Here is a 55,948-nt window from a genome sequence, read left to right as displayed (position 1 = left end):
CAGGGCCGTTTCCTCCCCATTAATCTGCCCCGCTGGGTCCATTCCTGGCAGGAAGTGGAGGCAGCGCGGCCATTTATGGTAACAAAACTAGGGACTGCTCGGGAGTGAGAGCAGGATGGAAGGAGCCCGGCAGCAGGGCGGCCAGGCCCCCGGGGAGATGTGTGTGCACACTCACACGTGTGCACACGCACTCACACACACAGACACAGGCATGCACTCACACACACGTGCACACACACACACGCACATATGCACACGCAGAACATGGCTCTGTCCTCCTGGCCTGGGGTTCACCGTCCGCCTCTGCCCAGGGCTGGGAGCTCCCTTCAGAGACCGGACTTGGGTCCAGAAGCAGGCGCTGGGGGTGGTCAGAGCCCTGAGCAGAGCCCAGCTCTCCCGGCAGCCCCACTGCCCAGCGTTTCCTGGTCGCTCCTGGCCCCTTGGCGACCCCAGCCGGAGCCTCGTGCCGCTCCGCAGAACTGGAGCAGGGCCTGATCCCCCGTGGCCAGTGCTGCATGTTCCCAGGCAGGGCAGGGAGCTGCTGGTGGGATGGGGGGGGGCGCGGGGAGGGAGCTTTGTGTGTGTATGCACGTGGCTGTCGCGTATGTGTGGTGTACCTGTCTGGGTGCAGACCCGTGGTGGTTAGGCCTGGGTGTGCATATGCATGTGGTGGTTGTGTGTGCACTTGTGTGTGTGTGCACATGTACACATGCGTGGTTGTGTACACGTCACTGTCGTGTGTGTGCATGCGTACACGTGGGTGTTGTGTGTACATCATTGCGGTGTGTGTGGGTGTTTGCACACGCGAAGCTGCTGCTAACCCCTCCCACCGAGGGCACAGGAAGTTCTCGTTGGGGCTGGGGCTGCGCCGTAGTCCTGTCCCTGAGACCCCCACAACGCCATGTCTCGGCTCTGCAAGTCCCAGCCCCTCCTCCTGCCTTTGCCCGTCCCTGGGGGAATCCAGCCTCAGCCCCCGCCCTGCAATCCCTGCCGTGCGGTTCGCAAACACCCACCCCCAGGCTGGGTGCCCCAGACCCCAGGGGGCATGTGGATAGCGTAGGGTGACCAGACAGCAACTGAAAAAATGGGATGGGGGTGGGGGGTAATAGGCACCTATATAAGAAAAAGTCCCAAAAAATGGGACTGTCCCTTTCAAAACAGGACATCTCGTCACCCTAGGACTGTGCTGTGGCCCCCCCCGGTGACGATCCCTGCTCTGGCTGTTACAGGTGGAGATGCTGCCCCCCTCGGACGGCTGAGGGGGCGGAGAGCGCGGCCGGTCGCCCCGACACCGGGATTCTGAGTTGCCGTGCTGACCGGGGGTGCCTGCGCACGGCTGCAGGGAGGCAGTGGCTGTTTGCTAAACCCCAGAGGAAGGGGACGTCCCGGGCCGGCCCTGCGGGCGACTTAGCTCCCAGCTGGGCACCAGGGAGCACCCGCCGGGCCGGGGGGACTAGTCCCCGGGGGCGCCTGCCAGGCCTCAGAGCCCCTAAGGGAGCAGGGGCCCCACCATGCCAGCCAAGACCCCCATCTACCTGAAGACCTCGACGCCGAAGCGGGGCCGGAAGCTGCGGCTGCGGGACGTGCTGTCGAGCGACATGATCAGCCCGCCGCTGGGGGACTTCCGGCACAGTGCCCACATCGGGCCGGAGGGCGAGGGCGACATGTTCGGGGAACTCTCCTTCCTGCAGGGCAAGTACGACCTGCTGCCCAGCCTGGGCCGGCGCCTGGCCTCGCAGAGCGCCCAGGCCGTGGGCCACGAGCCGGCCCGGGGCCCCACCGCCAGCGGCTACCGCAGCCTACTCAAGAGCGCCGTCTCCCTGCCCGTCTTCAGCGGGGAGCCCAGCCCGGAGCAGGCACCCCCCAAGCCGCCCCGGCTGCACCTGGAGGAGCTGCCCAGCAGCCAGCGCTCCATGTCCGTGAGCTGCGGCGAAGGCTGTTTCCACAGCGGCCAGGGCCTGGCCTTCTCCTCCATCTCCCACTACGACCAGCTGCCCTCCTCCGTCTCCTTCTCCGCTGCCTCCTCTGAGGGCTCCTTCCCGGGCCCCTGGGGGCTGAGCTACGGCGCCCGGGCCGGCACGGACACCCAGGAGCCCCCGTACTCCCCCGGGGCCTCTGTCCCGCGCTCCGAGTCCCTGCTGGGGCTGGACCTGGACCTGGGCCCCTCCATCCTGGACGACGTGTTGCGGATCATGGAGGAGTACAAGCTGCCCGGCGCCAAGGCCCTGTAGAGCCGTCCCGGCAGCCCCTCCATGCGCGGGCGTGCTGCCCACTCAGAGAACGCCCTGACCTCTGTGCCACCCACCGCCCCACACTCCCGCGCTGGGCCCACAAGGGGCACCGCGGCTCTGGCCACCTGGGCTCTGTGGGGGGCCTGCTGGGCCTGGCCCCCGGAGGGGACTGGGGCACGGCTTAGCCCCTGACCCAGCGCGGCTCAGGAACTGGCCTTGGGCATCACCTGGCGGAGGAGAACACGGCGCATGGACGTTCTCTCCAGCTCTGCCTGTCCAGCAACAGCAGCTCGACTTCAGGAAGTTTCAGGCCTTCAGCGCTCCCTGCCCGGCTCTGCCCCCGGGCGGGCTGGGCTCGGGGCCGGCGAGGATATGGGCTGAGCTGTGCGCCATGCGCCGAGCTCCTCGTTCTGCGGCAGCCAGAGACTCGCAGGCCCCGTGGAATGTGCTGCACCAGCGGGGACGCTCCTGGCGCTTTGCTGCTGCGCCGGCCCGGATCCAGCCCTGGCCTGGGACCCAGCTCGGGGCTGCGGGATCCTGCCCCACTGGGCACAGAGCCCATATTTAAACACTAACCCCCCACCCCCCAGTGTAACCGCAGACCCCTCCCCCCCCATGTCCCTGCCTCCTGCCATGGGCCTTGGCTGGCCGCTGACCCTGGTGGGGGGGCTCCTGTACGCTCCAGGGCCAGGGAGACCCCGTGGGATTCTCCACAGGGGGAAGATCTGGGTATGTTCCCCCCCCCCCCCAGTCACTGCGGCAGCATCCTTACATCTGACCCCGCTCCCGCAGGGAGGGGCTGCCCCTGTCCAGCGCCCTCCCCCACGCCCCTGCGCACGAGGACTGGGGACTGCCAGGGGGTGAGGTGGGAAAGGACGGGGAGGTTTGGTGGCTGGGAAGGGGACTGGGGAGAACACACACCCATGCACACACATTCACACTCATACACTCCCTGCCCCCCCCACACACCCATACTCTCACACACCCCTACACACAAACCCACACCCCCCTACACAGGGCTGCCGAGAGCGGGTTCGGGCCCCGGTGAAAAAAATTTTTCGGGCCCCCCAGCAAGGGCAGACCGGCTAAACAGGGCCGCCAAGGGGGGGAAGCCGGGCCCCAGTAAGGCAACGAGAGGGGTGGGAAGCCGGGCCCCCTTCCAGCCCGCCAGGCCCCGGTAATTTGTACCGGCTTCCTCCCCTCTCGTCGGCCCTGCCCCTACACACACTCACTCTTACCGTTCTTGGGTTTGTTTGCTGCCGGCACCCAGCCGCTCCCGCATCTCCGCCAGCAGAGACTGCGGCCCCTCCGGCGTGGCCAGGCTGAAGGACGGAGCGGTCCGGGGTAGCACACCTGGGGATCTGGCACCAAACCTTCCTGCCCCCTTGGGAGGGGGCCGCCCCACAGCCACAGCCGGGCCCCCCAGGTTCTGCCCTGGGCCCCTGCACCATCCTTGGCAAATCCCAGCTGGTGACGCCCGCCCCTCTCACCACAGACCTGGTGCTCCCTGCTGGCACGTGGCTTCACGGGGGATCGTCTGGCTTGCGTCTAGTTCTGGCCCTTCAGCAGCTCCTGCCCCTTGGAGAACAGCTCCCGTCCTCCCCTCGTGAGCCCCCTGCAGCGCATCCCCCTGCGCCCATCACCGTGGCCTCTGAACCCCTCGCTCTCCTACCACCTGGAGTCGTGTGTCAGCAATGAAAGTGTTTCATCCCCGGGGCCTGCGTCCTGTGATGGAGCCCAGCCCCCATGGGCGCCGCACGGCCAGCGAGTGACCCGGGCTCCCGACCGGCTGCGCCCGAACGGGTGGGACGCAGGGCAACCGCCGGCATGGGCTCTGCCCCGGGTGTGCCCCAGCCCCATGGCTCTGCCTCCTCAGGTGCGAAACAGGCCAGAGCCCCCCGCAGAGGTGCCTGGGAAGGGGAGAGTCCCTCAGCCTGAGCGGAGCTCGAAACAGCCCCCGCCTTGCCAGGAGGGTTGGTTTCCCGGGGCTCTGTCCTGCTCTCCGGTTCGTCTCTGGGCCCCCATCGCTTTGCCCTCACAGCGCCGTGTGAGGCAGGGCCACGCAGCTCCACGGAACCAGGACTTGGCCCAGGTCTCCAGAGTCCCGGGGCAGAACCCTAACCGCTGGGCCACCCTGCCTGTCCGCTCCGCGGAGCGCGCCCAACCTGGTCTGCGGAGGGTTGAGTCTCAGGACCAGGCCTGGGTCCCCATCACAGCTCTGGGCGGTCACTCGGTTTAATGACACCGCTGAGCCCGAGAGGCAGGGCTTGGCGCCCGGGGAGATGCCAGCGTGGGGGCCTGGGGACAAGGAATCAGGCCCCACGAGCCACATTTGGCACCAAACTCCCAGGCCTGAGCTAGCCTCAAAGACACACCAGAGTTACGGACACTGATTCTTCTACAGCGGAGAACAGAACCCAGGAGTCCTGGCTCCCAGCCCCCCCTGCTCTAACCACCAGCCCCCACTCCCCTCCCAGAGCTGGGGAGAGAACACAGGAGTCCTGGCCCCACCCCTGGGAATTTGACCCACTCCTTTCCAGAGAGGGCGGTGAGTGTCACTGTGGGTGGCTGTTTGCCCTGGATGACTGGGGCCCTGGCATGCAGCGGGTGTGACAGGGCGCCCGGCCTGGCATTCCTCGCTGCCCAGTGCACAATCCAGCCCTTTCTGTGAGCTGCATTCGCTGGGGGGGGGGGGCACCTCCTTGGGACCATGTGAATGAGTCTGGCCGCTCCAGCGTCCCAGACTCTGACGCACTCAGACGTGCCCTCGTGCACGGTGATGGCATGAGAGCCGTGCACAGCTCACCACAGCCACAGGCCATGCACTGCAGGGCTGACACCCCCCAAAGAGCCTGGGCTGTTATTGTAGGGTCTCCCATGCCCCCCGGGCTGCGCACACGGGGCTGTTGTCGTCGGGTCTCCCGTGCCCCCCGGGCTGCGCACACGGGGCTGTTGTCGTCGGGTCTCCCGTGCCCCCCGGGCTGCGCACACGGGGCTGTTGTTGTGGGGCCTGTTCTGGGCTGCTGACCCTTTCCGGAGAATGGGGCTCAGCCTGGCCTGTGAGGGGGCAGCTGACCCCCAGCTGATCCCACACTAAGCAGTAATGAGCAGTAACGAGCCCAGCTGCGGCAGGGGCGAAGGAAGGGCCTGGGGAAGGAGCCACAGGCCGTGTGACGAAGTGGGACTGTTCTTAATGTTTTCCTCAGTTTCCCCTATGCAGCTCTTCAGTCTCTAGGGGGTGGGATAAGGGTGTATGGTGGCTGCAGAGCAAAGGGCCAGGGTACATAAATGCCCGACACTCTGTCTCCTAGCAACTGATGGCCTGGGCCCCTCCTCTGCAAAGGTGCCAACTGAAGGTGTTGGAGACAAAGGGATCAGGTGACCTCCCGGCCCGGGAAAGAGACAAAGCCCAGAGAAGGAGGGACTGGATGGGGGTGGAAGTTTGGAGCTAGCTGGGGACTGGAAGTGAGGGCAGACGGGGGTCTGCCTCACTGGGCCCCGGAATGGACCCGGCCGAGGGGTCCCGTTCGCCGCTGTACCTACAAGCTCTGTTTTAGACCGTGTTCCTGTCATCGAATAAACCTCTGTGTTACTGGCTGGCCGAGAGTCACGTCTGACTGCGAAGTGGGGGTGCAGGACCCTCTGGCTTCCCCAGGACCCCGCCTGGGCGGACTCGCTGTGGGAAGCGCACAGAGGGGCATATGCTGAGTGCTCCCAGGAGAGACCCAGGAAGGTGAAGCCGTGTGAGCTTCTTGCCCTGAAGACGGTCTGCTCCGAGGAAGAGGAGGCTCCCCAAAGTCCTGACTGGCTTTGTGGGGAGCAGTCCCAGAGCATCGCCCGGGGACTCCGGGACAGGCCCTAGGCCAGGCAGCCGGGGAGGCTCTGACGCAGCCTGTGAGCAGCAGGGAGGCTGTGGGGCAGCCGGCAGGCAGGCAGGGCCCTGGGGAGCTGTACCCCACCGGGGAGCAAAGCAGGAGCCCTGCAGCCCCCAGGGGTGGTGTGACGAGCAGGGACCGGCAGCGTTGGCTGGGGGGGCCTTGCTGGATCCGTCAGTTGGACGTTTGTTCTCCTAGGGCTGCCCCTGACATGGCTGGGCCGCAGGACGTGTGAACAGAGACCGGCTGGCGGGGGGGTGCTGGAGGTGAGGACTCTGCGGTGCCAAGGGGGGCTCTGGGGGTGAGTGGAACAATATATGGGCTCCCATTTGTCTGGGCTGCAGGCACGGGGCTGTATTTGTAGGGTCTCCCCCGTTTGCTGCAGGCACGGGGCTGTATTTGTAGGGTCTCCCCCGTTTGCTGCAGGCCCAGGGCTGCATTTGTAGGGTCTCCCCCGTTTGCTGCAGGCCCGGGGCTGTTATTCTGAGCAGAGCAGCATGGGGCTGGGGTTCTTGGCCCCCCCCCCGTGCTTTGACGCTGGCCGAGGAAGCTGCTGTCTGCTTCCCAGCGACTGTGTGGGGAGGGGGCTCCCCAGGAGGTACACAAACAGCGCCAGACTTGCCTTCTTGCCCCTTACAGAGAGTAACAGCAGCCCTGGCCCTGCCACTACCTGCCCCCCGGTCCAACCCACTAGGCTCCACTCCCCGCGCAGAGCTGGGAGAGAACCCAAGAGTCCTGGCTCCCAGCCCCCCTGCTCTAACCACTAGACCCCACTCCCCTCCCAGAGCCGGGGAGAGAACCCAGGAGTCCTGGCTCCCAGACCCCCTGCTCTAACCCACCAGCCCCCACTCCCCTCCCAGAGCCGGGGAGAGAACCCAGGAGTCCTGGCTCCCAACCCCCTGCTCTAACCCGTGCATGCTTTGGGCTGAAGTGGGACTTTCTGCTCGTGTTGGCCCTGTGGCCGAGGGGGCGAGGGTCACCCAGGCCGCTGTTTAACATTGGGACGATTTAACGAACCTCCTGGGACCCAAAGCTCCAGAATGGCCCATTCCTGCCTGCTCCATCCGCACCCATAGACCTGTCCCCCCACCCCCCCGTACAAACTCCTGGGGCTTGGCAGAGACCCGGCCTGGCCGCCAGGGGGCAGGTGCCCCCTCGACTGGCTGCCGGGCTCCCGGACAGCGGCTTGCCCAGTGCTGCCTGGGGACGCCGGGCGTGGGAACCGCCTTGGGGGCGTGGGAACCGCCTTGGGGACGAGACCCGGCAGCCCTCGCCCCACAGCACAGTGGGGACGCTGGGACTCGCCAGGGTCATGCCGGGCGGCTGGGGCAGACCCCAGCACATAACAATGAGGGAGGGCTGAGACCCAGGAGAACAAGGCCCCCACTGTCCCCCCTTCACTGGGCCTTGGGGTTAGAGCAGGGGGGGCTGGGAGCCAGGACTCCTGGGTTCTCTCCCTGGCTTGGGGAGGGGAGTGGGGGCTGGTGGTTAGAGCGGGGGGGGGGGCTGGGAGCCAGGACTCCTGGGTTCTCTCCCTGGCTTGGGGAGGGGAGTGGGGGCTGGTGGTTAGAGCGGGGGGGGGGGGAGGCTGGGAGCCAGGACTCCTGGGTTCTCTCCCTGGCTCTGGGTAGGGAGTGGGGGCTGGTGGTTAGAGCAGGGGGGGCTGGGAGCCAGGACTCCTGGGTTCTTTCCTGGCTTGGGGAGGGGAGTGGGGTCTAGTGGTTCCCCTGCCCATACCAGACTCTATTTCCCAGTGACACTATTATTGTAAAAAAACAACAAGGAGTCTGGTGGCACCTTAAAGACTAACAGATTTATTTGGGCATAAGCTTTCGTGAGTAAAAACCTGACTTCTTTGGATGCCACAACAATTACTATTGTCATTATTAATAATGACTTATTATTGTAAGTCGTTTCTTTCAGCCCCCTTCCTCTATTAGCAGTTTCCAGGGGGTGAAGGGGAAGCAATACCCCAGTTCTGATCTACAGCCCCCCTCCCCACTCCCTCACAGCAGACATGACAGATGGGTGCCTCCCCTGGCCCTGTGCGGACCCCAGACCTGGCTGCAGGCTGGTGCCCTGGGGCTTACAGACATGGGTTTAGATGCTCTGGGGATTTGGGATTCCTGCTGTCTCCAGCCTGCAGCTAGACAGGATCGCTTGGCAGAAGAGGGCTCCTTCCCCCGCAGGACGGGGGGTTCTCAACCCAACTGCTGCCGGGACACAGACCGAGCCCCCTTCTATCCACACAGACCCTAGCGCTCAGCACGGGCGGGGGTCAGACTACACCAGGGAGCTTATTATCCTGTGTGGGACAGTAGCACCTACCGGTCACGGCCGAGATCAGGGCCCCATCATGCCAGCCCCTGCCCAGACCCCGGCCGAGATCAGGGCCCCGTCACGCCAGAACCCCCTCACACACATTCCCCAGCCCCGCTCCCAGCTGTAAGGACCCCGGGCACCAGGACTTTGTCTCCCTGTAGACAGCCCCCACAGCTGCCTCTACCAAGGCGGCGAGAGCAGGGGAAGGACAAGTCCTGCCCAGAAGCTCCCAACACCGGGAGTCCCTGTAAATGGCTGATTTGTGCCAGCTGAGGGCCTGGGCCCATGGGGCTAACGCCCCCCCACCCCCAAAGACAAGCCCCCAGGTGGGTTTCTGGCACTAGGTGACCCTGCTCGAGCATGGGGCTCCCCCCACCCAGCTGCCTGATAGGACCCCAGAGAGCAGGACTGTGACGAACTGGGCCTGTTCTCACTGTGGTCTGTGAATGCTGACAGGGGAGTGTGACTAGGATGGTCTGCATTGCAGGATGGGATCTGCCCGAGGGCGCATACCTGAGTGTGTAACATGAGAACCCAGGAAGGGGTTGAAGGCGAGGCGACTCCTTAGCCCGGGAAACTGAACAAAGGCTGTGGGAGGGGTGGCTGAAGGCAGAGTGCTGGAAGCAGGCAGGGAGAGAGGGCTGGGGGGCAGAGATGGCTCTGACCTCCCAAGGGGGGCTGGGCTGGGATGCCCGGGGACCCCAAGATGGACCTAACTGAGGGGGGGCCCTGTTGTCTGTGCCTGCAAGACCTGTCTTGGACTGTATTCCTGTCATCCAAATAAACCTTCTGCTTTACTGGCTGGCTGAGAGTCATGGTGAATCGCAGGAAGCCGGGGGTGCAGGGCCCTGAGTCCCCCAATACTCCGTGACAAGGACATGCCCCATAAGGCGAAGTCTGACACCCCCCACCCCATGACTGCACCCAGGAGGTCCTGGCTCATGGCACCCGGGGATCCAGCAAGGGCCTGGCTCACGCTCGGCTGCCAGGAAAGTGCCGAGACGGGTCGGAGAGTCCAGAGCCAGCGGCCCCACACGAGCTATTTGCTGCCAGTGTTTACAGGGAGGTATAAACACCGGATGGAGGACGACTGCCTGATCCCCAGCCCCGCACGCCCCCAGCCACAGCTGCTCAGGACGACGCAGGGACCCCGAGCAGCGCACAGCAGGACCTGCTCCCCCGGCTGCTTTCACCCCCAGGGCAGGGGGCGCATCAGAGCAACGACAGCGTCCGTTCCACTCAGGCACCCCCCAGCTGCGCCCCAGGATTCGCCTTCACGGCCGGCCCTGCTTCGTCGCCGTGCAGCCGCTCGACCAGCTGCCACGGTACGGCCCAGAGGCGGCACCCTCTCAGGGACAGAGCCAGGCTCCCCCTGGCAGAGAGGGGCCCAGCTGGGACCTTCGGGCTGGAGTCCTACCTTAGCCAGTGGCGCTGGGGGCCAGGCCCACCCGCCAGAGTGAATTGCACCCGGGGGGCTCCCAGGGGACGGCCCAACTTTCCCAGCTGGGCCTGGGCTCCAGGCAGGGCCACGTTCCAAGTCCTGCCCGGGAGGCCGAAGCGGGAGCATCCAGTTGCGCCAAGCGCCCAGCAGCCACGCCAGGGCCCAGGGCGGCTGCACGAAGCCGAGAGGGAGGCACACGGCTCAGAGATGCCCCTGCCTCTGTCAGGGGACCCTGCACTGGCCCTCTCCTACGAACTCTCCCTGTAGGAGCTTGGCTCCGGCCCCGCCCAGGCAGGGCTGGCACGAGCCCAGCGCTCTCCCGCAGCAAGCCGTGCGCAGGATGGATAGGACCACAGGGAATGCCCAGCACATGGCCAAATATGGAGCCGAGCGGGGCTGGCCTGACCCGACCCAGCGCTCACTGGCACAGATGAACCCTGGAGGGCACCGGGGCCGCTGCGCCGCAGCCCAGGCTGGGTGTGAAGCGAAGAGGAGGACGCAGCTTGGCTGGGCGAGGCACAGAAACAGATTCCTGCAGTGACCCCGGGACCGGCGCATGACCCAGCCGCCTCCACGCCGGGGCACGAGCCTGAGGCCCAGGCCAGAGAGCCGCTCTGCCCACCACCGGGGGGTGCTGCCCCGTCCCCTGCCAAGGGGATTTCCCTCTGCCCCAGTGCCATGGGCACAGCCCTGTGGGGAGCAGCCCACCAGGGCAGGGTGAGGAGAACAGGGCCAGCGTCCCGCCCTGGGATGCGGAGACAAGGTGCCATCTTGCAGCAAGAGGGGTTCCCCACCCTGCCCCTGAGAGGGGTGGGGCTCTGCCCCCCAAACTGCCCCCCCGCAGCCCAGGCCTGCCGGCTTGGGGATCCCGCCTGCAGCCAGAGAGAGGAACAGCAGGTGCCTGAGCGTGCCCCAGGCCCGGGGCCGAGTCCCGGCCAGGTCAGCCCAGTCCGGGGCCTGGCTGTGTGTCTAGCCAGGGCCAGCAGAGCCCGGCGCCCACAGCAGGGACCAGACCGAGGCCAGCGCTTCACAGCAAGGCTTTATTACAATCCGAAAGGCACGCGCTGAGCCCCAACCCCTCGGCTGGCCAGAGACTCACACAGGGCAGTCACAGGCTGGGGCAGGGGATAACGTCCAGGGGGCTGCTGGGGGGCGGGGGGCCAGGCCTGTGCCATCCCCAGGTGCAGGGGAACAAGCTGTCGCGTCAGGAGGCTCCGCCGAGCAACCCCCGGCCCCAGGCTGGATTTGCAGGGCCTCGCTGGTCCCACTCGTCCGGAGGAAGCTGCCACCGCCAAGGGCCGCAGGGGCCCCTCCCTGGGCAGGGGTCACGCTCGCTCCTGGAGCTCCGGGCTGGGCCGCCGCTGCAGGACTTGCTGCTTCTGGAGCCCCCGCAGCTTGAGGAGTAGCTCCTGCACGAAGGCCTGCAGGAGACAGAGGCTGGAAGCTGCCGAGCGAGCACCACGCATCCTTCCCCGTTAGCCCCCGGGGGGAAGGGCAGGTGCCCACCAGAGCAGAGACGCTCGCTCCAGCTGTTCCCACATCATCGCTCCTGCCTGAGGCTTCCCAGCTGTGTCCAACAGCTGGAGGAGCTGACACAGCCCTGCTCCGAGCCAGCAGCTCTCACGCCACCCAGCCCCTCGCTGCCTGGGAAACCCTGGGATGCCAGCTCCCGGGAGCCCCAGCGTGCCCATCACCGGGGCGTCTGGGTACCAGGCGTGGAGGTCAGTGCCGGAGGGCACTGGGGCTCAGCTGCTGTGGGGGAGGGATTCCCTAAGAGAGCTGCAGCCTCACAGGGGGAGGGGCCTGGTCACGGCAGACACAGCACCGACCCCCCCGGTGCTGCAGAGCCCGGAATATAGGGTTACCATTCGTCCGGATTTACCCGGACATGTCCTCCTTTTAGTGCTAAAAATAGCGTCCGGGGGGAATTTGTAAAGCACTCACAATGTCCGGGATTTCCCCCCCGGCAGAGCAGAGCGAGCGGCTGGGAGGGCTGCAGGGAAGTCCCGGGCTGGACTCAGGAGCAGCTGTAGAGGAGCCGGATCCGCCCTGCATTCTGAGCCGGCAGCTCTCCCCTGCAGCCCGGTCCGGCAGCACTGTGCAGGGCCAGACCGGGTTTTGTTGTGCTGGGGAGCGCAGCCATGTGTCCGGCTCGCACAGAGCCCAACACCCTGTTCTGAGCAGCAGGGTAAGGGGGGCAGGAGAAGGGGCAGGGAGGTTCTGGAGGGGGCAGTCAAGAAACGGGGGGGGCTTTTGGGGGGGGTGGAGAAAGTTTTGGGCAGTCAGGGTACAGGTAGGGGGTAGGGTCCTGGGGGGCAGTTGGGGGGGGTCTTAGGAGGGGGCAGTTAGGGTACAAGGAACAGGGAGGCTTAGGTAGGGGGTGGGGTTCTGGAGGGCAGTTAGGAGCAGGGGTCCCAGGAGGGGGCAGTCAGGGGACAAGGAGCAGGGGGGGGTGTTTGGGAGTTCTGGGGGGGGCTGTCAGGGGGCAGGGGTGGGGAGAGGGATCGGAGCAGTCAGGGGACAGGGAGCAGAGGGGTTTAGATGGGTTGGGAGTTCTGGGGGGGGCTGTCAGGGGGCAGGAGTGCGGAGAGGGATCGGAGCAGTCAGGGGACAGGGAGCAGAGGGGTTTAGATGGGTTGGGAGTTCTGGGGGGGGGGCTGTCAGGGGGTGGGGAGTGGTTGGATGGGGCGTGGGAGTCCCAGGGGTCTGTCTGGGGGTGGGGGTGTGGATAAGGGTTGGGGCAGTCAGGGGACAAGAGGCAGGGAGGCTTAGATAGGGAGTGGAGTCCTGGGGGGCAGTTAGGGGCAGGGGTCCCAGGAGGGGGCAGTCAGGGGACAAGGAACGGGGGGAGGGTTGGGGGTTCTGGGGGGGGGCTCCTCCCGTCCTCTTTTTTTCTTGCTGAAATATGGTAACCCTACGGAATACGGCCCAGCTCCCCCAAGCTCTTAGCCACAAGGCCAGATGGCCCAGATGTGCAGCAAGGGGCCACTGCTGGGTCTGAATGGGGAGCCCTGAACAGGGTTTGGTGCAGGGACGGTTGGGGGCAGGGCAGGATACCAGCCCTGGGCCTTGCACCCCCTGGTCCCTGGAGCTGCCTGCCCCACACCCAAGGCGCTAGAGGGGCCAGAGCTGCCTCGTGCGAGTGGCTTGCCCCCAGCCTGGGGGATGGGGCAGCTGGCCGAGCCGGAGATAAGTGGGGATGGGGGAGGAAGCAGAGGGACGAATGTTTTTCCCTTTTAAAGCTCGGATCGGCGGCTGCGGCGGGGCCGTGATGCTCGTGGGAATCGCTGCCCGGGGTCAGGGCTTGGAACGCTGCGGCTGGAGCTGGCACTGGGCAGGGGGCTCCAGCCTGCTCCCTTTGGCTGGCTGGCGACCAAGTCCTGGGCTGGAGCTGAGTGGGGAGTAGATGAAGGGTCAGCCCAGCGCCAGCAGTAGCCCTGGGGCGGGACTGGGAGCTGTGGGCTCTCCCCGAGGCAGAGGGAGCCGGTGGCTGCAGGGCTCCCATGGGCTGTGAATGAAGATACAGGCCCTGGGGTACCGCCAGGACCGGAGCAGTGACGCGGTTGGGGTCTCGGCAACCGCCACTCACCTGCGTGTTGTTGTGACATGACTTCAGGATGCCCTGGAAACAGAGACAGACAGACCTGAGCGCAGTGCGCGGGGTCTCTGGCGCAGATCCACGCCCCGGCCCACATGGGACAATGGGACCTGCCAGCTCCAGGCCCCCCAGCCTGGTCCCCCGGCCCCAGGGGCCCGGCAGCCACGGGACAGCCCGCCCCAGGACCTGGCCCCCCAGCTGGTAGGTGCCCTACAGCCGGGGGCTCGATCCTCCCCTGGACTCCGGCGGGAGCCCGGCACACCCAGCCGGCCTCCCGGGGCAGAGCCCTCCTCTCACTTGAGTGGAGCAGCTTCCCCCGTCCCTGTGATCTGGAGCGAATCCGGGGTAGGGGGTCTGACCCACAGCAGGTGCCGCAGGAGGCCAGGCTGCCTAGCTGCGCTCGGGGCCCAGTGGCGGAAGCACGGCCCATCGGCCCCCTGGAGAAAGTCTCTCCCTGACCCCGCCGGCTGATTCTCTGTCTGAATCATGCAGCCCCGGGGGGCCCCGCCGGTCAAAGTCCCACACAGCTTGGAAGAGAAGCCACGGAACAAGCCTCTGACAGCAGCCGTTCCCCATGGCCAGCGCCGCCTGCGCACCGCCTCCGTGGCAGGACAGAGCCCGGGCCATGCCCCACAGTTCTGCGGGCAGAGCACAGGGCCAGCGCCCCCTGGACAGACAGGCCCCAGGCCAGGGCCCCGAGCTGCTGAGAGGGGATGGGGCTGGCCGGACCCCGGCACATACCTGCAGCTGTGCAGCCCGCGCCTCGTCTGTGTCCAGCTCCAGGAGTTCATCAATGTTCACTTCATCCGGCATCTCTGCCTCCTGCAATGAGACGGGGCTCAGGAGCGGGGTGGGGGGGATGCAGCCTTGGGGGGTGGCCTGGGGTCTGGACAGGCCCCCCCACTTCCCTGGAGCTGCCAGGCCTCTGCCGTAATCCCCTCCCAGCTGCTCTGTGCTGGGGAGTGGATCCCATGCCAGCCCTGCCTAGTCCCCACAGGAGAGCCATGTGCAAGGGGCCCCAGCCTCACCCTGGGGCTCCCCCCGCCGCAGGGTCTCCCAGCGACAAAGCCGCCCTTGCCAGCTCAGGGAAGCTCAGGCCAGAGGGTTCCTAGCTCCCGAGGCCGGAAGGGACCTTGTGCTCATCTCGGCCGACCCCCTGCACGGCCCAGCCCAGAGCCCAGCCCCCCCAGTAACTCCTAGGGCAGATCTGCTGCAAGCCAGCCCCTCTCGCTCTGAACTGGGGAGCAATGGAGATTCCCCCCCACCCATCCATCCCAGGTGAATTGTTCCGGGTGGGGGGTGGATTTCACTCATCGGAAATAAGGTGCAAATGTTTAAGAGTCGAACTCTGTCTCGCTTCATGTGGCTCGTCAGATCTTCAAGTATTTGTGCCCCGGGGCCCATAGCTGCTGATCGCCTGGGCTCCAGTCACCCCCAACCTTCTCTGTGTGACGCTACGCGGAGCTCGTTCAAACCCTTTGCTGGTTCTCGCCTCTCTTCTCGGACCCCCTCCAATTGACCCACCTCCTCCGTGAGTTGTGGGCTCCCGAGCGGGATGCAGGACCCCAGCAGCGGTCATGGGTTGGAGCAGGTGGCAGGAATTTGGGCTCTAGACCCAGATCTGCAGAAGCGCTGGACATCCCCAGAGCCAGTTAAAGCCAGCACCACCCAGCCCCGGAGTGCCAGGTTCTAGCCCCTCTGGCAGGCGAAGCCATGCCCTACACACATTCACGGGGGGCTTTGCCTCTCATGCCACACGGTGCCCTGCATGTGTGTGAGGGAGCAGGGAGCGAGGCGGATTGACCTGGGAATGTTGTGCGGGAGTTTTATTGAGACTGTCGGCATTGGTGATGGGATACCAGGGCGAGGATACCTGAGCATGTAACCTGAGCCCAGGAGGGGGGTAGGGCCAGGTGACACCTTTTCCCCAGGAAACTGGACAAAGGCTGGAGGAGGAGCCGGGGGCGGTGGCTGGAGGGGTTTTGGTTTAGAGCTGGCTGGGGAAGCGGAGGGATAAGCTCCCTACCCCCCTGGGGACCTGATTGAGGGGTCCTGGTTGTACCTACGAGTGCCGTTTGGATGGTGTTCCTGTCCAATTAACCTTCCGTTTCACTGGCTGGCTGAGAGTCCCGGTGAATGGCAGGAATTGGGGATGCAGGGCCCTGACTCCCGCACACTCCGTGACAATGTGACCCCAGGCTGGGCCCTGTTGTCACATGGGATCGCCTCCCTCCTGGCCCATCTGCTCATTCAGCACCAGGAAATGCCAGCAATCAGCCTGGGGCATGCAGGCTGCTTCCTGCCAGAGCCCGATACAGGAGCTGGCCCCGGTCTGGCAAAGGGAGCCGGGCCAGGCCCCAGGGCCCACGTCAGCAGGTCCGTCCTCATGCCCAGTGCCACAGGACAGGGCCTGACCCAACAGCGCCCGCAGGTGCCGAGCCCAGCCCAGTGGGTGAGGGCAGAGGGCTCGGCCCCATGGTGGGGGGGTTTTAATCCCCCTTTGTTCCCCCAGCTCTGGCAGAGCCCCCCCCTCCCCCCAGCCTGGCTGAGGCAGAGCCCCCCCACCCCCGTGCTCTCCTGGCCTGGGGTCCCTGCAGACCTGCCGGAGCCACGCACCCCAGGTGAACTCGGGGCCTGCGAGAGCCTGCTCCTCCGCCCCCCCCCCCGCCACTCCCATCCCAGCTGGCAGCTTCCCCCTCCCTCAGGTCCAGGGCCAGGCCGCTCCGGATACGCCTGGTACAGAGCCCCATTGTCCTGCTGGCGCCCAGCGCTGCCAGGCTGTAAACCCTGTGCCCAGCACCCCCTGGCCCTACCAGTCACCAGATGGGGCTGCAGGCCCCTCCCCCACTCCGCTCCTTCTGGGCCATACGCAGCTTGGACTGACCAGCCCGTGGCTTGGGGACTGCTCTGCAGTGACCTGCTGCTCCCCCCTCGCCAGAGCCAGTGTCCAGGTCCTGTGTTTCTGGAGGAGGGAAGGAAAGAGGCTCCCATCCCCCACTAGCAATCAGCCCCCAGGGGGAGGGGAACAATTCCTGACAATGGAACAGCTGTTCCCAGTCCCACCCCATCTGGCCTGTAGAAAGAGAGGCTGGCGGGGGATGGCCCTGAGCCGGGAATGCGAAGGGTTAAACCAGGATTTCCCCCCCCACACTTACAGCCAATGGGATCAAGGCACAACGACCCCCTCCACCCCCCAATGCAGCCCCCTCCCTGCTGGCCAAGCTGGGTGCAGGCCTACGCAGAGGCCGTGGGCAGTCAGAGAAAACTGGGCCGTGGCTCTAGGGAAGGGACTGGGTGTTGCACCTGGGTTTACAGGGGGATCCGTGGGGCCGGCTCCAGCCCTGGGTTTTATGGCATCTGCCTGAGAGCTGGGCCAGGCGTTGGGCCATGGGCTCGTTGGACCCCCGCGGTACCAGCTCCCAGCCAGGGCAGGGCTAGCGGGAGAGCAAAGCGCCCAACTCCCAGAGGAGACCCTGGACGTGAGCCGATTGCAGCAGGAGGCCAGGGCCCCGGGAGCAGAGAGGGCTGGGCATGGGTACGGCTGGAACATGTCAAGCCCCCGCAGAGCAGGGGACTGTCCCCAAACTCCACAGGGCACCGGGGGGCACATCCCCAGTGGGCAGAGCGTGTTGCCTCTCCCACTTTGGGGGCCAGCCCCCCTTCCCCCTCCTGAGCAGAGGATGTGAACGTGGAGGAGGCTGGGGAAGTCTGAGCCATGCCACAGGCTACCCACGGTTCCGCTTCCTGACGCGGCGAGCCCAGCCTGGCATCCGTGGGGGAGCCAGCTGCCGGGTCGCCTCTGCCTGCCAGCCCCGCAGGTTCCTGCCCCACGCGCCAGCTTGAGAGCGGGACGGGCTCCCCTGACCTGACGGGGGTCTCCATGGAGTCCCCACGGCTTTCCCCTGCTGCAGGTTTGTGGCCATTTCCCCCCCAAGCCGGCACCCAGCCTGAGCGCCAGGGGCCAGCCCCTCGCAGGCTGGGCAGCACCAGGCCCCATGTGCATCTGCAGGGCGCCCGGCCAGGGCAAGCCAGGAGGGGCCCCGCTGTCACAGCTCACATCCGGAGCTGAGCCCCGCTCGACTCCCTTCCAAACAGCTCCGAGGGCCGGTTCCCCCAGGGCCATGGAGCTGCCTTAGGGATCCCATGCTGGGGGCTGGTTTCCTCAGAGCCCTGGCACGAAGCAGGGGCGAGTTATAGGGAATGGCCTGGTCTCGCCTGGTGGCCCCCTCACACCCCAGGCAGCCGTGTTAACAGCCACCTTCTCCAAGGCCTGTTCGACGCTGCAGTGGGGCAGACGCTTCTCTGGCGCAACGTGACAACGCCGTGCCAGTGCACAGCTCATCGGAACCAGGTACGTGCACCTCCCTCCATGCGAGAAGAGCCCCGGGCGAGAGCGGTGATCTCCCTTCGCCTGGGAGGGAAACGCAGATGGAGCTCTCCAGGCCGCCCGTGCCAGCCGCTCTCTCCTTTCATGGAAGAGTTGAAGCAAAGGAGAAAGTCTCCTATTTTTATAGCTGGAGATTCCTGACTCGCAGCACTTCCTGCTGCGGGTTCCCCAGGCCGGCCAGCCGGGTGGGGGCGAAAGTGCTTTAGCGTTTGGCCATGGAAGGCGACATTAAAGAGGAGCATCAAGGTGAATTTCAGGGCTTGGGGGGGGGGGGGGGGGGGGCTTGGCCCCGATTCTGCACTTCCTTGGGCAGCCACGTCCGCCCGCACAGAGCCGAGCGGGAGCATTTGGCCCGGGTTCTGGTGTCTGCGTTGGGTGCAGGACAGCAGAGAATCAGGCCCAATATTCTGAAGCGCGAGACGCGGCTGCTCTTCCCCAGAGATCTGCTTAGCTTGGCAGAAGCCCCGGCGCACGCAGCCCGACACGCTGAACGACCCCAGCAGAGACAGAGCCAACGTCGGCCTCTCTCCACGAGGGCCCGACCGGAGCTCGGCAGAAACCGGCGAATTCTAGCCCCAGAGGAAGGCAGAGGTGGGAGCCCAGCTCAGCTGGGACGGGGAGGCACATGCGGACTGCAAACCAGCCCCCCCAGATAACGCCATTGCAGTGTCGGGGCAGCCCAGAGCGGGCAGCCCGGGCCAGGCGTTCTGCACAAGCACTGGTGCCCAGTGTGCTGCCACACTAGGAATTCAGTCAGTCACGGGGGAAACAGGCCAGAGAGACTCGCGTTTCACACAGCCACACGCCGGCACCTGGCCCGACTGGGCGGCACTTGGGTCTTGCCCGGAGTCACTTAGGGGAATCAAACTGCCGATCTCAGGGGGAGAGCAGGAAGAAGTGGAGAGCCCAGTGCAGGGGCCCGACCCTCAGGCCCTAGACTGGAGATGGCTCCAGGAGCTGGCAGAACCCCAATCTGAGACCCCTTGCAGGGCCCTGACGACTTTCCGGACAGCACTGAGGCTGGGGCAGGCCTGTTTAAGGGCCCCCCACGCTCCCTGGTTGCTTTTGAAAGTCGCCCCCAGCCCTCCCCAAGTTCTGCAGCCAGGGCAGCAAAAGGACCCACGGGGCAGCCGGGGACGCCAGCCGCTCTGCAGAGCCCCAAGAGAGGGAGGGAGTCCAGAGTCCCAGGTCTCCTCTGTTCCTTGTTCTCCCCCCGCACGCCCCAGACCCAGGGCAGCTGGGGAGTCCTGGCTAATCACGGCACTGGCCCAGCCCAAGGCAAAGGGTCTTGTCCAGCCTGTGGCCCCAGCAGCCAGCCATGCAAGGTTGTGCCCCGTCATGGCCCCCGACAGCAAAGGGCGTAGCCCAGGTGCGGGGCAACCATTAGCCGCTAGCTCGGACACAGCCCTTCAAACCTCACAGCCAGAGCCATCGAGTCAGCGCAGAGCTCCCCACCCACATCCCCGGGAGCAGCTGTGCCCCCCATGAGCCGCAGGCTGCTGTCTGCAGGGGGGGTCGCAGCAGAGACCCCTCCCCACATCGGTAACAGACCCCATGGCAGAGGGTGCCGCATACCCAGGGTCACCCCAGCCCCGAGCTTGGGGCTCAGGGAACGAGGGACCCCGGCAGCAGGGGGAGCTCCCCGATCGGCCCAGGGCTCTGGGAGGGGAGTGGGGGCTGGTGGGTTGAAGCAGGGGGGCTGGGAGCCAGGACTCCTGGGTTCTCTCCCGACTCTGGGAGCACAGTGGGGGATAGTGGTTACAGCGGGGGGGGAGGGGAGACTAGGAGCCCGGACTCCTGGGTTCTCTCCCAGCTCTGGGAGGGGACCAGGGACTACTGGTTACAGCAGGGGGGCTGGGCACCCGGACTCCTGGGTTCTCTCCCAGCTCTGGGAGCACAGTGTGGGCTAGTGGTTACAGTAGGGGGAGGGCTGGGAGCCCGGACTCCTGGGTTCTCTCCCAGCTCTGGGAGGGCAGTGGGGGCTAGTGGCTGTCCCATGGCCCTGCCCAGTGAGCTTCACCCAGCGCTAGGCAGGTGCCAAATTCTTCCCCGACCTCGGAGAGAAGAAATTCTGGGTGTCCCAGGACTGAGGATGGCGGAGCCGCGCCCCCATCTCAGCCCCGGCGCTCGCCCGTCCCGTGCGCCCCGGCGCAGCTCACCCGGCCCCGGTACAGCTCCTCCAGCCGCCCGTCGATCCATTTCTCGGTGTCCAGCCGCCGCTGCAGCTCCCGCCGGTCGTACTTCACCGTCACCCGGGCTTGGCGCTTCTGAATCCCGGGGCTGCGGGCCGGCTCCGCCCGGGGACTCCCCGGAGAGCGCGCCGGGGACCCCCGCCCCAGCCGCCTGCCCACCCGGTTCGCAGCCATCAATGCCCGGCACCGCCACGGGAGCCGCAACCCCGCTCAGCCCGCGGCTTATGGCGTGGGCAGGGCCCGTGGGCGGGGCTTCGGGCCGGGCTAGGCACTGCCCCTCGGGAAGCGCACGGCCGGGAGGCCCCCGGGGGGCTCGGTGCGTTGGGAGCGCGCGCGGCGCGATGGGGAAAGGTTAGCCGGGCCCCGCGCGTGGGGGCACTGGGGGGCAGCGAGGCACGGGGGGAGGCAGGGCTGGGGAGCACTGGGGGGCAGCGAGGTACGGGGGGAGGCAGGGCTGGGGGGCACTGGGGGCAGCGAGGCAGGGCTGGGGGGCACTGGGGGGCAGCGAGGTACGGGGGGAGGCAGGGCTGGGGGGCACCAGGCTTGGGGACGGCAGGGCTGGAGCCCGGGGGGCACTGGTGCTTGGGGGCGCACGGTGGGGGGCTCAGTGCGAGGCCAGCGCACTGCCTGGGCTGGGGTGCCCATAGTCAGGCCCCAGGCGCTGGGGGAGGGGTTTTCCCAGGCTCAGCCCGGGCACTGGGTGGCAGCCCCCAGTGCCTAGGCCTCTGGGCAGGTCTCATGTGGGAGGCTGGCAGGGTTCTCAGTCAGGCTGGGTCCTTGCTCTGCTGTGGCTCCCGGTCTCCCCTGAGTCCTGGCAGGTGGGGAAGGGAGGTGCGGAGACAACCCCCAGCGTTCGCTGTGTGAGGACACTTTGCACCCGGGGAAGGTTTGGGCTCTGGTGACGTGCCCCGGGTCACGCAGCCAGTCTGGGGAGGCAGGGAATTGAAACCCGGCTACCTGCTCCCCAGGCCAGCATCCTAACCACTAGACTATGCTTCCTCTCTGCAGCGGTTGGTGTCAGGTGCTTGCCCAGTGTTGTGGCAGAGCTCTGGGGAGCCCCCAGTCCTCCCAGAGAGCACTCAGTTGCCGTACGCCCAGGCGCGCCCCGAGAGAGGCAGGGCCATGCCCACAGGCAGGCAGGGCAGGGGATCTGATCTCGGTCCCCTGCGGTCCAGGTGAGTGCCCCGGCCACGGCCCCGTCAGCGCTTCCCCTGGGCTGGGTGAGCTGCGCAGGAAAGGAGAAGTGACCTGGCCCCAAACGTTAATTTGCATCGAGATGGTTCCGCTGCTTCCATCTTCGCGCCATTTTCTCCTCTCTTCCCCTGACCTCGGGAACTGGGACCGTCTCCGGGGCAGGGCCGCCCAGAGGATTCAGGGGGCCTGGGGCAAAGCAATTTCGGGGGCCCCTTCCATAAAAAAAGTTGCAATACTATAGAATAGTATATTCTCGTGCCCCACCCCGGGACCTCTGCATGTGTTCATTGTTCCACCCCCATCACTAGCCAGTGGAAAGCCAGAGCCCTCACCCCCGTCACTAGCACCCCCTCTCCTCCGGGACAGCATCGGCTCTGGGTCGCTCGCAAAGGCCCGAATTCAGTACCCAGCCTGTTGTGTTGCCTGCAGTGCAATGAATGGGCCAGAGAGTCCCAGGGGCGACGGGACCTTGGCACTGTGCAGTTACACCCAGGGCAGGGGTTCGCGCAGGGAGACGCAGCCTGCTCGGTCCCATGGCAAAGGCACGGCTGCAGCAGCGTGTACAGATTCAGAGGCCGCTGAAGATGGTCTCAACTGTCCTTTCACTGTCGTTAAAGTCCATCCCTGCTTCTCCTAAGACTAAACACGCTAAGGCCAGGCAAAGGCAGAGAAGAACAGTGACGTGAGAGAGAGACCCGGGCGTCTGTCTCCACTGCCGACTCTCATATGCAACCTCAGCGCTGGAGAAACACGGGCCCAGGCCGTGGTCTGACCAGCCGCGCCGAGACCTGGCAAACTCATACCAACATGGGCTGTTTAGGGTGTTGCTTTGAACTGCCTCTCTGGGCACAGGCTCACAGCAGCCCTGGTGGACAGACAGGCCCGGCCGGCTCAGACAGGATCTTAGGAACCAGAGAGGAAGAAATACACTGAGGAAGACAAACAAAACCAAGGGAGGGGGAGGCAGCTGCAGGAACCCCAGTCTCATGGTCCAGGAGGCGTTTAGAGAGTTAGCCGGAGCTGCCAGAGGGGACAATCGCATCTCTGGCCTGGCCTGGCCAGGACATCTCAGGACTCGGATGGTGAAGGTGCCATGGCTCCAGGTGGGGTGCGGGGTGAGGGAGGACGGGCAGGGCTGTGTGGGTGAGGGCTGCGGGCAGGGTGTGGGGGTGAGGAAGGACAGGCAGGGCTGTGGGGGTGAGGGAGGACTGTGGGGGTGGCTGGGCACCTGGACTCCTGGGTTCTCTCCTGGCTCTGAGAGGGGAGTGGGGACTAGTGGTTAGAGCGGGTGATCAGTGATTGTCACCCAGCGCTAGGCAGGTGCCAAGTTCTGTCCCGAGCTCGGAGAGAAGAAATTCTGCTTCTTTCCAGCCTCCCCTCCCTCATTTCAATCCTCCCCCCGCAGTCTCTTTCAAGGTCCCCAGAGCGGGGAGGGGCAGCATAGTCCAGCCTCCCCATTTGTCGTCCACCAATTAAGCCTAGTTTCCAATGCACCAGTTTTGGCCCATTCATTTTCCGTCCCGTTCTCCTTTGTTTACCGAACACAATCTCCACACCGGCCTTGGCTGGGACCCGGAGACGTTTCTGTTTGGCCCAGCCCAGTCTGTGCGTCTCCCCTGTGCACCTTGCCCCTGACTCAGCCTTTCCTGTCACGGGCGACTCTGCCCTTCGGAAGCTCTCCCCGCGGTTCAGCGGCGGCTCCCGAGCCCGAGCGACCCAGTTATCGGCACAGGCCGCGGCCGGCAGTGGGGTCGAGGGTCTTTTTGCGGGATCGGGCCCCGTGTTGCTGATGGTTCCACGAGCCCAAACAGAACCCCCCTGCTGCCCTCTGGTGGGGGAGGGAGGTCACAGCATCGAGATGGGACGGAGCTGAGGCGAAATCCGGCCGCCCACTTGTGGGACTCTGGTGCGACTCTGGCTGCAATGGCAGGTGTCTGTCACCACTAGGGGGCACCACCCCGGCCCAGCTCTGGGTCAGGGAGACGGCCTGGACCAGGTGGGACGGGGGAACTGGGCTGTGCGAGCTCTGGCTGGCTCAGGGGGTGGGGGTGGGACACGGGGGCGCCGATTCTCCTTGGGCAACGGGAAAACAAATGTCATTAACCACCATCCTGCCGGCTGGCATGGTCCACGGGAGAGCTTTAGCGCCTCTCCTGCCTAGACCGTCCCTCGTTTGCCTCCAGCTCGTTAGGCCCGGGTGTAACTCCCTGGCCCCAGCTCAGAGGCGGCCTGGGGCTGGGCCGGCTCTGGGCGCGCTGGAGACAGTCGGTGGGGTGGCAGGTCCGACTGGCCAGAGGCTGCAGAAATGTGGCCTGAGACTCGTTACAGCCCTTATCTGGAAGCGGCTCGACTCTTTAACATGCACATCTCCCGCCAGGGGGTGAGGCCTGCCGTTTCCCCAGGAGCCCTGGCCAGTTATCGCAGCCGGGGGCCATCTCCCCTAGGAACGCCGCCCTAAGCAACACCCCGGGTGCTTTAACCAGCCTGAATTTAAAGGGGCTTCGTCAGGTCTCCACTCAGGCCCGAGGGGAAAGACTTGTCCAGGTTTGGGTGCCGCGCTGGCAGCTGCGCATAAGGTCCCTCTTCAGGGCAGGGACCGGTTTGTGCAGGGCCTGGTCTGTGGCTGAGGCCCCAGGCTCTCCAGAGACACACCTAGTCACAGCTCGGGGGAGGCTGCCAGCCAGGGCGAACCAGCGCTGGGTATTGCACCCGCAGGGAAAAGAACCTCCCAGACCAAAACACGGACCAGAAACCCTCTTCCTGCGCCAGAAACCCCCCCCACTCCCAGCCCCCCGCTCTGTCCTCGACTGGCTGCCAGGTGCGATCCAGCAGCCGGGCCGGGGGCATGCGGGGGCATGAGCCCCCCAGTTCATGCCAGGCTCCCGCTGGGGCAGGGTCTGTGATTCTGGGCGGGGGCAGGAGGGGTCACCAATGCGTCAGCGACTTTTTTTAAAGCTGGGGGTGTTAGAGCCATAAAATGGCAATAACCTGGGGAGGAGGCCGAGCCCGAGTCAATCATTGACCCTCTTTGTTCCACAGCCCTGCCTGTCCTCCCTCACCCCCCGCAGCCCTCACCCCTGCCTGTCCTCCCTCACCCCCCCACAGCCCTCACCTCTGCCTGTCCTCCCTCACCCCCCACAGCCCTGCCCGTCCTCCCTCATCCCCCAGCCCTGCCCATCCTCCCTCACCCCCCGCAGCCCTGCTCGCAGCCCTCACCCCCGCAGCCCTGCCTGTCCTCCCTCACCCCCCGCAGCCCTGCCCGCCCTCCCTCACCCCTCACTGCCCTGCCCATCCTCCCTCACCCCCACAGCCCTGCTCATCCTCCCTCACCCCCCGCAGTCCTGTCCGTCCTTCCTCACCCCCCAGCCCTGTCCCTCCTCCCTCACCCCCACTGCCCTGCCTGCAGCCCTCACCCCCGCAGCCCTGTCCATCCTTCCTCACCCCCCGCAGCCCTGCCCGCCCTCCCTCACCCCCGCAGCCCTGTCCATCCTTCCTCACCCCCCGCAGCCCTGCCCGCAGCCCTCACCCCCGCAGCCCTGCCCGCCCTTCCTCACCCCCCAGCCCTGCCCGCAGCCCTCACCCCCGCAGCGCTGGCCATCCTTCCTCACCCCCCAGCCCTGCTCATCCTCCCTCACCCCCCGCAGTCCTGTCCGTCCTTCCTCACCCCCCAGCCCTGTCCCTCCTCCCTCACCCCCACTGCCCTGCCTGCAGCCCTCACCCCCGCAGCCCTGTCTGTCCTTCCTCACCCCCCGCAGCCCTGCCCACAGCCCTCAGCCCCGCAGCCCTGTCCGTCCTTTCTCACCCCCCGCAGCCCTGCCCGCAGCCCTCACCCCCGCAGCCCTGCCCGTCCTCCCTCACCCCTCACTGCCCTGCCCATCCTCCCTCACCCTGCTCCCCGGGAGGCTCCCTGCGCCTTGGCACCGGGTGCTGCGGGGTGCCAGGCTGGGCGGTGCTTTGGGGGGACTGGAGTTCGGGGGGCGGTTGCAGAACTGGGAGGCGGGTCCCAGACCCCCAGGGTGGGGGGGCCATAGGCCCCATTTCCCCTCAGAACGTGCTTGGGGGGGGGCTGGAGTTCGGGGGGCGGGTGCAGAACTGGGGGGCGGGGGTCCCCCTGCAGCCCCCGGCACGGGGGGGCCATAGACCCCCGCTGGCTTTGGGGGGTTTCGGCACAAATTGGGGCCGCGGGCAGCTCAGTGCGGGGGGGCCGCTGCAGCCCCCGCCCCCCCCCGTGCGGCCCCACTGACCCCCCCGCCCGGGCTCGGACCCGCTCCCGCTCCCGCCGCCCGCAACCGGCCCGAAGGGCGGAGGGGAGCCCGCCCCGTATGCAAACGAGTGGGCGTGGCCTCCCCGTGCTGGGGGCGTATCCCAGGTGAGGGCGGCTGCGATTGGGTATTCGCGGGGGGCGGGGCGGGAGCCCACCTGTGTGACGCGCCGAGGCGGGGCGGCGCGGATTGGTCGCGCTGCGCGAGGGGCGGGGCTCACCTGCGTGACGCGCGCGGCCGGGGCCGGGCCGGGCTCAATCGCCAGGAGCCGCTCGCGGGGATGGGGCGCGCGGGGCTGGTGCTGCTGCTGCTGCTGCTCGCCGCGCTGGGCGCCGCCGCCCGGGGCCACGAGGGGTCGGGGGAGCCCGGGGGGAGCCCCGCGCCGGGGCCGCCGCTGCTGCCGGGTAAGGCCGGGGGGGGCTGGGCGGACAGGTGGGGGGCGGGGAGGGGAATTGGGGGGCTGGGCGGGGAGGGGTGGTGGAGCTGGGCGGACGGGGGGGGCGGGGAGGAGAATTGGGGGGCTGGGCGGGGAGGGGTGGTGGAGCTGGGCGAACAGCTGTACGCGGGGGTTGGGGTGGGGGCAGTGTGAGAAGGGCCGGGGGGGGGCTGAGCGGGGCTGGGGGTTGCGCTGGGGGACCCTGGGAAGACTTGGGGGGTGTTAGGAATGGGGGGCATGTGAGGGAGTGGCTGGGGGCCCGTGGGGAGGATCTGGGGGTGCGCTCGGGGGTTGCTGGGGATCTGGGATCCCTAGGGGTGTAGGCTGAAAGGGGACATTGCTCATTGACTCCCCCTGGCTGTGGGGCGCAGAGCGGGTCTGTGACGGGGGAGTGGGGGCGTCTGTGACCTCAGTTGCTGCCCCGGCAGCCTCCAGGATCCCAAATCTTGGGGCGCTGCGTAGCCAGGGGCGTGGATCGCTGCCCCTCCCCCAGTCCCTAGCTCTGCTGCTGGGTTTTTAACACCTGTGTAATGTACTTCCTGGACAGGCTCTTTGCCAGGCACGTTACACCCCCCCACACACACACACACACACCCACACATACACACGGGCTGCGGGAGCCTCGCGTGGCTGGGGTCTCCAGCAAAAGGGAGCCAGTCTTGATCCTGGGTGGGGGGTTTACACACCAGCCAGCCCACCCCGGCTTAGTGAGACTGTCTGGAAAAACCTCCTGGCAAGTGGTGGATGTTCCCTGGCGCTGTGCAGCCAGAGGGGTGGGTGTGAGAGTGACTCCGAGTCCCAGGACACTGGCAGGGTGTTTGCTCTAGTGTCTCTGCCTGCTGGCCTCCCACCCCAGAAGTGGCTGCACCTCGCTGGGGTTTAATAGTTTGTTCCTGCCTTTACATTGCATTCTCTGGCGGAGAGGCTCAAAGCTCTTCACTGAGGCTAGGTGTCCTGTAAGATCCCTTCACTGCCCCACCCGTGGGCCGGGATCTCACCGTGCTAGGGGCTGTACAAACCATGAAAAGGTGCCACCTGCCCCAAAGAGCTGGTCTCCTGTCCCTAAGGTGGGGTGGTAGAGCTGGGACCTGAACCCGGGAGTCCTGGCCCCCATGCCTGTGCTTTCACCACTAGGCCGGGTAACCTCTGTGTTATGCAGTGGTGGTGTAGCCCTGTGGGTCCCAGGATATTGGAGAGACAATGGGTGAGGTCATGTCTGTTTATTGCACCAGCTGCTGCTGGTGAGAGAGCCAAGCTGGTAACAGATATGACCTCGCCCACCTTGTCTCTGGGCTCTAGAAAGGGGCATTCTCATGCTCCGCTCCTCCCTGGGGGCGGATAGGATCAGGTTTCAATAGGAGCGCGCCTGCCCTCCCCTGTAGCTAGCCTGAGTTACAGCAGCGGTTCTCAACCAGGGTGTGCTTACCCCTGGGGGTACCCAGAGATCTCCCAGGGGGTACAGCAACTCATCTAGATAGCGGCCTAGTTTTACAACAGGCTACGTGAAAAGCCCTAGTGAAGTCAGTACACACTGAAATTTCACACAATGACTTGTTTATACTGCTCTATGCACTATCCAGTGACGTGCAAGTACCATATTTCTAATCCAACCGATGTATTGTATAATTATATGGTAAAAGTGAGAAAGTCAGCAATTGTTCAGTACTAGTGTGCTGTGCCACTTCTGTATTTTTATGCCTGATTTTGTAAGCAAGTAGTTAAGTGAAGTGAAACTTGGGGTACGCAAGACACATCAGCCTCCTGAAAGAGGGACAGGACTCTGGAAAGGTTGAGTGCCAGTGGCTTACAGTTGTCAGGAACTGTGTCCTGGGCACAGAGCTCCCTTTGTGACCACTTCCCCCCCCCACACACACGGGGTTGGCACACCAGAACTTGCTGCAAAGTCTAGTTGTTAGAGGGGCTGGAGAGAAAGGGACGATGGTGCGGCTCTCGGAGGTAGGATCAGGTTACCTGGGCCAGTCACATCTGGGTGCGGGGGAGCCAAGGGCCAGGCTGCAGGGGAACTGAGCAGCGCAGACCCTGGGGCTAAGAGGAGAAGAGGGTGCCGGAGCCTGCTATTTCCCTGGTGTAGTGTGCGACCCTCTGTAACCCAGAACCATCCTGGCCCCCACGGTGTAAAGATGGCTCCACCACCCTCCTCCTGCTCTGACTCTGAGCTGATTGAAGGTCATTGGCCTGGAGCAGGGAGCTTTCTGCAGCTTCCTCTCCCCACCCCACATCCACCTTGTCAACAAAACAACTTCCTGGTGAGCGCAGGCTGCGGCCCGGCACTGGCTGCGTCTCTCAAGGCTACTTGCTGTGGGTGAGCTCACCCTGCACCAGTGCAACCCAAGTGGTGAATTCAAACGGGGCGCGTGAAACCCGTGCAACCCTCAGGGTGGCTGCTCCGATTTGGGTTGAAGAACAGCTTGTTGGTGCTTAACCTAACGCTGTTCCCGCCGGCTAGAGGAAAGCTGAGGACCCACGCAGGTTTGCGCTGTTCAACGGACTTGGGTTTTAAATCGATGTAAATGGCATAAATTTCCCCCTGTAGACAAGTCTGTTCTGAGGGTGTGATGTGCAGAGGCACAAAGGGGCCCGGGAACGCGATCGCTCCCCAGAGCTAAAACTGGGGGGTGGCAAAGATGAAGGGACTTGCCCTGCACTGAGGCCGTGTGGTCCGGAGACTTGGGCCCTGCCGATTCAGGGTTGTCTGAAGAATTTCAGTGGGGCTGTGCGAGCGGGGCCGGCTGTGCGAACACAGAGCAGGAGGATCTTCTGCAGCGGCTGCCTCTCCAAACCCTTCCCAAGTGCTGCTAGTGCCGTAGCTGTTCTGTGCCCTGCGCAGGGCTCACCTCCCGGTCACGGCTCAGGGGTTATGTCCCGTGTTTCTCCAGGCCAGGGCAGCTCCATTTCTGGCCTTGGGGCAGAGAAACTTGGCGGGCCGAGTCTCCTTGTGCTGTCGTTTACCCAGTGCGAAAGGCCGCCGTTCTGACACGGGCTGCTTTATGCCTGCTCTGCAATGGGTTAAACGCCTGCACAAGGTGCAGGGCAGCGGAAGTGGTGCCCACGGGGCTGGCAGCTCACTGTAGCTCTATGAGCGTCTGGAGCCTGGCGTGTGACCCCCTCTCCCCTGGCTCGTCAGCGGTGCCTGTGCCAGCTGTGGGAATGAGCCCGCCGTGACTCATGAGGCGGATGTGAACCTGCCCTGCTGAACTGCTGCTCTCAAACCACAGAGGCCTGTCTGGGGAGGGCGTGTGCTCGGGGTCACAGCAAGGTGGTAACTACGCTGCTGCGATGTGATGTCTCAATTGCTGGCCGGTCTCTGCCCGGTCCAATGGCAGGTCACACGCTTCCGGAGGGGCGGGGAGGGGTGTGTGAGAAACTCCAGCAGGTAAATACTCACTCAAATACCCGCCTGTCTATTGGCAGGGAGGCAGCAACGTGCATTTAAACTTGGCCGGGCACGCTGGAGTGGCCTCTGATGGGAATAGAATTGATTCTTTGTAATCGCCCCCTGGTGCTCGGTGCTGTACACTCCTGGGACCTGCCCACACCAGTGGGTCACAGGGCGACACAGTTCCTAGCCCAATGAGGTTACGGTCTGATCAGTGGCTCAAAACTTCCTCTCTCAGGTCCTATGTGTCTGGGATCATAGAACAAAACCCTCAGCAAACAGGTTCACAGTCTCCCCCGCCCCCCCTTGTGTCTGGAGCCGAGTGAATCATCGCTCCTCTCCATGACTCCCTCTGTTCCAAGGAAAGAGGAGGAACTCAGTGGAGCTGGGCTCCTGTTGGCAGCGGGAAGTAAACGAGTGTGCGCCGGGGTCAAGTCCTGCCAGCAGTGGGCAGAGTGTGCTGGACACCAGCCCAGTGAGCTCTGGTGCATTGAAAAGCCTGCCAGGCTTTTCCGAACAAACCCCTGGCAGCTTCAGTCGAAGGTCCCGATCCTGCGATTAGCGCCACCCAGGAGCAGAAAGTGTCACCGCGGCTCCCTTGCCGAGATCGGGGCCAAGGGGAGCCGGGAGCTGGGGCTTTCCCGTGCGTCCTGCCTCTCTGCCTTGCTCCCTCTGAGCTGCAGTGGGACAGGGAGGGGGAGCTGAGGCCAGTGGGTTGGATCAGGCCCCTGGGAGGGGACTGCTTTGGGGCAGGGGGTGTCTCTGGGTTCGTGGGGGGCCCTGGTCTAGGACTGAGGCTCCGAGGCGCTACCCCAGTGTAAATAATGGCACCAAACACCCGCAGCCAATGCAGCGTCCTGGGGTTCGGGTTATTGCGTCTCGCTGCACAGCCGCTGCTCGGGTGTGAGCCAGAGTGAAACTGTGGGTGGCAGAGCCGGTCCAGCCTGTTCTGGGTGACTCACCGAAGGCTCTGGCCGGAACAGCTTGTGCTGGGAACAGGTCTTGGGGGGGGCTCCTGTTGCCCTGCCTGGCACCCGCAGCGCTGGAGGTGTCATGGGAGACTCGAGCTTCTGAATCTAAACACGGAACTTCCCACAGCTTCCTCCCCTCCCCGGCTCCCTGATCAACCAACCGAAGGGCTGGCGCATGGGGCCCCACGGAGGCCTTCGGCTGCCTGCCCTGGGAGCTGCGTGACGGGCTTGTCTTGTCTGGCAGAATATCTGGGCATGGGAAACTGCTTTGATCCCTTTCTTTTCTAACTCCTCCCTCCTCTTCCCAGTCCCATGGGCACAGGGACACTGGCTGAGGGGCTGGGCACAGAGACTTGTTTCATTGCTACCTGCCTTTTAAAGGGGACTTACAAAGGGGGGGGACGGGACTGAGCCTGAGTCTTGCTTTATGGTGGCTGGAGCCGGAAAGGGTTAAAATAAACAAATGACTGCTCACAGCTTGGCATGTGGCAGGTGCTTGGGGAAGTGAGGTCTGACCTACCGAGATCCAAGGGATTTTTATGGGGCCTGTTCAACTCTGAGAATAAGCAGTGGGGACCCCCCCAGGGAGCTGGGACGCAGAGTCTGTTAGCTGGCAGCTTTCCTGCCTCTTGGGGGAGGAGCGTGTTGTAAACAGGCCAGGACCTCGGAGCCTCTTGGGGGTTGCTGTTGTATTGGAGAAAGCTGGTCAGGTTTGCATCTGGGCAATTCAGGGCTGTTCCCGCGCTGGTGGCCTCTGAACGTGCAGCCCCTGGCGCAGGGATTGCACAATGCCTCTTGACGGGGGATTTATGTGAACAAGCGTGGCTCTGTCCAGGCGGGAGGGGCCTTGCTGTGGAAGGATTGCTGGCTCCTTTGCCCGCTGGGTGTCTGACACCCCCGTGCTCTGTCCCAAGCAAGACGAACACGCTGGTGTGCTGCTTGCCTCCCAGCCCCGTGGGGTGACCCTAGGGCCGCCCTTCTGCTTTGCTTGTCTGGATAGCGCAGCTGCTGGTTTGGGGGGGGTGCAGCGAAACGCCAACGCTGCTCCGGCTGCATGCGGGCTCTTCGGCTCCCCACAGCACGGTGGGGCTCGGACCAGGCACTGACAGGGGAGGGGACAGACGAGACCTGGTTCCACCTTGGCCTTTTCAGAAACAACACAGAAAGGAGGGTGGGCAAACCCTGAACAGCCGCTCTGAGCCTTTCCTGCTTTCCCCTCGGCCTCCTGCCAGGCCTTTGCTAAATCCCTGTTTACCAACCGCAGGGCTGAAACCACGGGACCGGGTGTGGAACCAGGAAGCACTTGGGGTGTCTAATTTAGAAACTGCTTTGCAAGAAGTGCTCTGAAAACAACAAAGCGTGGAGCCAGCCAGAGTGCCTGTGGGGGGCAGCCCCCCACCGTTACTCGCAGCCCTGGAGAGCGCCGGGGTTCTTGGCACACCCTGGCCCTGGGCTCCACCCTGCAGAGCGACGTGGGCTGAAATGCTGCAGCTCTGGCCCCGTTCTCGGCTTGGCATCCCAGGCAGTCGGTTGCACCACATGCTGATTTGCTAGTCCCTGGCGTCCAGCACTCACTTCGCTCTAGCGCAGGGGTCTCAAACGTCCTGGCACTGCGACCCCCTTCAGACAACGACAATTACCACCTGGCCCCAGGACTTCACTGCCCTGGGTGGGGGGGATCAGAGCCACGGCCCAAGGGCTTCGGCCCCGGGCCCCAGCAAGTGTAACACCAGCCCTGGTGACCCCATTAAAACTGGGTCCCAACCCACAGTTTGAGAACCGTTGCGCCAGCGTGTGCCAAACCCCAGCGGATGGGAGCAGTTCTGAGTGGCGCTGGCTCTGCAGTGGTTAGATGGCTGCCAAGGGGAAAGCCCCCTCCGTGCAGTGTCCTCTTCGCTGAGCTGTTGCTTCCCGGCCGGCCCCTCGTGCACGGGAGGAGCTCCCTGTAGGCAAAGCCACTTCATTGCCCTGGGTGTGCTGAGCGCGCGGGGGGCCTGCCACGCTGACCCGCTGTTTGCGTAGATTTCCCCATCTGTCGGGCTGGCTGCACTGTGCTGAGATTGCCGGCTGCTGGGGGCAGGGCCTGTCTGGGTTCACCTAGAAACATGAGCTTATCGCTGATGAGACACCTCTGCTTTGGTCTCCAGAGCGCTGCCTCTTGCCCAAGGTGGTGGGCAGGTGCCGGGCCTCCTTCCCGCGCTGGTGGTACAACGCTACAAGCCGGACGTGCCAGCGTTTCACCTACGGCGGCTGTGGGGCCAACCTCAACAACTTCCTGGTGGAGGACGAGTGCCGGGTGACATGCGCTGTGGCCACAGGTGAGGGTGCGGGGGGTCCCGCTGTTGTTTTGGGCTGCGGCCCCGTGTGGTCTGGCTACTGCGTAGCTTGGCGGAAGGTCTAGGGAGCTGTGGGGTGCCTGCCCCTCTTCCTTGGGCTGCTCGGGAGTGGCACACACCTGCCAGGCAGGGACCAAGTGTGGGCAGAACAAGACTAGGGAAGAAAGGTCTCTCACCCCTGAGCTGCTCAGAGGCCCAATGGGGCTGCGCTGGGACTCAGTCTGGGTAATGGACAATAAATGCCCTGGCTCTGTTCAGACTGGGAGCAGCTGGCTGCAGGGAGCCCCGAGCTGGGTGCAAGGCAATAGATCTCCAGGGGCGGAACCTGGAGCCAGTGGGCACTGACGCGGTCTCCTCTAGCGGGCTGGCCTGGTGTAGGGGAAAAGTTTGGCTTGCGCGGTTCGCTCGCAGTGCGGGTCTGACATCCCCTTGATTTCCAGATGGGGAGGACTTGAATGAGATTCCGCAGGCCAGCCAGAGAACAGAGCAGAGTGCAGATGGTGAGCATTGGGCGGTGGGGCTGCCTTCCTGGGGGGAGCCCCTGCCACTTGGGGTTTACTATGATCTGTAGGGACCAATCCTGCTCCCCACCCTGGGACAGAGCCCCCTTGGGGCTCTCCCAGCCCTGACTCTGATAAACGGGACATGCCATGCGGGGCCGGGCGCCTTTCCCATGCGGAGCCTCGAGATAAGCAGCTACCAGGAATGTGACCTCCTGGTGAACCCGGAACATCTGATGGGGGATTGCTCAGCGCCCTGCTGACTGTGGCCCAGCGCTGGTGAACCCCGCAGCCTGTCCAGGGCTGGCGTTCCCCTTAGCCGAGCTGGACTGTGGGCACTGACGGTGGTGGCCTGCCCCGCCCTTCCCAGTGACAGTCAACTGCTGTTCCTCCTGGCCCCTGGCTTCCCATCCCCTTGAGAGACGGGTCTGTGTGTCAGATCTGGAGTCCCTCAGCCCCTCTCCGGCTCTTTTCCTGCCCCCTGAGGTGGGGAGAACGCTCAGGCCGGGGTCGCTGATCTCTCCTCCCCCCGGGGGCTGCCTCGTGCCCTGTGGTGAGTCCCTGAGACGCAGCCTGGACCGACCCCACCTGAGTCTGAATAAGCAGCCAGGTATTGCTGGAGAACAATCGGTAACGGCCGCCATCGGCCCCGAGCTGCTCCCGTGTGACCGGCGCGGCTCCGCAGCATCCAGTCCAGTGCTCTGGGGCTGAGTGGGGGCGTAAAAGCCGCCCCGGTGCCTCTCCTTAGGCGGGGCACATGGGCAGCGCTTAGGGCCTGAGATCCGCGGCTTTGAGTCCTTGTGCCTGGCGCAAGTCTGCAGAACGGGAGTGGGGGCCATGAAGGACTGAGGCACACAGGGGGCTGCAGGGCTCAGTAGGGACCCGCCCTGCAAAGGGGGCTGGAGCTGGTTCTGTGGCAGCTCTGGGTGTTGGATCGGCTGCTGCGAGGGGCCGGCCTGGAACCCCCTGACGTGCCCGTTCTCTCTCTCTCCCCCTCACAGAGGAGGGGGGCACCTCCTTGTAAGGCGGCCCCGGTGCTGTGGGGCAGTGCCCTCTCGCTGTGGGGCAGGGAGTGGGGAGCCAAGGCCCTGCGTTAATGCGCTGACCTCTCGCCCCCAGAGTCCTGTGCTGCGCCCCGCCTGACCGGCCCCTGCCGCGCTGCCTTCCCGCGCTGGTACTACGACCCGGCCGCCCGGGCCTGCAGGCAGTTCATCTACGGGGGCTGCAAAGGGAACAAGAACAACTACCTGCAGGAGGAGCTGTGTCTGCGCCAGTGCAGTGGGGCCGCAGGTGAGGGGGGCGCTGGGCCAGGCCCTTGGCTGGCCGCTGACCCTGGGAGTTGGAAGATGCTGAAGGCTGCGGCCGGTGGGGGGCCAGGCAGGGAAGGGGCCGTCTAGGGTGCAGCCCGTCTCAACTCGCTTTTCTCTCTCGCAGGGGGTGCTGAGGGGCCCGAGCCGGGCGTTCACTCCAGCAGAGGTAAGCGGCGCTCGACCCCTCTGTCTGCCATGTGGTCTGGGTGGGATCCCCTTGGCCGGCTGGCTCCCCCTGGGCCTGGGGGTGGGGACATGGCAGAGCCGTGCCCTGGCTCCAGCTGGGGTCTCCCCATGCCTTGGCTGGGCCAAGCCCCTGCTGGGAGGGGTCTGGGCCGCGGACGCAGGGCAGGAGTCTGCCCTCAGCAGCTGCCACGTATTCCCGGCTCTGCTCGGCAGGGCCTGGTGGGGACTCGCCGCAGGCTCCGAACCCTGCGGCTCACCTGGCCCTCTTCTCCCCGCAGTGGTGGCCCTGGCCGTGCTGCTGGCCATCCTCGTCGCTGTCCTGCTGGGCTCCGTGGTCGTCTTCTTCGTCTGGCTGTGCAGGAGGAACCAGGAGCTGTCTCTGAGTGTTCCCTGGAGCCCCCTGGACGACAAGGAGTACCTGATGGGCAACGCCTACACGCTGTGAGGCCAGGCAGCCGGCCCATGGGCTGCCCCTGCTCCGCTGGGCTCCGGCCGGGACCTGGGCCTCGGCCGCGTGTACCTAGCAGAGAGTGACTGGAGCTGGGTGTGTGGGAATGTCCCTGGGTTATAAACTCCCCGCGCCAGCAACTGCTGCGTGTTTGTGTCCCAGCCACCCGGGCGGGGCCTTCGCTGCACCCAGGCCTCTTTCTCAGGGGCTTGCTTCCATTTTTTTTAAACTTTTTTTTACCAGAATAATTAGTGTGAAGCCTGCTAGTGGCAGATGCCTGGGGTCTCAGACACCTGCCCATCCGTCCGCAGCCAGCAGGGCCTCGCGGGGGCCGTTTCTCTGCTTAACAAGCCTTTAGAATCGGGGGGTGGGGGGGTTCGGTTGGGAGAGATTTAAATAGCCAGCTCCCCGAGTGCCAGCCGCATGCTGCCCGTGCCTGCCCGCGGGGCCCCGTTCCCTAGAGCGCGGAGCGGCCGCTGGGGGTCCCACCCTGCGGGGCTGCTCAGGGAGTTGGTAGCAGGATGTCCCCAGCATGGGCGGTGTCTGGAGCCGGCAGTGCAGGGATAAATGCACAGCGGGGGGTGTGTGTGTGGGGGGGGGGAGCTGTGTGCCCCCCAGGCAGGGGGTCTGGAATTCTCTGAGCAGCCTGCCCAGTCCCCAACCGCCCCCCTGCTCTGCCTCCTGGTGCCACTGACCAGCTGATCTGCCTGGGGGACCCCATCTCCCCATGGCCCCGAGGCACCTATAGGGTAGCTCCTCCCCAGCGTGGCAGGGACATGGGGTCATGGGATTGGGGCGGCAGCACCGTGGCTGCGGGTGGGGTGGGTGACCCAAACCCTGGCCCTGTAACCTGGCGTAACGCCCTAGGACAGAGCTCCTGGGCTGGAGGGGTCCGGCACTGCCTGGGCCCTGGCTTCCCTGGGGGTATGTTTCCCCCTTCCTACCACATGTTTGAGCCGCGCCTAGCCCAGCAGCTGTGGCTGTAGCACTGATACAGGCAGCCGCTTGCTTGAGACCAAATCCCTGCCCCGCGGGCTCCCAGGGATGCTGAGGGGGACCAGCTGGAGTTCCCTCCTGCCTGGTTCTCCCACACCGCTGGGAGTGTGTGGGACACAGGCCCTGTTAACTCTGCAGCCATGGGGCTGTCACCTGCCCTCAGGGCAGCCGGAATAGGGGCGAGGGCAAGTCCAGGCTGGGGATTCTAGCAACGCTGCCCTGTCCCTGCAGAGCCGTGCTCCTGGTCCGTGGTCGAGCAGGGCAGTTCTGGCCTGCAGGCCACTCCACTGGCCGGTACTAACCAGAGCTGGGTGCAGCCCACACTCAAATGCCTTGCCATGGCATAAACCTCATTGAAACACACTAGGAACCCATCTGGCTCGGTCTCCGCAGAGTTGGGACTGGGGGGCGCTCACTCCCCACTTTCAGCTCTGCCTCCCCTCGGTGTCTGACGCCAGCCAGCACCTGGGCCCCTAGCAGCTGCCCGGCTCTGGGCAGGGCCTGGTCTAGTGTCTGAGCCCCATGTCGTGGGTGTCGCTGGCAGGGTCATTTTATAGTGTGGGACGTAGAGCTCGCCCGAGTGCGAGGGGCAGAGTCTGGGCACTCGGCCAGGCTAGCTGTTAAATTTGTTTTTTACACTGAGATTTCTTTGAATAAATGAACAAAGGAAACAGTTCTGCTCCTGTGCCTGTCTTGAGCCGGGGCCTGGCCCTACCCGAACGCCTGTGAACGTCACTCCAAGCGGGTCTGCACACGCTGTAGCGCTTTAATGAGGCTGCTCTGAGGGCACAGGAGAGCCCACCCTCACCCCCCCACAGGATTAGCCCTCCCAGCCCTGTAGCGCTGGGGGATCTGGAATCGCTGGGGCCAAGCGTCGCCCGTTGTCTCCCTGCCCAGTCTGGGCTGCAGCGCCAATGCTGGGGCTGGGGGGGCCCCCACAACCCCTCCACATGCAGCACTGGGCGATCAGCTCCGTGAGCAGTGCCAGCCTCTCTCCCCCCCCCCCCGTGTCGCTGCAGGCTACTGGCCCCCCGAGCCCCTGGGCTGGACGGCAGAGCCGGCTGCTAAGAGACACGTGCAGTGCGATGGTACCAGCGATGCAGCCCAGGGCTGGCACCGTGCTGGGTTAGCCCAGGCCAAACCGCGCCAAGCACTGAGCTAAGCCAACCTTGGCCCTGGCCCATTTAGCTGAAGCTCATGGGCAGGGGCCTCTGGGTGAAGCCGGAGATCTTGCTGCCCCGAGCGGTGCTGGAAGAAACCAGGGAGTGAGGTAGCTGGGTCCAGTGGTCACAGCCCGTGGCCCTGTCCAGGCTGTTGCTAGCCGGGTTCCAGGCTGTGCCAGACACGGGTCCCTGACACGCTTGTGAAACACGCTGGGGGCTGCTGCATGGCTCCGGGGGCGCTCTCCAGTGCCTGTCCGAGGCAGAGCGGGTTGGAGGTGGGAGGAGAGTCAGTATAAAATGGAAACGGGCTGGTGCTGAAGCTCTTTATTTGCACAGGACCCCATGGGTCATGGAGGTGTCCAGGCTGCACCACACGGCCATGTCCCCTCCTCAGCCCCCGTGGGCTCGTCTCTCAGTGGAGGGGGCCAGTCTCCTGTGTCTCGGGTGCCTGTGGAGCAGGGCCCTGGGCAGAGCGCTCTGCTCCCATGATCGCTGCTCCTCGTTGCCCAGAGGGGGCAGAGCAGAACTGAGAGCAGCCCTGAGGCTACTCTAACTGCGTAGGACCCAGCACAGTGGCCTGCACCGCTGCCGAGGGGCTGGTTAACGGCTTCGTGCCTCCTCCAGCAGCTAGCTCCATATTCGCCCCAGCGCGTGGGGCAGAAGGAGGCAGAATCACTGGAGGCCCCACAAAGGGGAGAAGAACCCAGGCGTCCTGGCGCCGGATCCCAGCCACGGCCCAGGCTGCCTGCCCTGAGCCCGCAGCACCAGCGCTGCCTCTGTCCCTCAGAGTGTGGGGTAGGGGACAGCGGCCACGTGCCCCTCCCACACTCCAGCAGCTGGGCACAAGTTGTGACCCCCGACGCCCTGGAGGCTGGCTTCCTTTGTTCTGTCAGCTGCTCCCATAGGTCCCTCAGTGGCCAGGGTTCAATAGGGTGCCCGGCTGGCTTCCTGCGGCCTGCGCTGGGTTGTGTGGCTCATGGGGGTGGCAGCAGGAGCTTCCTACGCGGGCACCCCCACCTCTGACCTCGCGGCTCTGCCATGGCCGAGTGTCCGCCGTGTGCTCGTCTTCCCCAGCCGCTGCGCTGCGCTGGGAGCAGGTCCGTGGCCGGCCCAGCGCTGCTAGGAGATAAAGCTTGGGTCAGAGACATTCGGCTCGTTGCAGCCGGAGCCCAGCCTGCACGCGCTGGCCCAGGCCCAGCCCTGCCGCTGTTAGTCGGACTGTGGGCAATAGGGGGGCCCCCCAGCTGTGCGGCCCTGGACAAAGCCCCAGGCCTCCCCCCAGAATCACCCAGCTCCGCCTACGGCCTCGGCTTAGCGCTTGGCACAGGCCTGTTCTGCTGCCTGCAGGGCCAGGCGGGGGGAACGGGCCGAGCTGGGGCCTCCTGCTAACGTGGGCTGTGCCGGGGCCCCTGCTGGCTCAGGGCTGGTCCTGGGTGAGCAGCCAGGCCCCCCAGGGACCCCGAGAGTTCACAGAGCAAAGGCTCGGTGCCGGTTCTGTACCTGGGCTGCCGGGCGGGGCCTGGAACCAGCAGGTGCTCACCTGACGAAGATGTAGAGCATGTGGCCTGGGTCAGAGACGAACACCCTGCAGGCGGGAACAGTGTCAGCCAGAGCCCATCCCCCTGGCCTCTGGGCCCCACCAACCTTTCTTCTGGCCTTTCTACTTTCCTCCTGGCCTCCCTGGGGGCGTCGGCCCCCCCTTCACACAGACCGAGCTGCCCCAGGGGGAGGTGGCAGCAGAGACGGTTTCTGAACCCAGCTTGCCTGGTGCCAGGCCCAACCCTGCCTCGTTCGCCACGGGGCTTGGTCACCGGCTCCAGCCGCGCCGGCAGCATGAGTCACCCGCTGAGCCCGGGGAGATCCACGGCCACCCTCTGCTATCCGCTGCCATGGGGGGTGACACGCCAGAGGGGGCTGAGCTTGGGGCAGGCTGGGAGCCAGGACTCCTGGGTTCTCTCCAGCTCGGGGGGGGGGGGGGGAAGTGGGGTCTAGTGGTTAGAGTGGGGGGGGGCGGGGGCTGGGAGCCAGGACTCCTGGGTTCTCTCCCACTGTGGATTCCCTGCCTGCAGCTTAGGCCGCTCCCGTTCCTTAGGTCAGTTCCACTCCCTGCGCTGGTCCCTCGCCAGCTCCGCTCCCTGCCTGGGCCCCTGCCTGCGGGACGGGACGAGGGAGATGCTGCGTCACTGGGGAGCAGCCAAGCCAGCAGGAGTGAGCGGCCTCGGGTGCCTGCGGAACTGGCCCCCTCTGGGCAAAGAGCCGGGGGAGGCGCTGGGCCCAGGACCACCCGGCCCCCTCGTAGCTCTGCACTGGGGCAGGGCCGGGTTGGAGCTGGGAGAGAACCGAGGGGTCCTGGCTCCCATCCCCCTGCTCTGACCACCTGCCAGGCAATGTTGCCCTGAATTAACCAGCTGGGGGTCCCGCTGAGCTGGGCCCTGGGCAGCCCAACGGGGGGAGGGGGGGATCTGCAGCCAGACAGCCAGAGGGAATGCAAGGCCCATGGGTGGCTCTGCCTGTGGAGGTGACGGGCAGCGGGCCTGGCTGGGGGGTGCTCACATGGGCCTTGCCCTGGCACCTGGCCCAGGCGGGGACCCCCCCGGGACTCACCGCTCCCCCCAGTGGTAGAAGACTCGGTCCTGGTAGAAGTTGCACAGGAAGAACCAGAGGCTGATGGTCTCCATCCAGAAGATGACGAAGAGGAACCAGAGGGAGGAGAGGAGGAAGAGCTCGCACGCCATCCTGCCGGGGGAGAGGGAAGGGGCTGGGACAGGCAGTTCCACCTCCCGGGCTGGGGGCAGGGCGCCAAACCTGCGCCAGGCACCGGCTGGAGGCCCAGCACGCAGCCCCCAGCTTCGCACAGGGAGCGAGACCAGAACTGGGCCCCCTCGATAACGCTACACGCACCTGCACACGCATGTGCTTTCACATGGTGCCGTCGTGTGCTCGCACGTGGCACCCTGCACACGCATGTGCTTTCACATGGTGCTGTCGTGTGCTCGCACGTGGCACCATGCACACGCATGTGTTTTCACAAGGCACCGTCATGTGCTTGCACGTGGCCTGCTTGCACGTGGTGCCATCGTGTGCTCGCACGTGGCACCCTGCACACGCATGTGCTCTGCTCTCTGCCCACCTCAGGCTGACGGTGCTGTGCTAACCGGGTGGTGGGTCCCAGGGGTCAGAGTTGGCTCTCGCTGCCCAGAAGGATTAACAGCCGGAGCAGGAGGCCAGTGGGGCTCAAAGGGGATTTACGAGGCTGGGTCATTGGCAGCAAGTGGCTTCCAGGCCGGGGTGATGGACAGGGGCCCATGGGCCCCCCACAGCATCGGGCACGGGGGCAAAGGGGCCGCCCCCAGGCTGGGGGCGGCGCTGGGCACCTGGGACAAGGGCAGGGATGGGGAGAGCTGCGCCCCGAGGGGTTCGTGCTCCCACCTCCGCCGCCCTCGCACCGGGGCACAAACACACGTGCCAAGAGCGTCGCACACGTGCCCCCAGCGAGCGCACCAGGGACACGCACCGACCCGACCCGGGGCAGAAAAACACAAACCTGCCAGTAAGGTGCCCCTCACTCCCGACCTGCAGCCCCCTGAGCCCCCCCAGCCCTGCCGGTGCCCCTCACTCCCGACCTGCAGCCCCCTGACCCCCCCCGCCCTGCCTGTGCCCCTCACTCCCGACCTGCAGCCCCCTGACCCCCCCCCCCAGCCCTGCCGGTGCCCCTCGCTCCCGACCCGCAGCCCCCTGCCCCCTAGCTCTGCCCCCGCCCCACTCACCCCCGCCCCAGCGCAGGACCCGGGCGCTGCAGCAGCGGCCTCGGTCTCTGGGATCCCCAGACCGGGTCCAGTCCCCGCCTCCCCGAGCGGAGCCTCCGCTGGGTCCTAGCGCCGCCCAACCCGGCTGCCAAAGGGCCCCCCCGGGCACTGCCCCGAGCCCCGCCCCGGGTGCCAGGCCCGGAGCGCCCCCGGCCCCTGTGTGAGAACCGCTGATCTATGGGGGGCGGGGGGCTGGGAGCCCGGACGCCTGGGTTCTCTCCCCAGCTCGGGGAGTGGGGAGCCCGGACGCCTGGGTTCTCTCCCCCCGCCCGTTTGTGACGGGCTGAGCCCCAGGCTGGGGCGGGGCGGTTGCACCCAGAGCCGGGGGGCGGGGGGGCGGCCGGGCACAAGGTTCGCTCGGTCCCGCCCTGGAGCGGCCCATAAAGCCCCGCCCGGCCCGGCCCCGCCGCGACTCGGGCTGCGGAGCGGGATGGATTGTAACCGGCCGGCGGGTGAGCGGGGACCCCCCCGGCAGAGACCCCAGGGACCAGGAGCCCCCCCCCCCGGCAGTGACCCCGGGAGCCTTCCCCCCCCCGGCAGAGACCCCGGGACCAGGAGCCCCCCGCCCCCCCGGCAGAGATCCCGGGAGCACCCCCCCCGGGCAGAGACCCCCGCAGGGACCAGGCGCCCCCACGGAGCTTCCCCCAGGCCCCCCCCCAGGCCGAGACTCTGGGAGCCCCCCCACCGGCTCTGAGTGGGGACCCCCTGGCGCTCCCCAAGAGGCGGCTGCACTGACGCTGGTCCGGGGTGGGTGCGGGGGGAGACACCAGCAGCCCAGCACGGGGACCCCGCCCGCCCCCGCTCCCTGCCTGCACCCCCTATCCATGGGGGGGGGGCTCTGCGGCACAGCCGGGCTGGGCACGGACTGACACGCTCCCCTCTGCCCCACAGCGGTTGGCTCAGACCCCAAGAAACATGAGGCGGGGAAGAAAGAGGGGCACCCCAAACACAAGGTGAGGAGGGGCTGGGGCAGGATCTGGGGACCCTGGGTGGGGGCAGGGCAGGAATCGGGCCTGACCCCCACCTCTGCTAAGGGGCAGAGACTGGACGCCCGGATGCCCCCTCTCCTCTCCACACTGGAGTGGGGGGGTCTGCGGTTCTCTGGGTGGGGGAGGGGGCACCGGCTCTGGGCACCCCCCTGTGACATGCTGCCCTGTGCTGGGACCCCCCCACTGCGATGCTGGGGGGCCCCTGGACAAGGCTGAGCCTCTTCTCTCTCTCAGGACGGGCACAGCTCCTCTTCGGACTCCAGCAGCAGCTCCAGTGAGAGCGATGGGGAGCACCATGGCAAGGTAGGGGGTGAGGGGCCAGGACCCCCCTGGGGAAGGGCTGAGATCAGCACCCCCCTGAGCAGCTCTGCCAGCCCAGCCGCCTCATCCCCCTCCCGCAGGGGCTGCTGCCCCCATTGTGGGGTGGAGACTGGGAGCCAGGACTCCTGGGTTCTCTTCCTAGCTCTGCCCCAGCCCCATGCAAGGGGGACAAGGAGAGCGCCCCATGCCAGGAGAAGGGGGGGGGGGTCTGTTCCCCACCCAGGTGCCGAGCCCCGCAGCAGACAGCCCCACACCGTCTTCTTGCTGGGAGGGTACATGGCCAGCAGCCCCTGCATGGGAGCCTGGTTCCTGGCTCCCCTGTCCCTGTTTGCCCAGGTCTGGCTGCCAAGGGCCATCCCAGCCCCACAGGGCACCTGCCAGCTCCATTGCCCACACCCTGATAACTGCAGGGCTGTTTGCACCTGTTGGCCCAGCCCAGCACCAGAAGGCAGCAGGGTGGGGCCCACAGCCCCCAGGCAGGGTGGGGCCTGGCTGCAGAGAGCAGTTGGCGCTAGCGGGCAAACACAGTCCTGGGCCCGGCCCTAATCCACCGGGGCACAGAGGTGGATCATGGCAGCAGAGCCCAGTGGAGGTCAGAGACCCCGTGGGGCCAGGTGCTGCCCTGGTGCGAGCTCAGGGAGGAGGGAAACCAAGGCAGGCCAGGGACAGAGATGGGCTCTCAGACAGCCCAGACCCTTTCCCCCCCAACCCCCTGCGCTCTCCCTCCAGCCCCACTGCCCAGGCCACGAGCACAAGAAGAAGAAGGAGAAGAAGCTGAATAAGGAGAAGAAGCCGAAGGAGAAGAAGGAGAAGTCCAAGGAGAAGAAGAAGAGCCACTGATGCCAGCGCTAGGACTGGCTGTGTCTCGCCCAGACTGCACAGGTGCCTCTGGGCAGAGACCCGGCCACAGAGCAGGGCCGCGAGGCGACCCAGCCTGGCACCCATGGCCGTTCGCTGTTATCTCTGGAGCCTGCCCTTTGGAGCCTTAATTGGAAATAAACAAGCTGAGACACACCCTTGCCCTGCTGAGGCTGTGGGGATTATTAGCCTGCGCTAATGAGCAGGAGCCTCGGGCAGGCCCAGCCCAGGCAGCTTCCTCCAGGTGCGGCCTGACCCACAGAACAGGTTCTGAAGGGGCCCGGCGGAGGTGCTCGCGGCCCCACCTGCGGGGAAGGGAACAGCAGCTTGGCAGGTGGCCCTGGGGAGGGGAGCGGAGTGGCCCCCACTGCAGAAAGGGGGGCGGCTCCAGGCGTGCCAAGCCAGCTCAGGGCAGGAGCAGCAGTGGCCAGAGGGTGGAGCTGGGGAGCGGCCGTAGGCCCAGCCAGCTCCTGTGTGGACAGCAAATGTAGGGTTACCATACGTCCGGATTTTCCCGGACATGTCCGGCTTTTTGGGCCTCAAATCCCCGTCCGGGGGGAAATCCCAAAAAGCCAAACATGTCCGGGAAAATAGGGACGTGCTGGGCCGGGCCCGGCTGTGCAGGGCTGGGGGTGCTGGGCCGGGCGTGCTCAGCCAGGGGCTGGCACCCCAGGGCCCGAGCCGAGCCAGGCTGGAGCCGCTCGGTTGGGGGGCCAGACTGGGCCACACCTCCTCCCCCCACCGCATCCCAGCTTACCTGCTGCCTGCTTCAGGCTTCCTGCGAATCAAATGTTCGGGGGAAGCAGGGGAGGGGGCGGAGTTGGGGCGGGGGCATGGGCGGGGCCCCGTGGAGTGTCCTCTTTCTGGACACTCAAAATATGGTAACCCTAAGCAAATGGGCGCTGGGGCCCTCGGGGATGCTCTGCGGGGGGGGTCCCCGCTGCTGGCTACGAGTGCCCCCTCATGCACTAAGCAAGGCCCCAGTGAAGCCAGCACACAGAGGCACCATCGCTGCTGTTTATTGGCTTGTTGTGGATACAGACGTTCTGGGGGGGTGGCTCAGGCTGTATGCAGTCACCGCGGGCCCCGGCGAGGCAGGCCTGCCAGGGCCTGCCCCCCAGCACCAGAGTAATACTGAGAAACCCGCAGGCAGCAGCGCACATGCATTACCATGCACCGGGGGGCTAGCAAAGCTGGGGGAGACCAGGGGCCTGCTCAGGCATTACCTGGAGCTGCAAGAAGCCAGCCCTGAAGGCCAGCGGCAGGGGGCCCTGCGGAGCACCAGCCCGAAGGCAGCGATCAGGGCAAGACTGGCCGCAGCTGCCTCCCCCCAGCACCAACAGAAACCAAAGAGAAGCTGCGGTTCCAAGTGGCCAGCCAGCCATGCATGGAGCAGCCCTGAGCGCTGGGCCGGCACTGCCCAGCCTGGAGATGGTGTCAGCTCCAGGCAAGAACGTAGGCAAAACCAGCACCACCGCAACAGCTTCGTGCAGAAGCAGCAGGGGCAGGGCTGGCCCGTACAGAGCTCCGGGCAGCTGCCAGCAGGCGGGTTCTTCACGGCCCGGCTGGAAGCAAGCTGCCCACGGAGGAGGTACTGCAGGGTAAGGGACCCCCCCCACCCCCCAGACACTGCCCAGCCGAGGGTCCCACCCCTCCACAGACCCTGCCAGGGCAGAGCCTGGGGTCTCCCACGCTGGTCCCAAATATGCCAAACTCCAGCTGCCTCCCCTGTTGACAGGGGGAGGGGACAGCCTCCCTTCCACACCTCAGGTTGGGGTTAGAGGCCCTTAAACAAAACCCTGCAGTGTCTCTTTACCGAAGGGCTAAGCCCATCGGGGAGGAGGACACCCCCCGTATCCTGGCCAGGAGCCCCCTACACAGACCCCCCACACACACACCCCCCACTAGCCCTAACACAAGGACGTCACCGCAGCCCAAGCTGGCGCGGACACGGCCTTGGTTGATGCCCGTGGGCCTGGCTGCGAACAGGCCCCAAGCAGGGCGCGCGGCTGGGCCTGGGGCTCGGAGGCCGTGGGGCAGGGTCCCGGGCAGCTGGAGAGGATGCAGCAGGGAGGCCCATCACCTGACGAGGTGGAAGGTCAGCCAGTACATGAAGAGCGGCTGCAGGGCGGCGATGGCCATGGTGAGGTACATACGCAGCTGGTTCTTGGCCCCCCGCACCAGCACACCCTCGGCAGCCGCCTCCGACAGGATCTTCAGCCGCAGCGTCCTGATCTGGGGGGAGAGGGGAGAGTGCTGGGCCAGGGCCTGGCGGGAGCAGCCCTGGGCCACTAGCCACATGCTGCCACCTCTTCCCCACCCAGCAGTCTGAGCCCAACGTACTGGGCACCGCTAGTCCATTGGTCTCCAGGACAAGGGCCTGGCACGGGGCCCTCTCCTCGGCTCCTGCATCCGGACAGGAAGCGCAGGGGAGACGCTGGTACCATGGGGCCCGGCACCAGACAGTGCAGCCCTGACGTCAGAACAAGCCAATCCAGTGGCCAGCCCCAGAGCTAGACCCCCACCCTCCCTCCCAGTGACTGATCCAGGCCACGGCCCCAGAGCCGCGGCCGGCCCTTACCATGAAGACGAAGATGGAGAGGCAGCACCAACTCAGCAGTAGGTAGTAGCCGGTCTTGCCGAAGAGCAGGCCGGACACGATGCCGACAATCATCCTGCCGCAGGAGAGGCATGAAGTGAGCGGGTCTGGGATGCCCCCAAGCCCTGCAGGCAGCAGAGCCATGCCACCAGCACCCCCCTCCCATGCCAGGGCCCTCGGGCAGCACCCCACTGCGGCATGGTCACTGGGACACGCTCCCAAACGCATCCCCCGGCGCCAATCTCGTTTGATGGGGGCCTGGACCTACACTCGAGTCGCGCCCCTTTTAACTCTGCACACAGCACGTCTGTGTCGGCGCCAGACCGCTGCTCCGGCCAGTCTCCCAGGAGATCCCAGCCTCTCTGCCGCTCAGAGCCTGGGACACGCTCCCCCAGCGGGCGCAGGACTGGCCTCCTCCCCCCATTCGAGTGCGGTGGTTGCAGCACCAGGCCGGGGAGGGGCCAGCACTCACCCGACGTACTTGTACCCCGAGAAGGCGACGAGGTCGATGGTGGTGAGGTCCGTGTTCACAGTCACCAGGTAGAGGCTCAGCAGGATGGCCAGCACCTCCACGATCAGCCAGGCCAGGGCCGAGCTGGCCTGCAAGCCCAGGAGGTCGGGAGAAAACCTGCATTTGCACAGGGGTCAGGAGGGTCAAAGGGCACCAGCCTGCAGAAGGGCGAGTTCCTGGCAGCCTCCTTGGAATCATCATAGACTCTCAGGGTTGGAAGGAAACCTAAGGAGGTTCTAGTCCAACCCCCTGCTCAAAGCAGGACCAATCCCCAGACAGATTTTGTTGTTTTTTTACCCCAGTTCCCTAAATGGCCCCCTCAAGGATTGAATTCACAACCCTGGGTTTAGCAGGCCAATGCTCAAACCACTGAGCTATCCCTCCCCCCTTTGCCATCTGCTGGCAGCAGGACCTACAACCCTTCCCATGCAGCCAGCTCCCAGCCCCCAGGGGAGCGCCGGGCACCAGCAGCAGGGTCAGGCTGACCCCACACCCTCCCTCTGGGTACGGAGAGATGCAGAAAGCGCCTGTACTGCTGGCTAGAGGCCACAGAACTGTCTCCTCCAGTAACAGGAGCATGGCGTTCCCAACGGAGACTCCTGGGAAGGTGGGGCCGGTTCAGGCTGGGGTCCCCCCACTCCCATTAACATCCCCCACCTGGAGGGCATTCCTGGAAAGGATGCGGGCGCTTGGCAGGCACCAGTTTTACCCTGGTCACGCTTTCGTTCACATGGATCAGCCTGACCTTTGGGGTGTCAGCCACAAGCTCTGCCGTGTCCCGGCCGCAGCAGGAGCAGAGTGGGGGGGAAGAACTTGTTTGTGAATGACACAAACCCACCCCCCAGCACGAGGCTGCTGCACCCCAGCGCTCGGCGAGAACCCCATGCAGACGGGGCGGGGCCGAGTCCTCGGGAGAGCACAGACCCAAGGCTGCCGCTGTACCTGGGGAGCAACGTCCTCACCTGTTCTGGGTCCCCAGTGCTAAGCCAGCCACCAGGATATACGTGATGAAAGCCATGACTGCGAAGGAAAGAGACACAGGCTGGCAAGTCCCAGACTCACTGCTCCCATGCAGAGGGGACCAACCCGGCCCAGCCCAGCCCACGGGATAGGGAATGCAAAGATCTCCCTGAAAGGGCACATGCAAGATGACAACCTGGCTACTAGCAGAGCCAAGAGGGCTGCCAATGCCCACAGGAAACTCAGAGGGGGGAGGAAGTAATTCTGCTGCCGTCACTCCCGGAGAGAGCCCGCACAAGAAGTTAGCGGCCGAGTGGCAGCAGAATAATTCCTCCACCGTAGCCAGGCCGCTCGGCTTCCTCCTGTGGACAAGGCCTCGGAAACCAGGGAAGGTTACAGGGAGGAAACCGATCCATGTGTCTGCTCGGCTTGTGATTGGTCGATTTACATCCACGGTGACCAGCATGACATTCAGTCCCCCATGCAAACACCCCTAAAGTCAGGCCAGAACACCCAGCGCTGCACTTTGCATGGCTAGGGTCTGCGGGACTCAGCCTACAAGCCCGTCCGGAAGGACAAGGTCCCGCCCTCTGCAGGGGGTCAAGTCAGACCACACTCTGCTGCCCAGCGAGGTACCTGGGATGTAGAGATCAGGGGCGTTGATGTCAAACCGGGGTGCTACGGGCGTGTCCTGCTGGTATCGCACCTGCCAGTCCTGCCAAGAGACACTCCTGTGAGGGGAACCCCAGACACCCAGCTGCTGCAGAGCCAGGAGGGGTGAGCTGGCAAGGGAGGGCAATCTCTGCATGGTGCCCATCCTCCCGCACCAGCCTCACGCAAAGAGCCAGCCAGGTAGCTGGTTTAGCATTAAATCTAGGCCACCCAGCGAGCGTCTCACAGGGCAGTGCTCTGCAACCAGCAGCCAGGGCCCCACACTGGAGAGTCACTTACGCAGCGTGCGGGACTGCGTGTGCTGCATCGCCCTGAGCCTGAGCCCTGCGGCAGCACGGCCGTACTGCCAGCGCCCCCCTCCCAAGGGGGAAACACTACAGTAGAGTGGTTGTAAGGGGCTGCAGAACAGGCCCTGTGGAGTCAGGCTGGCCATCTAGAGAGCCTGACTCGCCACACTAGGGAGCGGAGTGGCTCTGGGATGGGGACGACACGCACGACCCTGTATGCGCAGGAGGTATGTGATTGCAGGGAGTCCCTTTGGGGCATCAATCAGAGCCGGCTGATTTTGGTGGTGAATGGTGGAGGTAGCGTCCTGGACTCTTCAATCCTCCATTTAAAGTTTTCAGGCCAAAGAGCCCTTTGCAACCCCCATCACCCAACCTGCTGACGAACAAGGCCATGGCTCCGGTTACCCAGCCAGGTTCAGCCTTCCTGGGCTCACCTGGTGCATGAACGGGAAGAGAAGCAGCCCCAGCTTCTTGCCCACATAGACGGTGTCCACGGCAAAGTAATATTTCAGCTTGGTCACGGGGATGAAGCGGTCAATCTGCAGGGAGAGAAAAGCAGTTCAGGGCATGGGGTGGGGAGGACGAAGGGGCCCAGGGCTGGGGTCCAGCACCAAGGGCAGAGCAGAGGGCATCACAAGGAGAGGGCAGGGTCAGAGAGAAGCAGCCCCTGGGTCTTCTATCCCAGCAACAGACAAACTGGAGGCCGTGCTGTGGGATGGGGGCGTCCCCCCCCGGCCCCACACTCACATTCTTGTCCACAATCTCCTTGCCCTGGCTGGCCAGGGTGCTGCCGTAGGCCATGGCGAAGCTGGACACGGGCTCGCCCAGGAAGGAGCCTGGCGCGGGGTAGCCCGGGGCGGGAGGCTGCTGGGCAGCGTAGCCCCTGCCCAGGGCGGTGGCGCTGGAGCTGGTGTCATCGAAGAGCTGGTGAGGATCGGCCATGCTGGAGGCGGCGGCCGGCAGCCGGCGCTTGGAGGCTGCGGGAAGGAGACAGCAGGTGAGGTGGGGCGAGGGGACCCCAGGGCACAGGGGCTGGGCACAGGGGGGCACCCCCCAAGCGATCTGCTTAGAGGCCGGAGACGCTGGCTCTGCGCAGCCCCTTCAGCCGCAGGCCTCTCTGCCGGGGCTGCCCACGGGGGCCTCCAGCGATGCCGCCCACGGGGGGACCCGAGACACCCCAACCGCCCCCCCAACGGGCTCGGGGGCAGCAACCACCAGAGGCCACTGCAGGGAGCTGCCCGCGGGCAGGGGCCTGAACCGCCCCAGACCCCCCCCCCCCCGGGCTCCGGACACCCCCCCCCCCGCGCCCCTCCCCCCCGGGCTCCGGACACCCCCCCCCCGCGCCCCTCCCCCCCGGGCTCCGGACACCCCCCCCCGCGCCCCTCCCCCCCGGGCTCCAGACACCCCCCCCCCCGCGCCCCTCCCCCCCGGGCTCCAGACACCCCCCCCTGCCCCTCCCCCCCGGACATCCCCCCCGCGCCCCTCCCCCCCGGGCTCCAGACACCCCCCCCCCGCGCCCCTCCCCCCCGGGCTCCAGACACCCCCCCCCTGCCCCTCCCCCCCGGGCTCCAGACACCCCCCCCCGCGCCCCTCCCCCCCGGGCTCCGGACACCCCCCCCCGCGCCCCTCCCCCCCGGGCTCCGGACACCCCCCCCCGCGCCCCTCCCCCACTGACGCTGCCGGAGCCCCCCGCCGGGGCCGCCGTCCGGGTTCATCGCGCTCCGCGCCTGGGCAGCTGTCAGCCGGGCCTCGCTGCCGCTTTAATCTAAGCCCCGCCCACTTAGGGCCAACCGACCCAATGGGAACACGGCACTGTCCGCCGCCGCTGCCAATCAGCGCTCGCCGACGCTGCCCTGCCAATCCCGGGTCGGGCAGAGGCGTCACGTGCCGGCCCGCCGCCGCGCTCATTGGACAACAGACGGGGGGGCCCGTTGCCCGTTGCCCGGCGCGGTGTCGTGGCGCGTGCGTTGCACGATGCGCCGAAAGGTCACGTTGCCAAGACGCCGCGTCGCATGTGTGGTCGCGTGACCAGAAGTGCCCCGCTCTCTCCCCCTGCCCAAGATGGCGACTGCGGGGCAGTCACGTGGCTGCAAGTCCCGTTCGCTGCCCCTTTCCAAGATGGCGGCCGGTTACTCTAGCTCAGGCTTTCCCCAGTGCTGTAGGCCCAGGCCCAGGAGCGCCCCTCCCCCCAGGGTCTGGGGCTGGGACCCCGCGTGGCTGGAGTCACCCTCCCAGCCTGGGCTCAGCTGGGTCCTGCGGGGCAGGGGCCGGGGCCGGGCCTGGCGGCGGGAACCCGGTCCTGGGGCCAGTGGGCCTAAGGCCTCCTGTGAGGCCGAGCAGCCACAGTGAGCAGCAGGGCCCCTGCCCCAGAGCCTGCAGGCCCCCGCCTGTCCCAGCCCAGCCCCAGAGCTTACGAGCCCCCGCACCCCGACAGGGCACCCCTGAACCTGCAGCCGGCCCCCCGGAGCAAGGCATGCTGGGATAGCGCCCCCGCAGGCCCCGCTCCCGCCACACAATGCAGCAAGGCATGCTGGGATAGCGCCCCCGCAGGCCCCGCTCCCGCCACACAATGCAGCAAGGCATGCTGGGATAGCGCCCCCGCAGGCCCCGCTCACGCCCTACAGTGCAGCAAGGCATGCTGGGATGGCGCCCCCACAGGCCCCGCTCACGCCATACAATGCAGCAAGGCATGCTGGGATAGCGCCCCCGCAGGCCCCGCTCACGCCCTACAGTGCAGCAAGGCATGCTGGGATGGCGCCCCCGCAGGCCCCGCTCACGCCATACAGTGCAGCAAGGCATGCTGGGACTGGCGCCTCCATAGGCCGCAGCCCTCAGCTCAGGATGGAATGTGGTTTGCTGGGACTCGCTGGGTTCTGGCATTTGGGTCAAGCAGGAGCATTGCACTGGGACCTGGTGTTTCCGCAGACTGCGTGTCTGTCAGCACACAGCGCATTGGTTCCACCTGCATTACACACAAACTCCTAGTTAGAGGGGATTGATTGAGGCGGGTTCCTCTGAGCCCCAGGGTCAGGGAAGACAGGCAAATGTGCCAGGTAGAGCCTTTGATCTGGTGCTGCTTGAAAATAGCAGGTTCGGTCCAATACTCACCCCCTTGGTGGTGATACAAGGTTAGGGTGACCAGATGAGAGGAAGAAAATATCGGGACACCGGGGGGGGGGGGGGGGGGGGGGGGAACGCGAGTGGCCGGCTGAGCGAAATATCGGGACAAACACCTAAAAATCGGGATGGTCCCGCTTTTATCGGGACGTCTGGTCACCCTATACAAGGTGTTTCCTCCGTTCTCATAGGAACTGTGAGGCTGGGTCAGGCCTGGGGTCCACCTAGCCCACTAGCCCTTCTCCAACAATGGTTGGTATCCGCTGCTGTGAGACCAATGGAACGTGGAAGGTGAGAATGCCTGCGGTGGAGCATTCTGCAACCCTGCACCCACAGGGAAGTTCCCCCTAACTCCAGCCCACAAGGGGCTCCGCCATGAAGGGTTTTGGGGGCATTACAACTTCCTCTTTTTAGTTGAGAAGAGGAAACTAAAAATAGTGCGTCACAAACTGAAAACTCCCCATTTACCTGAGCTGCCATCACCCATGTTGGTATGAACACTGCTTAACTTGAACTTATCAAATCCAAATGAACATTTATTGAAGTTTCAGAGGGGTAGCCGTGTTAGTCTGTATCAGCAAAAACAACGAGGCGTCCTTGTGGCACTTTAGAGACTAACACATTTATTTGGGCAGAAGCTTTCGTGGGCTAAAACCCACATCATCGGATGCATTAGGTGGAATATACCGTAGGAAGGTATGAATATATCTTTCAGAGTAGCAGCCGTGTTAGTCTGTATCCGCAAAAAGAAGAACAGGAGTACTTGTGGCACCTTAGAGACTAACAAATTTATTAGAGCATAAGCTTTCGTGGACTACAGCCCACTTCTTCGGATGCATAAGTGGGCTGTAGTCCACGAAAGCTTATGCTCTAATAAATTTGTTAGTCTCTAAGGTGCCACAAGTACTCCTGTTCTTCTTTTTAAGTATCAGGGGGTAGCCGTGTTAGTCTGTATCTACAAAAACAACAAGGAGTCTGGTGGCACCTTAAAGACTAACAGATTTATTTGGGCATAAGCTTTCGTGAGACTTATGCCCAAATAAATCTGTTAGCCTTTAAGGTGCCACCAGACTCCTTGTTGTTTTTGTTCTTCTTTTTGTAAATATATCTTGTCATGTGCTGTGTATTTATATCTCCCTACGGTATGTTCCACCTTTGCATCCGATGAAGTGGGGTTTAGCCCACGAAAGCTTATCCCCAAATACATTTGTTAGTCTCTAAGGTGCCCCACGGACTCCTCGTTTGTTTTATTTATTGAAGTGCTGAGTGGCCCCTCCCGCCTGGCCTGGTAAACACAGGTCGTTTAATGCCCATTTCTGAGCTGAATTGCCAAGCTTTGCAGGCCATCTCTCCTCTGTTCACAACTCTCCAGTCTATCTGCATTGCAAAGAGACAGCCCGGCTGCTGGGGAATTGAATGGGGTGGGGGACGTGTTGTGTTTGCTGCTGCTTCAGCTCTTTATCTTGACATTGTTTCCTGGCAGGCAGCTTCTGAAAGGAGATGTGCTCAGGCAGTCAACGCCCAGGACCTCGCAGTGGAAATGTTTTCACCCAGGGAGAGCCCAGCAGGGCCTCAAAGAGCACAGTGGCACCATAGATAAACCAGCCCCTGGCCTTATGACAGCTCTGTGACGAAGTGGGGGGGGTTTCTTGTTTTCTGTGGAGTTTCAATGGTTTGCATGCGGAGGGGGTGGGACTCAGTTTCCCTGGGTGTTACTGGTTTAACGAGGTGAGGGGAGAGGGAGTGTGTTTTGCGGAGGACCGGGGAGAGGACTTGGGGACCCAGCCGATGGCTGGGAGGATGGATACCCCAGCGACCAGTGACCTGTCGACCTGGCGACCCGGAGGCCCAGCTGAGGAGACGCAGCCGGTTCTGGCCAGTGGGCGGACAATGGGCTGCAGAGTGAGGACCCAGTGACCTAACCAGCCGGTTCCAGCCAGAGGACAGAAGCAGGAGAGGAGGCCCCGGTTTACAACCCTGTTTACCTGGAGAGAAGACAATGGACAGAGGCAGGGCCTGGGGCCCGAGATCTCAGAGGCCCAGCTGGGAGCAGGGGGGCTCTGGGCTGGAGAGGGGGAGCAGGCAGAGCCCCCCTGGATGCAGGGAGACTGGGATGTGCTGGGCTGAGGGAGGCCAGGCCTGAGGCCCTGAGAGTTTCCAGTGCTGTGTTCAACTCTCAATAAACCCTCCTGTTTTATGCTGGCTGAAAGTCACTCCGGGCTAGAGAACAGGGTTGCATCAACCCCTTTGGGGATGGAGGCCCCGGGAGTCCAGAGCGAGTGGACTCCCTGAGGAGGCCCACGGCAGAGACAGACGTGCTAAGGCTCAGAGAGGTGCGGCTCCAGGAGGTGGAGGGGCCTGACCCCGGGAGAGCGTGGACCCCCGAGAAGGGCTGTCGCACTAAAAGGGGCACCCCCCACGGACTGCACGGGGCCAAGAGTGGGCACGATCTGTGAGTTCGTGACAGGCGCCTCTAGCAATACCGCGGCCCAGGTTAACACGTGCCAAAGCCCATTGCCTGGTCGGCACTTAGGACTTGGCTACACTGTAGCACTTCAGGGAAGACACTCCCCGTGCCCACCTCCCCGAGAGGTATAGCTAGATTGACGGGACTATCCTCCCTCCCCGGCTGCTGTCTCCAAGGGTGGGGGTGGGTAAGTTGGTTTAACTGTGTTACACTCACACCCCTGAGGGGCGTAGCTGGGTCCATCGAATTTTCTCGTGTAGACCATCCCTGAGCTAACCTGGGTGTTTGGTCCAGCTCCTAGTGCGGTGCGGTTTGTGATCCCCCTTGGTTTTTAATATCACGCAACCCAGAGCTGCAGCTGTGGCAAGCGCCGGCTACAACCCAGGCTGTGCACTGAGGGCTGTGAGGCCGTGTGCTGTGCCGTTCCATCCGCCCACTTGGTCTGAGCCAGAGACAGTGCCCATCGACCCCCTGCCCACTAGGACCTAGAATGTGTGATGCAAGGCAAGGGGCAGGGGCTGCGCCTCCGTGAACGGTCTCCTAGACTTTACCCGGCCACCACCCTCCAGTCTGGAATCCGGTCACATGAGTTCCTGTAAGGCTCAGTCAGGGCCCCCCCCTCCAGGGTCATGACACCCCTGGGGGCCCCCAGGGCAGATCGAAGGGGCTGGGATAGTTTCTTTCCTGGCCCAGACGGAGCAAATCTGCAGTGTAAGGGGACAATGGCAGAGGGACGAGGACGGTTACCTGCTCCCCGGGCTCTTGTCCCTCCTTCCCCCGGGGTCGAGTTGGTTCCTCTGCGTGTTTTGTTCAGAAGCTGCCTGGGGGTTGGGAATTGGGCGCTAGGTTCCTTAGGACGCTTTGAAAAGCTCAACCAGTAGGTGGGAGACAGCAGCCTCAGCGTTACTGGGAACAGACGTGCCCCATGCCGCTGCTGGGATAGACACAGGCACCTCAGCACTGGCTTCCCCGCCCTCCCTCCTGCACCCCTGCCAGTCCCTCTGCCCTGCTGGGCCTTCCCGCACGGCAGCTCCCTTTGCCCGCTCCTCTTCCAGGCTGACCCCTTATGCCCAGAGCAGCTTCCTGGTGCATACAGGCTCTGAGCTCGTGACCCCCCAAACCCCTGTCCCCCTCCTGGGCTGGGTTCGCTTTGCAGTGTGTGCTGGCCTGGCCTGGCCTGGCCCGGCTGGTGACCTCAGACCAAGCCCTGGAGCAGGAACGCCGTTATCAGCTGGGCATGGTTCATTCCACGCTGCACAGCAAGGATGCTAGGGCAGGGTCCCTGCCCCCCCCCCAATTGCTCACCAGCCCGAGAGGATGAAGTGAGGGGAAGGGGGTTACATAGGGACAAAGCTCCCAGAAGATCAGGCGAACACCCAGGGCTGAATCTCCTCCCACCTGCACCAGTTTTACCCTGTTGCCATTTCACTGAGCTCGGCTGCTCCACTCCCAATTTACCCTGGTGCCTGAGACCAGAGCCAGGCCCAGACTGCACAGCTCAGGGAACGGGGGGGTGGGGGGAGTCAGAGGGTCCCACTAGAAAAAACAAGGAGTCCTTGGGGCACCTTAGAGACTAATACATTTATTTGGGCATAAGCTTTCGGGGGCTAGAACCCACTTCATCAGGCGCATGGAGTGGACCATACAGTGGGCAGGTATAAATACACAGCACATGAAAACATGGGAGTTGCCATCCCAAGTGGGGGGTCCGTGCTAAGGAGGCCAATTCAATAAATGGGGAAGTGGCCCATTCTGAACAGTTGACACGAGTGTGTGAGTAACAACGGAGGGAAAATTCCCGGCCACTGGGGTACGACTGTCAGGCAGCAGGTGATCCTGCCTGCAAAGACAAGAGAGCTGAGTGGTGTGAGCTCCCCCCAGGGCAGAGAGAGGTGTGTGTGTGTGTGTGTGTGTGTGTGTGTGTGGTTCCAGGCTCATTGCACTGGCTGGGGGGGGAGTGAGGGGGAGTGCACACGCACCCAGCTGCGTTAAAACCCATGTCACTGGATTCCACGTCCCCTCCCACTGGCCAGACTCCAGAGTGGTTTTGAGAAGGTTTCAGACTTTTCTCCCTGGGAGGGGAGCAGGGCCCAGTGCTCAGAGCCAGGACTCCTGG

At 65.0% G+C, this 55,948-nt stretch overlaps 5 protein-coding genes across 9 annotated transcripts; 3 read left to right on the top strand and 2 right to left on the bottom strand.

Annotated features, from left to right (window-relative positions):
* The first annotated feature begins 1,239 nt into the window (after nt 1–1,239).
* LOC128826495 (cdc42 effector protein 2-like) lies at nt 1,240–5,830 on the top strand. The gene has a single exon (XM_054009807.1). The coding sequence runs from the start codon at nt 1,512–1,514 to the stop codon at nt 2,229–2,231; it is 720 nt and encodes a 239-aa protein (XP_053865782.1). The 5' UTR covers nt 1,240–1,511; the 3' UTR covers nt 2,232–5,830.
* Nucleotides 5,831–10,895: 5,065 nt separating this feature from the next.
* Nucleotides 10,896–20,275, bottom strand: PPP1R14A (protein phosphatase 1 regulatory inhibitor subunit 14A). Its single transcript, XM_054009645.1, has 4 exons — nt 20,014–20,275; nt 14,209–14,289; nt 13,459–13,491; nt 10,896–11,290 (listed from the first exon to the last, which is right to left on the bottom strand). The coding sequence occupies exons 1-4, from the start codon at nt 20,218–20,220 to the stop codon at nt 11,195–11,197; spliced, it is 417 nt and encodes a 138-aa protein (XP_053865620.1). The 5' UTR covers nt 20,221–20,275; the 3' UTR covers nt 10,896–11,194.
* A 5,507-nt stretch (nt 20,276–25,782) lies between these two features.
* SPINT2 (serine peptidase inhibitor, Kunitz type 2) lies at nt 25,783–36,755 on the top strand. The gene is made up of 6 exons (XM_054009644.1): nt 25,783–25,906; nt 32,454–32,624; nt 33,083–33,142; nt 34,262–34,432; nt 34,577–34,618; nt 34,917–36,755. The coding sequence occupies exons 1-6, from the start codon at nt 25,783–25,785 to the stop codon at nt 35,081–35,083; spliced, it is 735 nt and encodes a 244-aa protein (XP_053865619.1). The 3' UTR covers nt 35,084–36,755.
* A 799-nt stretch (nt 36,756–37,554) lies between these two features.
* Nucleotides 37,555–50,033, bottom strand: YIF1B (Yip1 interacting factor homolog B, membrane trafficking protein). 5 transcript variants are annotated; one of them, XM_054009775.1, is made up of 11 exons: nt 49,924–50,033; nt 48,996–49,225; nt 48,683–48,787; nt 47,926–48,004; nt 47,292–47,349; nt 46,291–46,446; nt 45,801–45,894; nt 45,303–45,454; nt 39,850–39,981; nt 38,786–38,830; nt 37,555–38,361 (listed from the first exon to the last, which is right to left on the bottom strand). In XM_054009775.1, exons 1-11 carry the CDS (start codon nt 49,961–49,963, stop codon nt 38,220–38,222), a joined length of 1,233 nt encoding a protein of 410 aa, XP_053865750.1. In that variant the 5' UTR covers nt 49,964–50,033; the 3' UTR covers nt 37,555–38,219. The 5 variants fall into 5 exon arrangements, with proteins under 5 accessions (XP_053865750.1, XP_053865751.1, XP_053865752.1 ...); XM_054009777.1 differs by having other exon boundaries at nt 38,274–38,361; nt 38,746–38,830; XM_054009778.1 differs by having other exon boundaries at nt 38,279–38,364; nt 38,746–38,830.
* On the top strand, nt 41,404–43,380 carry C20H19orf33 (chromosome 20 C19orf33 homolog). The gene is made up of 4 exons (XM_054009780.1): nt 41,404–41,503; nt 41,943–42,004; nt 42,275–42,343; nt 43,091–43,380. The coding sequence occupies exons 1-4, from the start codon at nt 41,482–41,484 to the stop codon at nt 43,199–43,201; spliced, it is 264 nt and encodes an 87-aa protein (XP_053865755.1). The 5' UTR covers nt 41,404–41,481; the 3' UTR covers nt 43,202–43,380.
* Nucleotides 50,034–55,948: the final 5,915 nt, after the last annotated feature.

The sequence above is a fragment of the Malaclemys terrapin genome, chromosome 20 (genome assembly GCF_027887155.1).
Source record: "Malaclemys terrapin pileata isolate rMalTer1 chromosome 20, rMalTer1.hap1, whole genome shotgun sequence".
In the NCBI taxonomy this organism is placed as follows: domain Eukaryota; kingdom Metazoa; phylum Chordata; order Testudines; family Emydidae; genus Malaclemys; species Malaclemys terrapin.
The sequence above is the reverse complement of the archived record's forward strand: the minus strand, read 5'-3'. Positions and strand labels throughout refer to the sequence as shown.

What these genes read in the sequence shown, in the direction of transcription:
- LOC128826495 (XM_054009807.1), top strand. Translation starts at nt 1,512, where the DNA reads ATGCCAGCCAAGACCCCCATCTACCTGAAGACCTCGACGCCGAAGCGG.
- PPP1R14A (XM_054009645.1), bottom strand. Translation starts at nt 20,220, where the DNA reads ATGGCTGCGAACCGGGTGGGCAGGCGGCTGGGGCGGGGGTCCCCGGCG. An exon ending in AGGAGCTGTACCGGGGCCGG is followed by an intron (nt 14,290 to 20,013) that starts GTGAGCTGCGCC and finishes GTCTCATTGCAG; the next exon opens with GAGGCAGAGATGCCGGATGA. An exon ending in CATGTCACAACAACACGCAG is followed by an intron (nt 11,291 to 13,458) that starts GTGAGTGGCGGT and finishes TGTCTCCTGCAG; the next exon opens with GCCTTCGTGCAGGAGCTACT.
- SPINT2 (XM_054009644.1), top strand. Translation starts at nt 25,783, where the DNA reads ATGGGGCGCGCGGGGCTGGTGCTGCTGCTGCTGCTGCTCGCCGCGCTG. An exon ending in GGGGCCGCCGCTGCTGCCGG is followed by an intron (nt 25,907 to 32,453) that starts GTAAGGCCGGGG and finishes TTTGGTCTCCAG; the next exon opens with AGCGCTGCCTCTTGCCCAAG. An exon ending in GGGCGTTCACTCCAGCAGAG is followed by an intron (nt 34,619 to 34,916) that starts GTAAGCGGCGCT and finishes TTCTCCCCGCAG; the next exon opens with TGGTGGCCCTGGCCGTGCTG.
- C20H19orf33 (XM_054009780.1), top strand. Translation starts at nt 41,482, where the DNA reads ATGGATTGTAACCGGCCGGCGG. An exon ending in GGATTGTAACCGGCCGGCGG is followed by an intron (nt 41,504 to 41,942) that starts GTGAGCGGGGAC and finishes TCTGCCCCACAG; the next exon opens with CGGTTGGCTCAGACCCCAAG. An exon ending in AGGGGCACCCCAAACACAAG is followed by an intron (nt 42,005 to 42,274) that starts GTGAGGAGGGGC and finishes TCTCTCTCTCAG; the next exon opens with GACGGGCACAGCTCCTCTTC.
- YIF1B (XM_054009775.1), bottom strand. Translation starts at nt 49,963, where the DNA reads ATGAACCCGGACGGCGGCCCCGGCGGGGGGCTCCGGCAGC. An exon ending in CGGCGGGGGGCTCCGGCAGC is followed by an intron (nt 49,226 to 49,923) that starts GTCAGTGGGGGA and finishes TCCTTCCCGCAG; the next exon opens with CCTCCAAGCGCCGGCTGCCG. An exon ending in TCGGGGTACAAGTACGTCGG is followed by an intron (nt 45,895 to 46,290) that starts GTGAGTGCTGGC and finishes CTCCTGCGGCAG; the next exon opens with GATGATTGTCGGCATCGTGT.